Genomic DNA, 68,464 nt, shown 5'->3' on the forward strand with positions numbered 1-68,464 from the left:
CTGGGATCAGGATATTCCCATGCCTGTGGAGACCTTCTGGCCCAACAGGAATCATGGAACACTTTGGGGTGGAAAGGATCTTAAAGCCATCCCATCCCACCCCTGCCATGGGCAGGGACACCTCCTCTACCCCAGGCTTCTCCAAGCCCTGTCCAGCCTGGCTTGGACACTTCCAGGGATGAGGCAGCCACAGCTGCTCTGGGATTTGGCCATTCCCAACATTCCGTGACATCAGAGATGGAAGTTGGGACTTCCTTCAATCCCACCTAAGGAGAACCTTCTTCCCATGGCTGGGTGCTGAAGTTCAGGCCAGGACATACAAACATTTACAGGAAAATAATGAATGTTTGTCTCAAATCCATGAAACAACTCCAGCCAGACTCCAGGACATCCAGGAACCAGCAGGTTCCCAAGTGATGGAGCCCCCGGGGCCTGGCCAGTGCTGGGAGCTCTTTGCCACCTGCCCGGGCAGGAATGTGAGGAGCAGGGAGGGTGGGACATGGCCCTGGTGACAGAGCTGGGCAGAAGAGCTTGGCTTGGCTCCAGCGAGGTTTGTTTGCACAACCAAACGCCTCAGAGAGCCCCAGTGCTGCGGGTGGGACTGGGAGTGGCTGTGACATCGTGCGGTGACACCGAGCAGTGCCACGGGCTCAGCTCGGCTTTCCTCATTTTATGTAAATCTCAGTAATCAGGGCCATGGGCTGGAAGGGAATGAGCTCTGCCAGATGCCAGCTCCAGGTGACCTGGAGTTCAAAACGAAAATTAAAAACAGTGGGAATTGGTCCTGGTGGTGGCTCTGGGAATGATGTCCTGTGTCCCCTCCTCAGCTGGCACCTGCAGCCCCTTGTCCCTGTCCCCTGCAGCCCTGGGGACCCAAGGTTCTCGCTCTCATTCCCTGTCCCCTCCTGTCCCTGTGCCAGTGCCTTTCCTGGGGAGCTGCTCCTGGTGAGGACGTGCAGGGATGGGCAGGGAAAGAAGAGGATTATTTCCAAAAATCATTCTAAAAGCCATCTGGGATTGAGGGAAAATAAAAAAGATTTTGGCTTCTCTCACCTGAGCCCAAGGTCAGCCCATGGCCCTCATGGGCCAGAGACGGTAGAGTTGGGGCAGGGAACTTCGGGGTCCACAGGGGGAAAAAATAAGTAAAAATTTCAGGCTGAGATGCAGCAGTCAGAGGAAGCTGGAGGAAAAAATGGATTGCATCAAATCCCTCCTGGTCTTTACATGGAACATTTTCAAATCAACTTCTCAATAAAAAGCTGCTTCTGCCTCTGCTTTGGGGAGTGCAGAGCTGGGATCAGGGTGTGGGGTTGGGATCTGGGTGTGGGGTTGGGATCTGGGTGTGGGGTTGGGATCTGAGTGTGGGTTTGGGATCTGGGTGTGGGTTTAGGATCTGAGTGTGGGTTTGGGATCTGGGTGTGGGGATGGGATCTGAGTGCAGAGCTGGGATTTGGGTGCAGAGCTGGGGTCTGGGTGTGGGGATGGGATCTGAGTGCAGAGCTGGGATCTGGGTGTGGGGGTTGGGATCTGAGTGCAGAGCTGGGATTTGGGTACTGAGCTGGGATCTGAGTGCAGAGCTGGGATTTGGATACTGAGCTGGGACCTGGGTGCAGAGCTGGGATTTGGGTGCAGAGCTGAGATCTGAGTGTAGAGCTGGGATTTGGGTGCAGAGCTGAGATCTGAGTGTAGAGCTGGGATCTGGGTGTGCAGAGCTGGGATCTGCGTGCAGAGCTGGGATTTGGGTACTGAGCTGGGATCTGGGTGTGGGGATGGGATCTGAGTGCAGAGCTGGGATCTGGGTACTGAGCTGGGATCTGGGTGCAGAGCTGGGATTTGGATACTGAGCTGGGATCTGGGTACTGAGCTGGGATCTGGGTGCAGAGCTGGGATTTGGATACTGAGCTGGGATCTGGGTACTGAGCTGGGATCTGGGTGCAGAGCTGGGATTTGGATACTGAGCTGGGATCTGGGTACTGAGCTGGGATCTGGGTGCAGAGCTGGGATTTGGATACTGAGCTGGGATCTGGGTGCAGAGCTGGGATTTGGGTACTGAGCTGGGATCTGGGTACTGAGCTGAGATCTGGGTGCAGAGCTGGGATTTGGGTGCAGAGCTGGGATTTGGGTACTGAGCTGGGGTCTGGGTGTGCAGCTGGGCTGTGACAGCCCCAGCATTCCCAGCTCTGTGCTCCTGAGGCCAGTGGGGTTTGTGCAGGAGCAGCTGATCCCTGAAGGTCGATCCCACCAGGATGGGGTCCAGGGAAGTCCCAGTGCAGCTGCTGGGCTGGGGCTGGGCCAGAGCCAGGAGGACAGGGATGGTTTCTGTGGACATCCAGCAGCTGTCTCTGCCTGGAGCTGTCCCTCCTGGGCTGGAAGGGATTGGAAGCCATTCCTGGGCTCTGGGACAGCATCAGGAGCAAGGCTGGGAGCTTGTGATGAATTGCCAGAGTTCCATCCACCAAGCTGCCTCTGGGAGCTGCTCTGGCAGCCTCCAGACACAGCAAATGAATCCCTCACGCTTCTCATGATTCCTACGTTGCTTCTCCCATGGAGATTGAGTCTGGGACAGTGGGAAAAGCAGGGAAAAGGGCAGAACAGCTCCACAGGCTGGACACCCCCATGGAAAGGCCTCCACAGCCCATAGGGTTGGCTGCAGCCCTTCCCACCAGCATGGATTCTGCAGAGGTCTCTGTGTGATGAACAACTGCAAAAGGGCTGGGGCAGGCTCCAAAACTGCTCCCAAAACTTCTGTTTTTACACAGGAGGTGCAGACAGGAGATCCAACCTCTTCCTTTTTAATTTTCAGTGGAAGGGTCATTTATCTTCCCTCCTTCCATTTCTTTTCATCACCTCTTTCACCTTCCACCCTCCATGTTTCTCCTTCTCCTTCTCCTTCTCCTTCTCCTTCTCCTTCTCCTTCTCCTTCTCCTTCTCCTTCTCCTTCTCCTTCTCCTTCTCCTTCTCCTTCTCCTTCTCCTTCTCCTTCTCCTTCTCCTTCTCCTTCTCCTTCTCCTTCTCCTTCTCCTTCTCCCCAGCCCTTCCCAGATCCCTCCTCAATGCCAAGGCAGAAACAGAGGAGCTCCAGGGCGGGTTTGTGGAGCCCCTGTCCCCTTCCCCCTGAGCAGGAGGAGGGTGAAGTTCAGGGTGAGATGTTTTTGCTCTGCTGGCCGCCTTTCAGCGGGGTTTGGGCGCGGTCTGGCCTGGGTTGGGATTTGCCCTCCTGCCATGGTACAGAGATTTTTGGAGGAGTTTTGTTTCTAAATCTGGGCTGTGGCTCTGATTTCCTCCCGTGCCCGTGCCCATGCTGATGGGATTTGGCCCCGCTGTCACTGCGATTTGCTTTGCCTCTCTGAGCTGTGCTGAGGCTCGGGGAGCCCTGGCAGCTCCTGAGGTCATGCCAGCCAGTCCAGCGAGAGGAAAGCTCTGAAATCTTCTCCTGGGTGGGGACAGAGCTGCCCAGGGAGCTCAGAATTTCATTTTGCTGCTCCAGTTGAGCTCATGAATCTGCTGCTGTGGAATCCAAGAGGGGCTGGGCCTCGCTGGGGGTGGAGGAGCTTTACTGTACCCCAAAACCTGGGAAAACCCACACAAAGAACACAAACTAAGCCTGAAAGAATTCTGCCTGGGGTTGTGGGGGTAAAGGTCCCAACATGGGACAGGGGGAGCTGGGGGCAGCCCCAGGTCCGTCCTGGGAGGGGTGGAGCAGTTATTTTGTGGTGGAACAGGGGAAATCTCCCATTTAGGAGCTGAAGGTGCTTCCAGGCAGAGATTCCTGACCAACATGGATGTGAGTGCAGGGATGTCATGGAAAGGTGGGGTTAAGGGAGGAAAGAGAAGAAGGAAGTGGCTTTTGGGATGTCTGGAGCCACACAAAGGGGGACAGCCAGGTCTTTGTGTCCTGGGGATGGAGGTCAGGGAGGCTCAGACTCAGGCTTGGTTTACAAACTGCTGCCAAAACCTGGAGAGGTGTAGGGCAGATATTGGGAAGGAATTCCTGGCTGTGAGGCTGGGGAAGCCCTGGAATGGATTTCCCAGAGAAGCTGTGGCTGTCCTGTCCCTGGAAGTGTCCAAGGCCAGGTTGGACAGGGCTTGGAGCAGCCTGGGACAGTGGGAGTTGTCCCTGTCCTGGTCCCTTCCAACCCAAATCATTCCAGGATTCCCTGATTCTGCAGTTCCATTCCTGGGACATCCTTAGGCCAGATGGGAAATGCCCTTACTTCTAAATTTGGGCTGCCAGGCCAAAGACAGAGGATCCTTCCAGGAGAACACCAGCAAACCTGGATTTTGAGCCAATTGCTGGAAACTTGGGCTCTGGAACCACAGAACCTGGAATACCCTGAGTTGAAAAGGAGCCACAAGGATCATTGAAGTCCTTCCTCCACATCCTGTGCAGGGCATGACGCAGCCATGTCACCAGCACAGTCACTCCTGAGGCAGGAAGAATGCCAAACACGCCATGGCCATCCCTGGCTGTGTTATATAAAGTCCCTTCAGAGCAGCTCAGAGCTGCTCAGTGGCGCGAAGGTGTCGCTCCAGTGTCCCCAAACCTGTTCTGCTCCCCTCCCAGGCAGGACTGGGAGTTCTTGTGCAATTCCTGCCCTGCAGCAGCGCTGGCTGCACCCGGGGGCAGGACAGGCTGTGCTGGCAGCGGCCAGGGAAGGCTGCCAAGGCCTGAGAGCTGAACCTTGGGCACAGCCAGCCTGGGTTTCACTGTTTGCTCGGGAGCTGCTCCGCTCTGATCGCGGATCTCGCTTCCGTTTGTCATTTTGAGTCCCCTGTGATCCATGGAAACCTCACACCACAGCTCTGTTGGTGTTTAAAGGAACAAACCAGGCCCACGTTTCTCCAAACAGCCAGATCCTGCCTTGCCTTGGTCCCAAGGCAGAGTGTGGGGATGAACCAGGAGCTTCCTCAGCTGCTGCTCAAGGCCCTGCCCACCACAGCAGGCTGAGCCCTCGTTAACTGAAGTGGCCCCACAGCAGGCCGAGCCCTCGTTAATGAAAGCGGCCTGCTCAGGTTAGAATTAATGTTCCTGGCAGCTGGGAGCCCACGATCAGGGGGACAGCTCAGTTTGTGGGATTTCCCTCTGGGCAGTGGAAAGCTGGAGGCATTAAGGGGTTTGGAAGCGGGGTTTGTTCCAGTTCAGGAGCAGCGGGGCCCGCCAGGCCTGAGTGCACAAACCCAGGAGAACATTCCCATCCAAAGGCTCCATCTGGCTCCTTCTCCCGTGGGTTTAGGGGGTGTTGTCCCACCCCTCAGGAGCATCCTGAAGGATGATGGTTTGCCTGCCCAGCTGAGGGCACTGGGTGAAAGCCAAGAGGCAGGAGCTGGCGGGGAAGGGAGATGGGAGCAGGGAATCATGGAGTGCTGAGTGGGAAGGGACCTTAAACCCATCCAGTCTCAGGGCAGGGACACCTCCCAATGTCCCAGGCTGCTCCAAGCCCTTCCAGCCTGGCCTGGGACACTTCCAGGGCTGGAGCAGCCACAGCTTCTCTGGGAATTCCATTCCAGGGCCTCCTCATCCTCACAGCGAGGAATTCCTTCCCAATATCCAATCTGAATCTGTTGTGCTTTAGTTCAAAACCATTCTCCCTTGTCCTGTCCGGGTTTCCATCTCTCATGGAGATGAAGTTCCAAGGCTGACAGCCCTGGGAAGCTCCGTGGCTGAGGACAAGGAGGTTTTCATTTCTTTCATCCTCCAAACACCTCTCTGTGCATTCCCTGATGTTCTCAGCTGCATGTTAATCCCCCATCCAGGGACCAGGGGTTTAGCATTAATAATCCATGGATAATTCAGCACCCTGGGGTAAATTCCTGAATTTTTAATGTTTTATTTTGAAGTCCATGGCACAGCTTTCACTGCCAGGGGGTTTTTTCCCCTCTTGGGATGAGGGAGAGGGTATTTACTGAGGGCTTCTGGGTGTGCCACTGTGGATGTTGGTGCAGCAAATCCCTTAATTATCCCATCAGGTTCCCTTTCCTTTGTTTTTGATGTGATTGAGTGTTCAGCAAAATTGTTTTAATCCTGCAAAATCCCTGGTGGATTTGGCCGGGTGTGGCCTGGACAGAGATTTTTATTACCATTATTTCTCAGTCTGAGTGTTAAAAGGAAGAGTGAGGAGGGGAATGGCCAGATTTGGGTTTGGGCTGGAGCTGGATGGGGATGCACCTGGATCTGGGATCGTTTCCCTGTGGGAATGGGACTCTGGAGACAATTCACACCTGGGGAGGCTTCTGGCACATTTGGGAGCTTCCAGCTCCAACAGAAGAACAAGGATCCAGGCTTGGAGCAGTTTTTGGGGGAGGATGGTCCCTGCAAGCCTGAGGGATCTGCTCTCCATGGCTGCAGGCTGGGCAGAGCCATTCTCATCTTCTCCAGGACCAAGCAGAGCCTCGAGGGCTCTCCCAGACATTTTTTCTGGCTCAGGAAGGACGTGGTGGCTCCTCAGAGCCCCACAGGGCTCCCACCCCATGCCTGAGAATTGTCCAAAGGCTCCTGGAGCTCTTGCAGCCTTGGGGCTGTGACCAACCCCTGTTCAGTGCCCAGCACCCTCTGGAACTTTTCCCTAAACCCAACCTGACCCTCCTGGCCCAGCTCCAGGGTGCCCAGAGCTCCATCCCCACCCTGAGCTCCCAGGGGATCCCAGGCTCCCCTCCTGCCCATCTCCAGGGTGCCCAGAGCTCCATCCCCACCCTGAGCTCCCAGGGGATCCCAGGCTCCCCTCCTGCCCAGCTCCAGGGTGTCCAGAGCTCCATCCCCACCCTGAGCTCCCAGGGGATCCCAGGCTCCCCTCCTGGCCCAGCTCCAGGATTCCCAGAGCTCCATCCCCACCCCTGAGCTCCCTCCTGGCTTGTGGTGCCCTTGGTGCTAGATTTGGTGCCAGGCTGGGCCAGGAGGGGAGCCCGGGATCCCCTGGGTGTTCAGGGGTGGGGATGGAGCTCTGGGCACCCTGGAGGGGTCACGTTGGGTTTAGGGAAAGGTTCCAGGGAGTGCTGGCACTGAACAGGGGCTGGTTGCTGGGATTTTGGGGAGTCTGTGCAGGGCCAGGGGCTGGGCTGGAGGATCCCTGGGGTCCCTTCCCACTGAGGATGTGTCCTGAACAGAGCAGGGCAGGGCTGGAATCCCTTCCCTGCTGTTTTTATCTGAGAAGAGCTGCTGTGGTTGTTGCTTTGCTGGGAGTTTTTCCCCTTCCAGACCCAGCCTTTCACCTCTTTAAGCCTTTCCAGCCTGGGATGCAGAGTGAGTTCTGCAGTGGGATCTGGGTTTTGGGGTCACAAAGCACCCCCAGTTTCTATTTCCAAGCCCTTGACCCCTTGGCCAGGCCCCTCCTTGCAGGGGTCACCAGCTGAGCGAGCTGGGGCTTCTTCACCCATCCTTGTGCTCATTTATTTATCCATCCACGGTTGTTCCTCCACCCTTGTTCTTGGTTATTTGTCCATCCTCGCCTTGGCAGAGCAGCCGGAATCGGGACCCAGCGCTGGGCTGGTTTCTCCCCCTCCCTCGGGACCTGCCCAGCCCCAGGACAATGAAGCCCTGGAGGAGCTGCTTGAGTGGCCCTTCATTGATTCGGAATAATCCTGACAGGTTCTGCGGAGTCGCCCCTTTCCAAGTGAATGGCTCGGGCTGGGTCCGTGCGGATGCCGGCGCTGCTTGGCTTGGCTGCATTCCTGCGCTTCCTGCGCTCGCCTTTAACCCTTCCTTTCCCGGCTTCTCCGCACAATCCAGGAATGGGGATTTTTCCACCCCGTTCCCCTGCAGAGATTCCTCACCTTCTCTGTGCTGCGCCTGGGGAGCCTGGAGTTTGTCTCGTGGGTTTTTTTGTGGTTTTTTTTTTTCTTTTTGTTTTCCCGACAGAGTGCTCAGAACAGCTGATTTATTGTTTGTACCTCTGTTACTGACGTGACAAACTCAGGAGTGACTGGAAGGGACTGGGGGGACGGGACGGGAGGGGGGATGGAGGCTCAGAGCTCCAAATTGTCCGGTTTTGGGGAACAGAGAGCACGGCTGCTCTGCTGAGAGCTCCCATTCCTCTCCAGCCCCTCTCTGGGGTCCATGTGGAGTTTCCTGGGCTGTTTCCACTGTCCCTTCTTCTGTCCTGCCCGTGGGAACCACTTCACCCCTCACAAGGGACAATTTTCCCCATGTCCTGCTGCCTGTGGCACAGGAGCAGATGTTCCCATCTCCCTGCGAGCTGAGGTTGTATTTCCCCCCAGGCCCTGTCCCAGCAGTGAAAACCCCGATTCCCTCAGTGCCCTTCCCCTGGGTGTGCCCCGATCCCCATTCCTCCCTGCCCAGGGGCTTGGATCAACAACACTGATCAATAATCCGCTGTGGGGATGCCCCTCCAGACCCTCCCTGTGTCCCCTGGGGCTGCACCAACCCCTCGGGGACAAGGACAGGGCACGGGAGCTGTGTTCTGTCCCTGCCCCGTGCCCAGGGTGGGATTCCCCCTCCTGCTCTCCGTCCCAGCCCGGCTCAGGCTGTCCCCTCTGAACCTCCAGCCTCCCAGAGCACCCCCAGGATATTTGGGAGCTGCTCCCTCGGTGGGCTCTAAGGCAGCAGCAGAGAGGCTGCAGCAAAGGCTCCTCAGAGTCTCCCTCCCTTTGCAAACCCCAGTCCTGAGGTCCAGCTGCTTCCAGCTGTGGGGTGGGACCCTATCCCTGCACCCTTCTTATTCCTGGACCATCCCTGTTCCTGAATCCCATCCCTGCATCCCCCCCTTACATGGATCATCCCTGTTCCTGAATCCCATCCTCCCATAGCTGGATCATCCCTGTTCCTGAATCCCATCCCTGCATCCCCCCCTTACATGGATCATCCCTGTCCCTGGATCTCATCTTCCCTAGCCCTGGATCATCCCTGTCCCTGGGTCCCCACATCCTTCCCACTCCTGACTCAAACCCTTCACCCTCCTGGGTGCCATGTCTGTCCATTCTCCCCATCCCATCCCAGCATCCTCCCTAAGCCTGGATCATCTCTGTCCCTGGATCCCATCCTCCCATAGCTGGATCATCCCTGCCCTTGGATCCCATCCCTGCATCCTCCCTAACCCTACATCCTCCCCATCCCATCCCCACATCCTCCCTAACCCTGGATCATCCTTGTCCCCGGATCCCATCCTCCGTAGCTCTGGATCATCCCTGCTCCTGAATCCCATCCTCTGTAACCCTGGATCATCCCTGTTCCTGAATCCCATCCTCCCATAGCTGGATCATCTCTGTCCCCGAATCCCCACATCTTCCCCATCCTCCCCATCCCTGCATCATCCCTAACCCTGAATCATCCCTGTTCCTGGATCCCATCCCCACATCCTCCCATACCTGGATCACCCCTGTCCCTGGATCCCCACATCCTCCCCACTCCTGACCCTAACCCTTCACCCTCCTGAGTGCCGTGTCTGTCCATTCTCCCCATCCCATCCCATCCCATCCCATCCCGTCCCATCCCACTGATCCCATCCCACCCCATCCCGTCCCGTCCCGTCCCGTCCCATCCCATCCCATCCCATCCCATCCCGTCCCATCCCACTGATCCCATCCCATCTCTGGATCATCCCTGTTCCTGGATCCCATCCCTGCCTCCCCCCTTACCTGGATCATCCCTGTTCCTGGATCCCATCCCTGCATCCTCCCCATCCCATCCCTGCATCCTCCTCAACACTGCATCCTCGTATCCTCTCCATCCCCGAGCCCATCCCTGCATCCCCCTCACCCGAACCCCTCTCCATCATCCCCTCCCGTCCCCTCCCGTCCTCTCCCGTCCCCCCCGGCTCTCGCGGCTCCCCTGTGCCGGGCTGGCAGTGGTACAGCCCTGCCTGCAGCGCCCGCTGCTCCGGGGACGCTGCTGGGAGGGGAAGGCAGCGGCAGCGGGGGCTGCGGCCGCATCCAGCCCCGGCAGCTCCGGGAGAAGCGCTGGGAGGGACCCCGAGCCCGGCTCCATCCCCGAGCCCGGCTCCATCCCCGAGCCCGGCTCCATCCCCAGCCCGGCTCCATCCCCGGCCCGGCTCCATCCCCGAGCCCGGCTCCATCCCCGAGCCCGGCTCCATCCCCGAGCCCGGCTCCATCCCCAGCCCGGCTCCATCCCCAGCCCAGCTCCATCCCCAGCAGCAGCCATGACCCAGGGCAAGGTAGGAGGGAGGCCGGAGCGGGCAGCACGAGTCCGTCCCTGTTGCATAACGGCGCGTTCGGAGGAGGAAAGAGGGGTGGGGGGAAAGGAATGAAAGGAATGAAACGATGGGGGGAGAGGGGGGCTGGGTACCCGTGCACGGACCTGCCATGGGGGAGGAAGGGGCTGGGGGGCTGGTTTTGGGGTTGGGGGCTGGTTTTGGGGTGGTTTTGGGATTGGAGGTTGGTTTGGGGTTGGTTTTGGGGTTGGGGGCTGGTTTTGGGGTTGAGGGCTGGTTTAGGGGTGGTTTTGGGATCGGAGATTGGTTTGGGGTTGGTTTTGGGGTCGGGGGCTGGTTTGGCGTGATGGATGCACAGCTCAAACCCAGCTGAACCTGTGGCAGTTCCCCCCCGCCCCCCCATCCCGGGGGGCTCCCTGAGGTGTTTGTTCTGTCCCACCCCTGTCCCCCGCTGGCAGCACCCGGAGCTGCCCCCAGCATCTCTTACCCGGCCCAGGGGCTCTGGATTTTGGGGATTTGGGGGATTTTGGGGTTCTCCAATGCTCTCAGATCAGGGAGGGGGGGCTGTGCATCCTCTGCCAGCTCATGCAGCATCGCCATGGCAACGCTCTGGATGCAGCTCCATCCCTCTGGATGTCCTTGGGTATCTGGGGAGGTGCGGAGGGGGCTTGCATGCTCTCATCCCCCTAAACCCGAGGGGCAGGGAAGGACAGGGAAGGACAAGGAAGGACAAGGAAGGACAGGGAAGGACAGTCTCTGGGGATGCCAGGGGAGGTGGCACAGCTGGACCTGCCCGTGGGACACGTCCCAGCCTGGCCCCTCTTGTTTGCCGGGGCTGTGACCCCTCAATCAGAGCCCTTCTCACTGTGCCCTGTCAGTGCTTGCTGCTTTGGGGCTCCCTGCCATTCCAGCCCCGCATCCCTGAGCTCTGTGGGGACTGAGCTGAGCTCCGGGGGCAGCAGAGGAGCCCAGGCTGACAGCTTATCCCAGGCTGATCTGGAAGGTTAAAGGGATCATGTTCCCAAGGAGAGGCGAGTGCTCAGGTGGCCCCAGGTTGGCTCCTTGCTGCGATCCCAAAACCTTCAAGTGCTGGGGAGCAGCAGAGCTGAGCCTGCACACGGGCAGAGAGAAAATTCTGGAGGGACAAACCAGAGCATTCCTGGGAGCAACTCCCTAAAATGGGTGTAAATGGGAATGAAGGTTTCAGGATTTTCTGCCCAGGAACTGAAAACTCTTTTTAAGGAGCAATGTAGGCAGTTTGATGAGAAGCAGAGAATTCTTTGGATGTTTTTGGTGTCACATTGAGCCCGAGGCACTGCAGGGGCTCCCTGGCTCCCCTCAGACCTCCCTGCCTGGAACTTCTCATCAGTGAACACCTCAGGGGCTTTCCCATCTCCCCTCACTCATGGATGCCCATCCCAGGGGTGCAGGGTTGTGTCCAGTGCTCAGGAATGGCCGCAGTCCCCAGTCCCCAATTCCTGTCCCGTTTTGCAGAACCTGTCCGTGCCACGTTCAGGGTGGTTTCTGGGATGGTTTTACTCTGCTCTCTCTCCCTCTTTGCCCCTTTCTGTGCAGCTCTCGGTGAACAGCAAACCCCCCAGCTCTGAGGGGCAGGGGGACAAGAAGGACAATGGCACAGCCCCCCCGGCTCCTCCGTCCTACGAGGAGGCAACAGCAGGAGAAGGGATGAAAGCCGGGGCGTTCCCGGCCCCGCCGGCGGCCCCGCTCCACCCCAGCTGGGCTTACGTGGATCCCAGTAAGTGCTTCCATGGCTGTGCTGGGGTGAGCCCTGCGAGAGGGGGCAGAGATCCCACCCAGCGGGGACCAGGATTAGGGGGGGACCAGGGATGTGGTGCCAGTTTGGCCCAGGGCAGAGCTGCAGCTGTGAGCTCTGTCTGCACAGGAGAGTCTCTGCCGATGTGTAAAAGTCTCCATCTCCACTTGAGTGTCTCCATGTCCCCTCGAGCGTCTCCATCTCCCCTTGAGTGTCTCCATCTCCTCTTGAGTGTCTCCATCTCCTCTTGAGTGTCTCCATCTCCCCTCAAGCGTCTCCATCTCTCCTTGAGCATCTCCATCTCCCCTCAAGCGTCTCCATCTCCCCTCGAGCGTCTCCATCTCCCCTCAAGCGTCTCCATCTCCCCTTGAGTGTCTCCATCTCCCCTCAAGCGTCTCCATCTCCTCTTGAGTGTCTCCATCTCCCCTTGAGTGTCTCCATCTCCCCTCAAGCGTCTCCATCTCCTCTTGAGTGTCTCCATCTCCCCTTGAGTGCCTCCATCTCCCCTTGAGCGTCTCCACCTGCAGATAAAAGTTTATATCTGTAAATAAAAGCCATTCCAGCCATCCCAGAGACCTCACTCCCTCCCAGATGTGGGAGCAAACTCCTTCCCAGTTCCATGGTGGGAGAAATCCCCGTTCCCAGCTCGCTGCCCTGGGAGATCCCAGCTCCTGGGGCTGGAGGGAAAGCCCTGGAGCAGCTGTAGGGATCCCCCCACCCCCTCCTGCAGCTCCTGCCCAGCCCCAGCTCTCAGAGCAGCTGAGGTGGCATAGTTGGTGTCACAATTGGTGTCACAGCCCCGAGTGTGGCTGGTGGCAGAGCCAGGGAGGCTGGGACACTGCTGGAGCTCCAGGCTGGATTGTTCCAGCATCCTCGTGGCCATTCCTGGGCAAACCAACAGTTTTCCCAACCCCCAGAAGCTCCCTGGAGCAAAGGACAAAGCCCTGGCTGTGCCCAGGAATGGCTGCAGCCTTGCAAGGGCTGGGCCAGGATGGGGTGGCTGGGAAGTGACCCTGGGGGTGGCTCAGTGCTTGCTCAGCACAGTTCCAGGCAGAGAAAATGCTGGAAGGATGGGGTTCAGGGGGTCCTGAGCCCTTGCCTGCTCCATCCTTTGCTGCCTGTCCTGTCCAGCTGCAGGGGTGGATGCCTGGGGAAGGGCCAGGAGTGACAACTCCCCCCTGCTGTGTCTGTGCCAGCATTTTCCAGTGGTTCCTCAGCCTTTTCCCTAAGGAGCAGAGGGGATAAATCCCCTCAGGTGGCTCTGGGGATCATCTGGATTTTTCTGCTGTCACAATGGGTTAGGATGGGTGAGGCCCATTGAGGTGGGATTAGGAATTTTGGGTTTAGGGGGTGGGATGGGTATTTTGGGTCTCCATGGGATGTCTCACACCTTACTGAGATGTGGATTTGGGGTTGTCTCTGTGACAATGACCTCAGCACACACTGTCCTGCTGTGGCCTTGGATGGGGGGGATGGATGAGGAGACACCAGGAGGGAGAAGGAGAAAACCCTCTGGGTGCTGGGGACAGCCAGGGAGGGAGGGAGGAGGTGAAACCCTTCAGTTCCTGCAGGCACTGAGGTGCCAGCAGGGTGTTCAGGTGTCATTTAGGTGTTTAGGTCTCAATTGGGTGTTTAGGGGCTGGGATTGCTTTGGTGTGGAAGTGTCCCAGGGATTCTCCAGCCTGATGAGGGATCCAGCAGAACCTGCAGGAGGTTCAGCTCCAGTGGGGCAGGAGGGAAGGACCAAGGGATTTATTGACAACAGATCTGCATCAGGGACTTATTTCCTGCTGGGGGCACCTAAGTGAGGCTCCTGCATTTCAAACAAGCAACTTCTGACCAGGAAAACAGGAGAAATTCAGGATCAGGACCTTGAGTTTGGCTTTCCTGGTGTCTGCTCTGAGAGTGAGAGGGTCTTTGCTCCATCTCCCCGAAGGATTTGGGTATCCCTGAGCTCAGAAGCTTTAGGAGGAGGGGAGGCATCTGTGGACCAGACAGGGACAGGAATGCAAAGCAGGAAAATCACACAAAAGTGAAGAGAAGAGGGGACTTTGGTGACACAGGAGGGGACGTCAGCAAGAGAAGCAAAGGGGGCACAGAATGATCAGGGGATCATGGAATGGTTTGGGTGGGATGGGACCTTAAAGCCCCCCCAGTGCCACCCTGCCATGGCAGGGACACCTCCCACGGTCCCAGACTGCTCCAGCCCCAGTGTCCAACCTGGCCTGGGACACTCCCAGGGATGGGGAAGGGAAAAACAGCAACAGGAGCTCCTGCTGCTGTTTTGGCAAAGCAGAGAATTACTTGTGTGGTAGTTTGGGGATTTGGGGGAAGATTTTTCTCACTGGTGACATCAGAGCCGTTCCCTTTTTCAGGCTTGGTGCTTAATTGTTCCCTGAGTCCCTGCATGGAAATGGGATTGAGGGATGGACTCAGGGAGCTGCAGGAGCTGCTCTGGGCGCGGGGACGTTGTTGACAAAAGCCACGATGCAAACAGAGCTCAGGGAATCCTCCCGCTCCCGCTGGGAGCGCTGAGTCACGGCTGCTCTGGGGATGCTTTCAGACCCAGGGAAAGGAGAGCAAGGGATGATCCCAGCCCTCCCGTGGCTCTGGAAGGTTTGGTGCTTCCTCAGACAGGGATATGTTGGGATGGTTTGTGGGAGAGTACCCAGGGATGAGCCCAGGAGCACAGAACTCCCTGGAATTTGGGACAGCCGAGCCATGATTGCTCCCTGGGGTCGTGTCTGGGGGGATGGGGTGGGAGCTGCTCCCTCTGGGCTCTCTGCAGGCACCAGCCCGAGCTACGGCAGCGGGGGGTACCCGGGGGACACGGAGCTGCTCACGACCTTCAGCTGGGACGACAGGAACGTGCGCAGGGTGTTCATCAGGAAGGTGAGGGAGGGACACCCCCCTGGAGCCCCCAGCCCTCGGAGGGGCCTGGCTGGGCAGGCTCCTGGGACCCAGGGATCGCCTCTCCCTGCAGGTTTACGCCATCCTGATGGTCCAGCTCCTGGTCACCGTTGTCATTGTGGCTTTCTTCACCTTCTGGTAGGTGCTGGGTGTGTCCTGAGCCAGCTGGGACCCAGCCCTGGGCAGCTGCCTGGGAGTTGTGTCACACCTGCATGTTTTTCTGAGTATTCCAATAGAAAAGCAAAGCTGAAGGAACACTCAGAGGTCCCTCAGTCCCACCCACTCTCGGGCTGGGATCCTCCATCCTGGGTGATGCCCCTGGGCAGTTCCTGCTGGGTTTTTGCTCCCATTCCCACCCACTCTCAGGACTGGATCCTCCATCCTGGGTGATGTCCTGGGTGATGCCCCTGGGCAGTTCCTGCTGGGTTTTTCCTGTGGGAGTTACCGGATCCCAGCTCCAGGCTCCCTGCCCTGCTCATCCCCCTCTCCAGCTCAGATGACCGGGTGTGTGTGGCTCATGTTGCCTCCAGAATAAATAATGGATCACTGCCAGCCTGAGCACTTGGGCTCCCTAATACCCTGTGGGAGCCATTCCCAGGCAGCTCTGGTGTGGAGCTGGGGGCTGCCCTGCAGCTGGAATCCCTCTGCACAGGCTCAGGGTGCTGAGGGGATTCACCCAGGGCTGGGTTTTTAATCCCCACACTAGGGCTGCTCCTGGGGTTCATTGAGCAGGGAGAGATTGGAATTCTCCTGCTCAGGATCTTTCCTTCTGTCTTGCAGTGAGCCAGTCAAGGGCTACATCCAGACCCACTCTGCCTGGTACTGGGCATCCTAGTGAGTATCCCTGGCTCTTCCTGTGGCCCTGTGTGCTCCAGCCAGCCTGGATGGGGCTGTGGGGGTGTGGGAAGGGTCTCCAACACTTCCCAAACACCTCCCTGTCCTGTGTGTGAAGAATCTCTCCAAAGTGTCCAGGGGCAGGTGATGGAATCGTGCAATGGGTTGGGTTGGGAGGGACCTTAAAGCTCCTGGTGCCTCCCCTGCCATGGCAGGGCCACCTCCCACTGTCCCCACTGCCATGGCAGGGCCACCTCCCACTGTCCCCACTGCCATGGCAGGGCCACCTCCCACTGTCCCCACTGCCATGGCAGGGCCACCTCCCACTGTCCCCCCTGCCATGGCAGGGCCACCTCCCACTGTCCAGGCTGCTCCAGGCTGGCCTGGGACACTGCCAGGGATCCGGGGGCAGCCACAGCTCAACCCATGGGGGAGCCTGAGGTGAGCAGATGGAAAAATCTCACCTGAATGAGCAAGAGACATGAGAGAGGAGAGCTCCAAACACTTCCCCAAAAATGGCTCTAGAAACCAGGGCAAAGTAAAGGCCTGAGTATTTCCTGCTGAAAACCAGAGAAAAATGGGGAGTTTCCAGGAAACATGAGACCTGGAAGGACGTTCAGGGTACCTTAGAGGCTGGATTGGGGGGAAGGTCCCCTGGGAAGCTCCAAAGACCCCCTTGCAGAGCATCCAGGAAACACTGCAGAGTCCCTGGTGGGATGTTCAGGGTACCTGAGGCTGAATTCTGGGATTTTCCCACTGGAAGCCAGGTGGTTGCTGAGGTTTCCATTACATAATACCCAGTGGATATGGAGGGTTGGATTTGGAGTGTTGGGATGCTCCTGGCCCTGTTCTGGGGCTGTCACTTGTGGGGCTCCATCCCAGAGCCCTGAAGTTGGGGTGCCATCCCTCAGTCCCCCAGAGCAGCCTGGAATGGAACTTCAGCACTGGGATCCCCTCCCTCAGTCCCCCAGAGCAGCCTGGAATGGAGCTTGGGCACTGGGATCCCTTCCCTCAGCCCCCCAGAGCAGCCTGGAATGGAGCTTCAGCACTGGGATCCCCTCACTCAGTCCCTCAGAGCAGCCTGGAATGGAGCTGCAGCACTGGGATCCCCTGGCTCTGTGGTTTCCAGGCTGCTGGCAGGGTCAGTGCTGCTCATTAAGCGTGGTGAACTCAGCTTTAATCAGTTCACACCCAAATTGGGAGATGAGACACCAGCTTATGTAATGTGGGAAAACCCTCCAGACTGCAGGAATGAGAGCACCCAGCGGCTCCAGGAGGGAACCAAAGGTGCTGCAGATGGCAGCCGGGGTTGGAGAGGCAGTGTCACCTCCCAGGGGACAGGGAGAGAAGGCTCAGCCGTGCTCAGGTCCCCACCTGGGCCTCTGGGGTCACCTCTCCCAGCTCCCTGCCCACCCGGAGTTTATTCCCTCCTATTTTCTGCTGGGAACACCCTTGGGGCAGCTGGGGGGTTCTGTTCTGCAGGAATTTCCCCCATGGTCACTGTCCCCCTGTGCCCAGGTGAGACCCCACCTGCAGAGCTGCTCCAGCCCTGGCTCCTGCACAGGAGGATGAGGAGCTGCTGCACAGAGGCCAGAGGAGGCCACGGAGCTGCTGCAGGGCTGGAGCCCCTCTGGAGCCAGGCTGGGAGAGCTGGGGGTGCTCAGCTCACTGCAGGGAGAGCTCAGAGCCCTGCCAGGGCCTGAAGGGGCTCCAGAGAGCTGGGGAGGGACTGGGGACAGGGAATGGAGGGACAGGGCACAGGGAATGGATTCCACTGCAGAGGGCAGGGATGGGTGGGATTTTGGGATGGAATTCCTGGCTGGGAGGGTGGGGAGGGGCTGGGGTGGAATTTCCAAACCCTTTCAGGCTTGGTGGTGTCAAGACTCTTAAACCAAGGGCTGGAAAAGTGCCTGGGCTTAGGCAGGGCCAGAAGGGTTGTGCTGGAGGAGGGAGCTGCTGCCATGGTTCCTCCCTCCAGCAATGGGAAGTTTGGGATTTTCATCCCTGGAAGTGTCCAAAGCCAGGCTGGACAGGTTTGGAGTAACCTGGGACAGTGTCATGGCATGGGGTGGGATGGGATGGATTTTAAACTCCCTTCCCACCCAGGCCATTCCAAAACTTTAATTCTGTCTGGTTTTTCACTGCCCAATGAGCCAAGCCCTTCCCTCCATTCCAGCTCTTTTCCTGGCTCTCCTTCCTAAGCAGAGACCTCTGCAAACAAACCTGGGAGCCCCAGGACTTCTCCCACTGCTGCAGTGGCACAGTGGGAATAAATCCAGAGCAGCCAGGGCATGGAGAGCCCTGCTGGTCTGTGCTCCCAACAGGCTCTTTCCAGCTGCTCAGCCGTGTCCAGCCCAGCTTTCCTGGTTTCCCAGTGGGAGAGCTGGGCCTGCCTTTATCTCTGTGCCCTGGGTCTCGTGGCTCTGGGCTCTGCCGTCACCTCCCCAGGGTCAGTGGCTATCGGGAGCCATCGGCACAGCCGGAACTGCTGCCCTGGGAACAGGGGGGCAGCAGCTCCCAGAGCCTGGAAAAACACCCAGCTGTGGTGAGGGAGAGCCTCCCTCAGCTCTGGGGCTGCTGTGCTTTGAGAGGGGTCAAATCCTGCGAGATAAAACCTGCCAGGACCTGGGCGGGGCTGGGTACCCACTGAAAATTCGGCTCCACTGAGCTGGGAGGATTTTCCTGCCCTGGGCTCGTCCCTGAGCCCTTTCCTGAATGGATCCTCCTGCCCCGAGCCCTTCTCTGAGCAGCTCCTCCTGCCCTGAGCCCTTCCCTGAATGGATTCTCCTGCCCTGAGCCCTTTCCTGAATGGATCCTCCTGCCCCGAGCCCTTCCCTGCCTTGGGCTCTTCCTCATGCACTCCTGCATTGAATCCTGGAATGGGCTGGGTTGGAGGGACCTTAAAGTCCATCCAGTGCCACCCCTCACCATGGGCAACCTTGGACACCTTCCCCTATCCCAGGTTACTCCAAACCTGTCCAGCCCGGCCTTGGGCACTTCCAGGGATGAAAATCCCAAACTTCCCATTGCTGGAGGGAGGAACCATGGCAGCAGCTCCCTCCTCCAGCACAACCCTTCTGCCCCTGCCTGAGCCCAGGCACTTTTCCAGCCCTTGGTTTAAGAACCTCCAGCCTTGACACCACCAACCCTGAAAGGGTTTGGAAATGAGGGGCAAAGCTGGCACCTCCATGTGAGAAACTCACAGAACCATGGAACCTTGGAATCAGGAAGGCTGGAAAAGCCCCTGGTGATGATAGAGTCCAGCCATCAGCCCTGCACTCAGCACTGCCCCTGGCCCCAGTGCCACATCCACATCCAGGGCTGGGATTCCAGCACTGCCTGGGCAGCCCCTCCCAATGCCTGCCCTCCCTTTCCATGAAGGAATTCTCTAAGAGCCATCACCAATCCAGTTCTGCCCTGTCATTTACACATTTGGGTGCTCTCTGGGGTCTGAACCTGCCCTTGGCTCTGCTCTAAACCCAGCCCTCAGCTTTTCCAGGGAGGTTTTGTCCCACCCTGCTGATGGGCACAGGCAGAGGAGGCCCCTGAGGGCAGGAAGGAGCTTAGTGAGAGGGACCAGGGCTAGGAAACACCTTGATCCACCCCTGCCAGGTGTTTGCATTCCATCATCCCCATCCCATGGGAGTTCTCCCTGCACCATCCCAGGCTGATTTTCCCCCCTGAGCTCTCTCTCTCTCCTTGCAGCGCTGTTTTCTTCGTCACCTACCTGATCCTCGCCTGCTGCTCTGGGCCCAGGTAAAGGGATCACTCTGGGGTCGGGACAGCCTGGGGAATGCAGCAGGAATGTTCTCCTCAGCTTTCCAGCCCTGTTATGGGCAGGGATGGAGCTGTGCCAGCACCCAGAAGCTTTGTTTCCATGGGATCATGGAATGGTTTGGGTTGGAAGGGACCTTAAAGCCCATCCAGGGACAGGGACAGGGACACCTCCCACTGTCCCAGGCTGCTCCAAGCTCATCCAACCTGGCCTTGGGCACTGCCAGGGATGGGGCAGCCACAGCTGTAACCTGTTCCAGATGCTGGAAACAGCTGCTCCAGGCCTGATGCAGCCTTGGGTTTGTGCAGCTCAGGAGTCTGATTTCAGCTGTGACTTTGCAGCAGAAACTGCCCCGTTTGCAGCTCTGGATTCTGGGGATGAAACATTGCAGAGGATGCTCCTGGCAGCTCCCAGGGGGGCAGGAATGTCCTGGGGACATTTGTCCTGCTGGCCCAGGAGGACCCCAAATGCCCTGTGGCTGCCAGCAGGGTCACTGTGCCCTGCACTGCTCCTGGCACTTGTGCACAGGGCACTAATTACCAGCAGGGTCATCAATTACCCAGCAGGGTCATTAATTACCCTCATGGCCAATAATTACCCTCTCAGTCACTAATTACCTACATGGTCACCGAGTCCCTGCTGACTGGCCCCTGTTTCCTTTGCAGGAGATACTTCCCATGGAATCTGATCCTGCTCAGCATCTTTGTGAGTAGCACATCTGGCCAACATCTGTCCTGGGGTCACAGTGGCTCCAAGGACACACACAGGGCTGGCATTCCTGGGGAAAAGTGGGAATTTCATCCTCTTATCTTCCTGTGCTTGGGCTGGGGAGCTGTGGATGGGAGAAGCTTGAAAAAAGGGAGCCTCTGTGTGTTAAAAAATTGCAAAAAATAATCTGTGGAGTTGGATGGGAACTGGGATGGGAACCAGGATGGGAACTGGGGTGGGAGCTGATGGGATGGGAGCTGAGATGTGCTGGGATGGGAGCAGGGATGGCAGCTGGGATGTGGGATGGGAGCAGGGATGGGAGCTGGAATGTGGGATGGGAGCTGGGTCCTGTGTGGGAGGGGTGCAGGAGCAGGGGATGCTCCCCTGTGCCCACCCTCTGCCCTCTCCTGTGGCTCTCAGACTCTGAATGCTGCCAGTTCCTCCTCCTGAGGGTCTGAGAGGTTTCCCTGCCCTTTCCCCTGGGACTGAGGGCTTTCTGTGATGACAGGAGGGCACTAACCAGGCTCTATTTCCCCCAGACCCTGTCCATGGCCTATCTCACTGCGATGCTCTCCAGGTGAGTTGGGCACTGCCCTGTGTCTCTTCCTGAAAAAATTCCCTGTTCCCGAGGTACCTGAGCTGTCAGGGGCTCCCAGCAGCCACACAAAGCTGGAGCTTCTCTGTGCAAACCCCTCCCAAGGGCTGTCCTGTGCCAAGGGAGGCAGCACTGGGGCATTCCCACATCCCAAATCCTGCAGGAGAGCCCTGGAGGGCTGGGACAGGCCAGCACTGATCCCTCATTTCCCACTGAGCAGCTCCCAGGCAGGTGGGGCTGCAGCGAGCCAAGGAATTTTTTCCAGCACTTTCAGGAATTTGTGTCCCCCAGCCTGTTCCCTTCCGCTCATTTGCACTGGGGAATCTGAATCTGCTCCTGGCTCACGTGGGGGCTGGAGAGAGGGCCATGGTCCAGGGCTGCTGATGGATGTGCTGGGACAAAGAAATCTGCAGCCTCAGCAGCTCCAGGGGGAAAACTCCAGTGCCTCCACACAAATCCCCCCAGGGAGAGCAGGACTGGCTTTTCCAAGGGCTGAGCCTGGCACTGCACCCAAATCCTGATCCAGCCTGGAAACCGTTGCAGCCTGATCTGCAGCCTCTGTCCCTGATCCAGCCTGGAAACCATTCCAGCCTGAGCCTGCAGCCCTGTCCCTGCTCCTGTCCCTCCCTCCTGCCCCTTCCCAAAAGCCAGGCTGGGCAGGAGCCCAGGGCTGCTCCTCTGCTTTCCCCTCGTGCTGCAGTGACTTTTGTCATTCTGGTTTTGTCACCTCCCAGCCAGGATCTTCCCCATTCCCTGGCAGACCATGGGTTGGGATTGGTGGACTTGGAGCCCACGGCTGCTCCAGGATCCTCCTGCCTTCCCTCTGTCCCCCAACACAGCAGGAAAACCCATCCAGGCTTTTTTCTGTCCTTCCTTTTTTACCATTAATGTGGAATATTGATAATTCCAGCAGTGTTTGTGCCTATAGGATTCATCTTTCCTTGCCAAGCTCCTGCCTGTCTGAATCCCCCCCTTCCCACCTCTGTGGGAATGATCCAGAATTGCTTTTCCTGCTCCTTTTGCAGTTACTACAACACCAAGTCAGTGCTGCTGTGCCTTGGGATCACGGCCCTGGTCTGTCTGTCTGTCACCATCTTCAGCTTCCAGAGCAAGGTGGGACCTTGGGGGCAGGACAGGGAGTGTCTGGAAGGTTCTGGATACAGGACCAGCCTGAGGGATGTGGGGATGTCACCACAAGGTTGGAGTGCTAGGGAGGAAGATCAGGATGTGCTGGGAAGGGATTGGCTGGGATGTAAATGGGGCTGCAAGGTGCTGATATATGGGAATAAAATGAGAATTTTTTGTGGACTGGGATGTGCCATAGGTGTAAATGGGTCTGCAAGATGCTGATATGTGGGAATAATCTGGGATTTTTGTGGATTGGGATGTGTCAAGGATGTCAGTGGGGCTGGGAGAGGCTCTGTGGTGGTAAACTGGGGATTCTGGGGGGTTGGGCTGTGGAAGGACACAAGGTGTGGATATGGGATGGATTTGGGATTCCTGGTGTGTGCTGGGACCTGAGCCCTTCCCGTGGGATTTGGGAAGCGTTGGCTCTGTGCCAGGGTGGCTGCTGGGATGGAGAGGCAGAAGCAGCCCCGGGTGAGTCCCAGCAGGGCTCAGGAGCTCTGGATGTCCCTGGGCATCTCCCAGGGGATGCAGCCCCTGGAAAGGGACATTCCCTTGGGGTGGGATGGGACATTCCTCTGGGATGGGACAGGGACAGGGACGTTCTCTGGAACAGGACATTCCCCTGGGATGGGACAGGGACATTCCCTGGATCAGGACATTCCCTTGGAGTGCGACAAGGACATTTCCCTGGGATGGGACAGGGACATTCCCTGGATCAGGATATTCCTCTAGAACAGGACAATGACATTCCCTGAATCAGGACATTCCCCTAGAACAGGACAGGACACTCTCTGGATCAGGACATTCCCCTGGAACAGGACAGGGACATTCCCTGGATCAGGACATTCCCCTAGAACAGGACAGGGACATTCTCTGGATCACGACATTCCCCTAGAACAGGACAATGACATTCCTGGATCAGGACATTCCCTGGATCAGGACATTCCCTGGATCAGGACAGGGACATTCTCTGGATCAGGACATTCCCTGCATCAGGACATTCCCCTAGAACAGGACAGGGACATTCCCTGGATCAGGACATTCCCCTAGAACAGGACAGGGACATTCCCTAGAATGGGACATTCCCTGGATCAGGACATTCCCCTAGAACAGGACAATGACATTCCCTGGTTCAGGACATTCCCTGGATCAGGACATTCCCTGACATCCCTCCCTTGCACCCACAGTTTGACTTCACGTCGTACCAGGGCGTTCTGTTCGTGCTGCTCATGGTGCTGTTCCTGGGGGGACTGGTCCTGGCTGTCATCCTGCCCTACCAATATGTGAGTGACCAACTGGGCCAAACTGGGCCATACTGGGCTGGGAGTGGGGGGTCCAGCTCCCTAAAAGTGGGTGGGAACCTCCAAGGAGGGATGGAAGAGCAGGGGTCATTCCCTGGGATGGACCATGGGATATGGATCAAGGATGGAACTGGCCCAGGGCTGAGGATGTTTCTTGCTGGAAATTGTGGATTCCTGCTGGAATCATGGAATGGTTTCTGTCAGGAGGGACCTCAAAGCCCACACAGTCCCACCCCTGCCACGGGCAGGGACACCTCCTGCTATCCCAGGCTGTTCCACCCTGGCCTGGGACACTTCCAGGGATCCAGGGGCAGCCACAGCTGCTCTGGGAAATCCATTCCAGGGCCTTCCCACCCTCACAGCCAAGAATTCCTTCCCAATATCCCATCCATCCCTGCCCTCTGCAGTGGGATCCATTCCCTGTGTCCTGTCCCTCCATTCCCTGTCCCCAGTCCCTGTCCAGCTCTCTGGAGCCCCTTTGGGCCCTGGAAGGGGCTCTGAGCTCTCTTGGATCCTTCTCCTGTCCAGGTGAGCACCCCCAGCTCTCCCAGCCTGGCTCCAGCCCTGGAGCAGCTCCATGGACTCATTTGAGCACATCCATGCCCCTCCTGTGCTGGGACCTCCCTGGATGCAGGGGGGGTCTCACCTGGGCACAGGTGCCTCTGCTCAGGCCTCAGTTTCCCCTCAGTAAAACCAGGGAAAGAAGAAGATTAAACTCTGTCCCAAGTCCAGGGCAGGACTTGGGCTCAGGACTGACACCTGGCACATACAGAATTCAAATCTTGAGGCCTCAGTTTCTCAGCAATGACCCTGAGGTCTGAGTGGCCCTCAGGAGCCACGTCCAAGGGGACAGTGACACCCCTGGGTGTCCCCAAGGCCCTACCAAGCCCCCACACAGCTCCAGCCACTTCCTTGGGCCTCTCCAGCCACTCCTGGCCCCAGGTGTGCCCAGGGGGATTCTTGGAGCAGCTTCCAAGCACACTGGAGCAGGGCTGGGCTGCACCCAAGGGTGCCTCACCCTGGGAGGTGTCACAGAGCCCCTGGCAGCCCTGGGACATGGGGATGGATGAGGGGAGGGGGTGGGGCCAGGCAGGTGCCATGAATCACCTGAGAGGCTCCTGGGATCCCAAATCCCTGCCCAGCCCAGCCAGCTCCTCTGCCCTGAGTCATTCCCTAAGGGACACCTCCAGGAGCCTCCCACTGCTCCCAGCCCGGGAGCTGGTGCTGGACAAGTCCAGCCTGGGCATTCCAAAGGGTTGGGTTGTGGCTGTCTGGCCTTGAGCTTCTCCTTTTCCCAGTAGGAAGGTGAGGGGATGATGGAAATGCAACGAGAGAGAGAGAGCTCAGGGGGAAAACCAGCCTGGGATGGTGTAGGGGAGAATTCCCATGGGATGGGGATGATGGAAATGCAAGGAGAGAGGGAGAGCTCAGAGGGGAAACCAGCCTGGGATGGTGCAGGGGAGAATTCTGATGGGGATGATGGAAATGCAAGGAGAGAGGGAGAGCTTGGGGGGGAAACCAGCCTGGGATGGTGCAGGGGAGAATTGCCATGGGATGGGGATGATGGAATGCAAACACCTGGCAGGGGTGGATCAAGGTGTTTCCTAGCCCTGGTCCCTCTCACTAAGCTCCTTCCTGCCCTCAGGGGCCTCCTCTGCCTGTGCCCATCAGCAGGGTGGGACAAAACATCCCTGGAAAAGCTGAGGGCTGGGTTTAGAGCAGCGCCAAGGGCAGGTTCAGACCCCAGAGAGCACCCAAATGTGTAAATGACAGGGCAGAACTGGATTGGTGTTGGCTCTTAGAGAATTCCTTCATGGAAAGGGAGGGCAGGCAATCCGGAGCGGCAGCTCCTGCCACGTGGCGAGATCAGCACAGGCAGAACGAGCCCGGGAGGCAGGAGTGGCTCTGCACGGGCACCACAAATCCCTGGAGAGGCAGCACAGCCCTGGCCTCGCTGAACCCATCCCGGGTTGAGCCAGCACCTTCTCCTGGCTCCTCTGGGCCACTGCAGGGCTGAGCTTTGGTCCCAGCTCCAGTGAAATTCCCCCTGTGACTCCCACGGAGGAATATATTCAAATTGTGCTTGTTAATTAATCACAGAATCATGGAATATCCTGAGGGGGAAGGGACCCAGCAGTCCAACTCCTGTCCCTGCTCAGGACATCCCAACAGTCCCACCTTGTGCCTGGGTGTTGTCCAAATGCTGCTGGAGCTCTGGCAGCCCTGGGGAGCTGTTCAGGTGGGGGAAGAACCTTTTCCCAATGTCCAAACCAAACCTCCCCTGACAAAGATCCAGCTGTTCCTTCAGACAAATTAAAGCTGGATCCAGCTCTTGGAATAGCTGGTGTTTCTTCCAGTGGGATCAGTCATGTTTGGGTAAATAAATCTGTTCTGGGGGTGCTCCAAAGGGTTCCCACGAGTGCTGGGACATGTGGCTGCCCCACCCCTGGCAGTGTCCAAGGCCAGGCTGGACAGGGACAGTGGGAGGTGTCTGGATGGGCTTTAAGGTCCCTTCCAACCCAACCATTCCATGATTTCCACAGGACAGTCACTGGGGCCGAGTGCTGTTTGGAATCACAAACAGCTGATGGAGAAGTTTAGGAGCCAAATGAATACAAAGAGAGGGAGGAGCTGAGGCCCCGTGCCCTGTTCTGTGCCATGGAAACATTCCCAAAGAAATTGAAGTTGGATGTGGTGCAAATCCAGCCTGGGCTTTTAGAGCACTTTCCCAACTTTCCCCTCCACCTGGGAGCCAAATACCTTGGGGATGAATCCTGGGCAGCCCAGGTGTGACAGCAGTGTCCGTGTGTCTGTGTGTCCATGTCCGTGTGTCCGTGTCTGTGTCTCCAGGTCCCGTGGCTCCACGCCGTCTACGCTCTGCTCGGGGCTGGGATCTTCACCATGGTGAGTGGCTGCTCCCAGGCTCCAGCAGATCCAGCAGGGAGAGCAGATGCTCGGGCTGGAGCCTGGCTGGGGCTGGGGCTGGGGCTGCCGAGCTCAGGGCGGCCCTGGAGCAGCGATCCTGGCTCAGGAGGTGCCGCGGACGTGCTGGTGCTGGCACAGGGCATGGTGCGAGTGCCAAGCTGTGTGGGGTGAGCAATCCCGGCTGGATTGCTCTGCAGGGATCATGGGGATGGGCCAGAGGTGCCTCCTGAGAGGAGCAGGCAGAGCTGAGCTCAGCACAGCCCCGGAATGAGGGGATCCAGGGTCGGGGCTGGTTGGGTGAGAGCAAGCCAAGGATTGGGATGAGTTTGGCTCACAGAGGTGCAGAAAACTGGGAAGGTTGAAATTGGAGATTAAGAGGTATTAGGAGGGTTTACACAGGTGGGAAAAGCCCTGGAGCTGGGCAGCTCCTCCAGGGAAAGGCTGGGCTTGCTCCCCCTGGTCTGTCCCTAGAGCCAGCCCCAGCTCTGTGCTGGGGTCTGGGCTGGGGAGGGCTCTGGGAGGTGCCCGGTGCTCCCTGGAGCTGGGCTCAGCCCGGGGCTGCCCTGGGCTCCAAGGCACGTTGGGAACAGGAGCAGTTGAGCAATTGCCTTCATCACCCATAAAAGTCACTCAAGAGAGCTCGGCGCTGATTCACGGCTCAAGATCCCTCTGTAAAATCCAAGGAGGCTTCAACATCTGATAATTACCCCATAAACCTCAGTCAGAGCCTTGGCCTGGCCCTGCCAGGGCAGCTCAGCTGGGATTTGTGCTGGGGGGATGAAGCAGCATCTCCTGGAGGATGGTGCAGCCCTGGAGAGCTCTGCACCCATGGAGTGAGCAGGGTGGCAGAAGAAAGAAGGGGAGGGAGGAGAAGATGGGGCATTGCAGCCATGCCTGGGATTGCAGCCGTGCCTGGCATTTCTGGTGGTGCTGCTCCGTGTCCTGTTGGGGCCAGGCCACCCTGTGAGCACCTGGTTCCCTGGCAGGTGTTTCCCACCAGGGGAAGTGGGGGAATAGCAAACTCTGGGCTTTGGGAGAGGAGGAAGAGGGGCTCCAGAGCTGGCCCTGGGATGGAGGAAGCCTGGAGTGGGAATTACACTCAGGGTTTGATTGTCAGGAGGGAAATGAGGGAAGGGGGAAATTGCAGCTCCTTCAGTGCCTTGTTCTGAGCTCTGAAATTGTGGTTTCAGCCCATGAAAAGGGGTTGCACCTCCAGAGGCTCTGCTGTCATTAGAGCCCTTCTTGCCTCCCTGTCACTGTCCCGGGGTTTCCTCCTTTCCCCTGCAGTTCCTGGCCCTGGACACGCAGATGCTGATGGGGAACCGCCGGTACTCCCTGAGCCCTGAGGAATACATCTTTGGAGCCCTCAATATCTACCTGGACATCATCTACATCTTCTCCTTCTTCCTGCAGTTCTTTGGCTCCAGCCAGGAGTGAGGGCAGCAGGGCAGGATCCTCCCTGTGCTGGCAAATGTGAGGGGTTCAATTGAAAAGCAGAGGTGAAAGGGTTCACAAGCACCAACCTGAGCCAGTCCCTCCCTTTGTGGTCCATGGAATGCACTGAGGAGCCCCGTGCCCTCCCCCAGCTTTGTACATTTGCTGTCAGGCCTTTGTGACCCAGAGAGCAAAGCAGGGCTTCAGTGTCGTGTCCCTTCTGCTCCCCCCCAGCCCAAACCAGTGCAGGGACTGGGGGCAGGAGAGTGGGACCTGCCTGGCCCCAGGGGCTGCTGGAGGTGCCCTCTGAGTCCTGCCCACCACGGGCTGAAAGTGCTGTGACAAAACAGTGAGGGCAGCAGAGCAGGGAATTTGGTTAGATCCTGGCAGGAAAAGCAGCTGAGCCAAGGGAAAAGCCTTGGGGAATCCTTGCATTGCCCTGTTTCCCACATTCTGTGGAGCTTGGTGGCCTCTGCACTGTTCCTGGTGGCTGTTGTTGGAAATGTGGAGTGTGGGATCACACAGCTGGATTTCAGTGCTCCAGGCACAGGGATCCTGTTTGTTCAGGATGTGCAGCTCTCTGAGGTCATCCCTGGTGACACTGCAGGAAGAATTCCTCTGGATCCCTTGCATGTGGCTGTGGGGCTGAGCATCTTCCCTTCCCTTCCCTTCCCTTCCCTTCCCTTCCCTTCCCTTCACTTCCCTTCCCTTCCCTTCCCTTCCCTTCCCTTCCCTTCCCTTCCCTTCCCTTCCCTTCCCTTCCCTTCCCTTCCCTTCCCTTCCCTTCCCTTCCCTTCCCTTCCCTTCCCTTCCCTTCCCTTCCCTTCCCTTCCCTTCCCTTCCCTTCCCTTCCCTTCCCTTCCCTTCCCTTCCCTTCCCTTCCCTTCCCTTCCCTTCCCTTCCCTTCCCTTCCCTTCCCTTCCCTTCCCTTCCCTTCCCTTCCCTTCCCTTCCCTTCCCTTCCCTTCCCTTCCCTTCCCTTCCCTTCCCTTCCCTTCCCTTCCCTTCCCTTCCCTTCCCTTCCCTTCCCTTCCCTTCCCTTCCCTTCCCTTCCCGGGAGTGTTCAGGGTCTCTCTGGAGTGTTCAGGATCTCTCTGGAGTGTTCAGGGTCTCTCTGGAGTTTGGCTCCTCACTGGAAGTTGGAGATGCCAGGACAGGAATGTTGCCAGAGAAGAGATGGAGGAGGCTGAGTTTCCATGCTGGGAAATGCCATTCCATGTGGGAAATGGACTGGGATCCCACCCTAAGGATCTGACACCTTCCCAGAATTGTCTTTTTTCCCAGAAATGCCCATTGCTAAGGGGTTGTTCCCGGGGCTGAGGCCGTTGGAACAGCAGTGTCCCCTCTCCCTGGCTGTGGCTGTGTCAGCTCTGGATGTGCTCAGGTAACTTTCCACCGTGGCCATGCTCACATTCCCTGTTTGGGGCTCAGCTGGCTGATCTGGGGCTGTAAAGCTCCCCAGGGAGATAAGGGGCCTTTTGCTCTCATTCCAAGAGTGATCCTTGCTGCAGATAGGGGCTGGTATCTCCCATCTCGCTGGGAATGCCCGGCCAGTGCGTCACGGAGCTGCCTCCAGCAATCCCTGCTGGAGAGGCTCTGCCAGAACGCTGGGACGGCACATTCCTGCTCCTTCTGCCCTGCCTGTTACCCCTCACATGTCCTGTCCTCCTGCCACACGTGTCCAGTGGCCAGGGAAAGTTCTTGTGCAGGGAATGGAAATGCTCCAGCCGCTCCATGGCTGTGTCAGTGAGCACAAGTGATGCCTTCCCCTCATCTTCCTCCCTAAAACACCCCCCAAAAACTCAGCCAGATCAAAAAAACCCCAGTTGGACATAAAGCTAAGCAGACCAAACAAAAAACTCATAACCAGACCAAAACAACTCCAGTCAGACACAAAAAACTATAACCGGATAAAAAAACCCCAACCAAATAAAAAACCCTCAACCAGACAAAAAAAAAATCTCCAACCAGACACAAAAACCAAAATCAAATCAAAACAATCAGGCACAAAAAAGCCCAACCAGACCAAAAAACCTCAGTCAGACACAAAAAACTATAACCAGATAAAAAAACCCCAACCAAATAAAAAACCCTCAATCAGACAAAAAAAATCTCCAACCAGACACAAAAACCAAAATCAAATCAAAACAATCAGGCACAAAACCCCAACTGGGCACAAAAAACCCCAATCAAACAAAAACCCACAACCAGACCAAAAAATCTCCAAGCAGACAAAAAAAAAATAAAACCTCAAAAAAACTCCAAAACAAACCAAAACAATCAAGCACAAAACCCCAATCGGGCACAAAAAAGCCCAACCAAACAAAAACCCTACAACCAGACCAAAAAATTTCCAACCAGACCAAAAAAAAGCCAAAAACCCAAAACAAACCAAAACAATCAGGCACAAAAAGCCCAATTGGGCACAAAAAACCCCCAACCAAACAAAAACCCCAGTCAGACACAAAAACCCATAACCAGACCAAAAAATCTCCATGCATATAAAAAAATTCCAATCAGACACAAAAATCCCCAGTCAGACACAAAAATCCCTATTCGAGCACAAAAAACCCCAACCAAAAACCCCACAACCAGACCAAAAAAATCTCCAACCAACCAAACAACCAACCAAACAACCAACCAAACAACCAACCAAAAAAACCAACCAAACAAACAAAAAAAAAAACCCAAAAAACCCCCACAACAGAAACACCCCAATCAGACACAAAAACCCCTAGTCAGACACAAAAAAATCTCCAACCAGACAAAAAAAAAAAGACCCAGTCAGGCACAAAATACCCCAACCAAACAAAAACCCCACAACCAGACCAAAAAAATCTCTAACCAGACAAAATAAAAAAAAAACCCAGTCAGGCACAAAAAACCCCGTCAGGCACAAAAAACCCCAACCAACCAAAAACCCCGCAACCAGATCAAAAAAATCTCCAACCAGACAAAATAAAAACCCCAATCAGACACAAACCCCCCCAGTCAGACACAAAAAACCCCAACTAAACCAAAAAACCCCAACCAAACCCAGATTCTTTGTAGGCACGAAGGACACCCTGAGGTGGGGACAGCAGGAGGTTCATGCCCTGCTGGTTCCTGCTGAGGAGAAGCAAATCCTTGGATTGCTGAGCAGGCAGGACTGGGAATGGTGCAGGGGGCACCCTAAAAATGGATGAAATAAAAGTTTCAAGAGGGAATTTCCTGGCCCTCAGCACACTGCCCTTGCTCACAGCTGTTTCCTGTAGGGATTTGAGCTTGCCAGGCTTGCAGGGAGGAGTGTGGAGCTCCATGATGAGCTCTGGCTCTGAAATAGTCCCAAAACTCCTCCAAAATGCCCTGCTGGGAGCTGGGAGCTGGGGAGGAACACACGGACCTGCAGCCCCCTCTGGAATTGTTCTTTTTCCTTCTGGTGTGGAGTAACTTTACTGCTGCTGCATCCTGGCTTTGCTGCTGCTGCTGCATCCTGGCTTTGCTGCTGCATCCTGGCTTTCAGCTGATGTATCCTGGCTTTCAGCTGATATATCCTGGCTTTTCTGCCCTTGTATCCTGGTTTTTCTGCTCCTCTAGGGAACACCTGGCATGACCCCGCTCCAGGCACTGGCTGGGGGGCACTCACTGCCCTCCTGTGTCCCCTGCATGTGTCCTGCTCCCTTTTCCACACTGATCCCATCCCAGCCAGCCCTGGTGGATGCTGAGCACTGTGCTGCTCCAGGAGTTCCTTGGGAGGCTGAGGAATGCAGGATTTGGGGTGGGATATGGAGAGCTGCTCCCCCTCCTCCTGTGTCCTCCTCCCAAAGTCCTCACCCAGCTCTGTGTCCCAACCCTTTGGAGCAGCTGTTCCTATGATTTCACTGTAAATAGGATTTTGTATCTTCTCTGACTATTGCTAATAAATGGTTGCAAAACTGTTCCTGTGCCTGTTGCTGCTCTGGTTGTGCAGGTGCTGCTTCATCCCTTAAAATACAAACAAGATCCCAAAGGTTTAACAGAGTCCAAATCACCTCCTGCCCAGTTCTGAGGAAGGAAAACATCTCACACAGAGCAATAAAATCACATGGATCAGGAACAGGTGTCATGGATGAGGAATATCTGAACTGAGGGCCAAAGGGTTCCTGGAATGAAGGATTTCCTCCCTTTCCCACTTGGTTAATGGAACCACAGGATTCAAAAATCAGTGAGTGGAGAGAAGTTGTGAGAGGGCTCCAGCTCCAATGGAATTTTCTGCAGTGCTGGAGAGCAGCCAGAGCTTCCCCAAGAGCAAATAGAGGAAAATAATTCCTCCAGGGACAATTCACCACCCAAAATGAGAACCTGCACTGGGAGAGGTAAACTCCCATCTCACTCCAGCTCTGAAGGGATGATTGGCCAGGACAGAAATCCCAACGCAGCAGGTCTGCACTTTTGGGAAAAAATCAAACCCAAAATGGGGGAAATTTGGTTCCTGGAAAGTGATGCTGAACAGCCTGTGCAGCCAGGAGGGATTTTCCTGCATTTTCTGTAGGAAAAAAAAGGGACTGAAGTGGAACATTGGCACACAAATAATGAGGGGTCCAGGAGCATTTGGATGAGGCACCATCAGCATTCCCTGATATCACCAGAGACAGGATGAAAGGCTGATCATTCCATCAAACTTCAGCTTTTGGACACTGGGGCAAAAATTTGGATTAATCAGATTGAGACCATCAGAGGAAGGATGGAGGGATGTAGGATAAGGGGGGAGATTTGCCAGAGTGAGAGGGATGCTGGAAGGAGGAAGGGATCAAGCTGTTGAAAACAGGAATTTGGGGGGGTTGAATCCAGCCAGAGAGAGCTGGATGAGACCTCAAACACCTGAATTCCATTGCCTGGAGAAGGAGGATTCTGCTTTGTGCCCTTTTTTTTAATTTCCTTTTTGCTTTGTAACAAATGAATACAGTTTTTCTATTGATATGAAGCAATCGTTTTGCTAATATAGTTATAATTCAATTAGCACAAATCATATTTATAAAATTGGGAAGGAATTCCTGGCTGGGAGGGTGGGGAGGCCCTGGAAGGGAATTCCCAGAGCAGCTGTGGCTGCCCCTGGATCCCTGGAAGTGTCCAAGGCCAGGCTGGACATTGGGGCTGGAGCAAACTGGGACAGTGGGAGGGGTCCCTGGGATGGGATGGGATGGGATGGGATGGGATGGGATGGGATCAGTGGGATGGGATCAGTGGGATGGGATGGGATGGGATGGGATGGGATGGGATGGGATGGGATGGGATGGGATGGGATGGGATGGGATGGGATGGGATGGGATGGGATCAGTGGGATGGGATGGGATGGGATGGGATGGGATGGGATGGGATGGGATCAGTGGGATGGGATGGGAGGGATGGGATGGGATGGGATGGATGAGATGGATTTTAAGATCCTTTCCCACCCAAACCAGTCCGTGATTCCACGTGAGAGGAATGTTGGTTTTGTCTTTACAAACAAGCTGTGGGTCTGCTGGCAGATAAAACTGAGAGATAAAAGAAACAATGGGATGGATTCCACTGATTGATGAATGGAAAGGACATTTGCCTTTACAAACAAATTGTAGGTTTGCTGATAAATGAAACTGGATATTGAAAGATGAAAGAAGCAATGGGGAAAAACTATGGATTCTATAAGAATTAAAAATTAAAAGGGAGGGTTGTACATTAGAGGGGAATCTCAGGTATCAGTGTTTGGGAAGTCTGTGCCTCTCAAGTACCTCAGCAATGGGGAAAGAGAGAGGGAAATGCAGATGGGAAATTGGGATAAAAAGGAGGCTGTGTCTTCCAAAAATCTGAGAGACCCCAGGGGATGCCCCATGACCTCTCCCTTTATTCGAATAAAGCAAAAGGGACTCCTCTGACTCCTTTTTGGACACAAACCTCTGGTGTTTTCCAAGCAAACACAGGGATGGAGGATCAGGAGCCTTTCATTGCATTTGTGAGCTCCAGGCGCCCTCTGCACCTCACCAGCAGCAAATTAAACTCAGCGTCCTGTGCCAGCTTAAACCTAAACCCTGAACCTCCCCCTGCTTTTAAACCCCCTTTAACAGAGAACTTTCATTTCCTTCTGCTTAAAACTCTCTCATCTGCAGCCTGGGGGGCCCTGGAGACCCCCAGCACAATAATGTGTTTAAATGTGATTTAAATAACGCTTATTTGTTATTTATGTGTATAACATTTATACGGTGTTTATTTTAGAATATCGTTTATATTATTCAAATATGCTTTCAATAACATTGATACAAGTAACACTTATATGCTATTTATTTGAACCAAATTAATATGATTTTTATATTACTTAATTAACACAGAAATAACATGTTTAACAGTGCACACGTTTAAATAACGTGTTATTTAAACACCCGAGGCCCGCCGAGGCCTGAGACCCGCTGGGGCCGCGGCGTCGCCATGGCAGCGCAGGGGGAAGCGTTCAGAGGGGACACACGGGCGATCAGCGCCGTCCCCCTGCAGCCTGGCAGGGCTCAGACCGCGATTTTTGCACAAAATCTCTAAAATCTCTTCTTTTCACCCCGAAGGGGCTGTGGCTGCCCTGGTGGCGCCGTCCCTGGGCCCTGTCCCCGCCCCGCGCCCCCTCCCCGGAACGTTTCTGCCCCGGAACGTTTCTCTTCAGTTGCGGTTCCCGCCCGGCGCGGGGAGCAGCGCCAAAATGGCGGCGCCCATGAACCGGGAGAGCGTCCACGAGCCCGGCGCGGCTCCCTACGGGAACTTCCCAAATTACTCCCGGTTCCACCCGCCCGAGGGGCGCGTCAGCCTCCTGCCCCAAGGGCTCCTGGGCAGCCTCTTCCCCGCGGCCACCCGCCCGCTCCTCGGGCTCGATGTGGGCTGCAACTCCGGGGTGAGGGGGCGGCTCGCGGTGGGGGCAGCTGGGGAGGCACCAGTTTGGGGTATGGGGGCACTGGGACAGACTGGGGAGGTGTGGGGCAGTGAGGACACTGGGGCAGATTGGCAGTCAGCTGGTACTGGGGACACCGAGGGACAATCCTGCCCGTGGGGGAGGCTCGGGATGAGGCACTGGTGTGGGGTGGTGCAGACTGGGAACACTGGTGGGGAGCGAAGGAGGAGGGCAATGGAACAGAGTGGGAATACTGGGAAAGGCAGGGTCTGGGGGGGATGGAGGAGCCGAGGGAATGGTGGGGGGGCACTGATGGGGAGTGCTGGGGCACTGGCAGAGATGGGGAGCGCTGGGGCTCTGGCAGAGATGGGGAGCACTGGGGCAGGCAGTGCCGAGGGTGTTGAGGGAGGACACTGGGACAGTCACTCAGAGGAGTGGGGCAGATGTGAAATACTGGGAAGAAACATTGTCCTGGATCTGTTAAATCCCTCTGGGAAGGAGCACTCCTCCCCTGCCCTGGACTGCCCTTTCCATAAGGAATTTTCCCTAAAATCGAACCTAAACCTCCCCTGGACTCAGCTTCCTCGCATTCTGTTCCTGGGAGCAGATCCTGACCCCTCCTGTCCAGGTTGGAGAGTGAGGAGGTCCCACATGAGACCCCCAACTCCCTCAGGGGTTTTCCAGCTCTGACTGGTGCTCCAGCCCCTTCCCATCTCCATTCTGAGCTCCAGACACATTCCAGTCCCTCAGAGGCCTGCCCTGGATCCAGGTGTGGCCTCACCTGGCCCAGCACAGGTGAATTATTGATCTGACCAGGACAGTCCTGCTCTTCTTGGGGTTGGAATTCCCCCTGAGGCATTACCTGAGGGACAATTCCAGACCCCATTCCAGGTGAGCCTGTGGAGCAGGTCAGTGTGAGGCACCTGTCCCCACCAGAGCACATTCCTGGTGCCTGTGCTGCAGGAGCTCCATGGAATCTCCTTTAATTAGGGATTAATTCACTTTCCATCAGTGTGCATGTGGAAAGATCCCAGATTGGGGACCTGGGAATTCTGGGGGCTTGGAGCCACCTGCTCTGATGGGAGGTGTCCCATGGCAGGGGTGGAGGGGATGAGCTGAGTTCCTCCAGCCAGGAGCATTCCATGATTCCCTGGTTTTTGGAGCAGGCCCTCAGTGTGGGAGATCCAGGGCTCAGACCTTTTGCTGATCTTGGTCAGATTCTCCTTTGGACACCCACGGAGAGGCTGTGGGGAGGTGTCCCTGAATCCTTTTCCTCCTGCAGGAGCTCAGCGTGGCTCTGTACCAGCACCTCCTGGGGCTCCAGGACGGCAATTCCAGCACGGAGCTGCCGGGAGCCGGGAAGGAGCTGAAGCTGCTGTGCTGTGACATCGATCCCGAGCTGATCCAGAGGGCCCAGCAGAGCAGCCCCTTCCCTGCCTCCATCTCCTTTGCCAGCCTGGACATAATGGATTCCAGGGCCAGGGAGCCCTTCCTGAGCTCCTACCTGCAGCGCTTCGGCCGCTCCTCCTTTGACATCGGCTTCTGCATGTCGGTGACCATGTGGATCCACCTGAACCACGGGGACAGGGGCCTGCTGGAGTTCCTGGCCCTGCTGGCCTCGCTGTGCACGTTCCTGCTGGTGGAACCACAGCCCTGGAAGTGTTACCGGGCGGCCGCGCGCCGGCTGCGCAGGCTGGGCCGCAGCGACTTCGAGCATTTCCGCAGCCTGCGCATCAAGGGGGACATGGCCGAGAGCATCACCCGCATCCTGACCCAGCAGTGCGCCATGGAGCTCGTCTGCAGCTTCGGGAGCACCAGCTGGGACAGGAGCCTGCTGCTCTTCAAATCCACCAGCGCCCAGCCCGAGGGCTCCCCCTGAGAGCGGCACATCCCGGGGTGAGGAGGCTGATCTGGGAATTCCTAAATCCCTGCCAGGACCAGGCCTTGACCTCCTGGGGGAGTGCAAGGCAAGGAATGTCTGGGACTGATTTTTTTAACCTGTTTTTCTGGGGTGTGATGTTGTTCAAGGAAGTGCTCCTGGAATCTAAGTTCCTACATGTGCTTTCCAAGAATATTCTCTGGAATAACGGGGAATGTGCCCAAGGAAATGTAGAATGTCCTGATTGGAGTGGCCTCACAAGGATTCTCGAGTTCAGCTCCTGGCCCTGCACAGGACATACCAAAAAAAATCCCATTAATCCCAAAATCCTGATGCCAAATTATCCAGACATTCCAGAACTGCTGGAATATCCAGAGCTGAAAGGGACCTTGGAGGATCAGAGTCATGGAACACCTGGAGTTGGAAGGATCCTGGATCATGGAGTCCAGCTCCTGCACAGGACATGCCCAAATCCCACCCAGTGCCTGAGAGTGTTGTCCAAGCACTCCCTGCCCTCCAGAATTATGGAATAATCAGAGTTGACAGGGACCCCCCAGGATCACAGAGTCATGGAGTACTCTGAGTTGGAAGGGACCCCCAAAGATCATCAACTACAGCTCCTGGCCCAGGACAACCCAAAAATCCCCCTGATCCCAAAATGCCAGCACCCTGAGCTCTGGCTTCTTGGGGCTGCCACCATTCCCTGGGCAGCTGCTCCAGTGCCTGATGAGGAACCTTGTCCCAAAATCCACCCCAAACTCCCTGCAGGGGTTTGGGTTGGGTTTGAGGCACCTGCAGGACAATCCCCTCCCTGCACCCAACAGCCCTGGCTCGACTCTCCTGGGACAGGGGTTCATCCCTGATGGTGAGTGCTTTGGGAATAATGGCCTTGGAATAAAAATCACTGAATTTTATCCCAAATTCCGTGTTGAGGTTTTTAATCCTGTTTTTACTCCCATTCCTTTCAGCACCTGAGGGGTGCCAGGGAACTGAGCTGGTAATTCTGTGTTACTTCCACTTTTCCTTGCTCCAAGGGAGTGGGGGGAAGCCCGGGGGTGTCCCGAGCCTTGTTCCAGGTGAGCTCCGTTCCAGAGGAGAGGAGGTGGCACCTCCAGGAGGTGGTGCTCGTGTGTCGCTGCTGCTGCCCAGCTGAGCAGGGACCCGGGAAACCGGGATGGATTTGTCCTTGTCCTTACTGGGAATCGCTTTTTAACCCCCGCGGGGAGAAAAAGGGGAAAAACAAAAGGGATGGGATGGGATGGGATGGGATGGGAAGGGAAGGGAAGGGAAGGGAAGGGAAGGGAAGGGAAGGGAAGGGAAGGGAAGGGAAGGGAAGGGAAGGGAAGGGAAGGGAAGGGAAGGGAAGGGAAGGGAAGGGAAGGGAAGGGAAGGGAAGGGAAGGGAAGGGAAGGGAAGGGAAGGGAAGGGAAGGGAAGGGAAGGGAAGGGAAGGGAAGGGAAGGGAAGGGAAGGGAAGGGAAGGGAAGGGAAGGGAAACCTTGGAGCCTCTTCTGGTGCCTAAAGCAGATCCAGGAGAGCTGGAGACAGACTGGGGACAAGGGATGGAGGGACAGGACACAGAGAATGGCTTCCCAGTGACACAGGGCAGGGATGGATGGATGGATGGATGGATGGATGGATGGATATTGGGAAGGAATTCCTGGCTGTGAGGGTGGGGAGGCCCTGGGATGGATTTCCCAGAGCAGCTGTGGCTGCCCCTGGATCCCTGCAAGTGTCCAAGGCCAGGTTGGACAGGGCTTGGAGCAAACTGGGACAGTGGAAGGTGTCCTTGCCATGGCAGGGGTGGGGTGGGATGGGATGGGATCCATGGGGTGGGATCCATGGGATGGGATGGGATGGATTTTCAGGTCCTTTCTCTCCCAAACCACTCAGTGGTTCTGGGTGTTTCAGGATGCTGAGCAGGGTTGCAGGAAAATTTTGAGGCCCTTCCCATAGATGCAACTTGCAGCTCCTCTAGCACATGAATCCTCTGGGACCTGAGCAGCTCCCTGACACTCCAGGAGCTCTGGGGCAGCTCTGCTCACTCCAGGGGTGTCACTCATGCTGTTCTCCTCCCTTTCCTCCTGCTCAGCTGCTCTTTCCCAGCCGTGCTGCTGGGGGCACTGGAGGATGGTTTATCCCACACCCTTCCCCCCTGGAATGTTTCCCTTCCCTTGTGTCAATATTTGGTGCTGTTTTCTTTCACCTTTGAAATGTTTCTGATCTCAGCCCGGCCCCATCCCTGCTCCCAGTTAAAGGGGAAAGAATTCCTGCCTTTCTTTTTCTTCAGGGATTTTTGTGCTTCCCTGTGAAAAAATAGGAAGAGTGGTTAGGAAGGTGCATCCCAAATTGTTGTCCCTGCACCTGGCTGAAGGATCTTTTCCTTCAGAAAGGCCCTGGTTCATGTTCCTTATTTACTGGGAATCCCCCCAGCTGTGCCTGGAGAATCCTCCTGGGCTGCTGCAGAGTGTGGGTTGCAGTTGATAATTCCTATTTTTCCGGTTTTTCCATGCTGTCCATGCCTGCTGTGCCTGTTACTGCACAATGGCTCCTTATCTCTCATTCCTGCACTTTGGAATTGCTGATAAGGCTCTGTCCCAGCAGCTGGCCCAGGTCCAGAATTCCATCTGCTTGGCTTTGGCACAGCCAAATCCTTTGGTTTTTGCCACAAATGCAGCTCAGAATGGTCAAAACAAATTCCTGTTCTCAGGCTGGAGAAAAGGAGCTTTAGGGGACCCTCCCCTGAATTCCCTGGCAGCACGGTGGAGCTGGGGGGAATGTGGGATCTACTACCAGGGAACAAGGGGAAAACAGCCTCAAGTTACACCAGGGGAAGTTTGGATTGGATATTGAGACAATTCCTTCATGGAAAGGGTTGTAAAGCACTGGAAGGGGCTGCCCAGGGCAGGGTGGGAGTCCTCATCCCTGTGAAAGTCCAAGAAAAGTGTGGATGTGGCCCTTGGGGACATGGCCAGGGAGGCTGTGTTGGTTGGACTCAGCCATCTCTGAGGGCTTTTCCAACCTGAACAATTCCATGGTTCTGTCATCCTGATGGAGTCAGTCCTTCAGCAAAGAGGAGGAAAGATTACTTTTATTTTCCTTTCAGCTCCGTGCTCCTGCTGTCCAGGAGGGTGTTGGGACTGGAGGAGTGGGAACAGCTCTGGGAGATCCATGGATCCCAGCTGCTGTAAGGATCTGCACAATTCTATTTTTAACCCCCTGCATTTCCCATATAGCAAAAACGTGATCCCAGTTTTCCTGAGGCTGGGACAGAGGGAAATTCCAGCTGGGGTTAAACCCACATTGGTTTCTGGGACAGCAGCAAATCTCTGTGGTCCTTCCTCAGGGAGGAGGAATGGTTTGGGTGGGAAGGGACTCCAAATATTTCCCCATCCCACCCCTGCCATGGCTCCCACTGTCCCAGGTGCTCCCAGCCCTGCCCAGCCTGGCCTTGGACACCTCCAGGGATGGAAGTGCTGCTGCTCTGGACAACCTGACTTGGTTTCCTCGAGGAACCCCTGGGCTTGGTCACCCTGGGAGGGTTGAGGATACCTGGGCTGGGCAGGAGAGGGATGTCCCTGATCCCAGGATGGCCCTGCCAGGGGTGGCTGCTGCTGTTGAGGGAGCTGGAGCTCCCCCAGAGCATCTGCCTGGGCCTTGGGAAGCTCCTGAGCACCGAGCTCTGGGATTGTTCCAGCCCAGTTTGCCTCAGTTTTTCCATCCCAGGTTTGATTGCCTGATGGGGATCTTGGCTGGGTGATTGCACAGCACTTTGGGGATGGAAAACCTGAGGAGCCTGGGCTCAGAGCTGTGCCCTGTTCCCAATAATCCCTGCAGGGATTAATTAGTCCCCTGCCACGTGCTGGGACTCTTTAGGCCTCCCCTGCTGTGGGGAGGTCACTCTCCCCTTCTGCCATGGAAGAATTGAGGCAGGGGAGCTGAAGCATCAAAATTCAGACATTGGAGCTTCCACTTTCCAGGTGGTTCTGCAGGTGCTTCCAGCCCTTGGAGGAAGTGGGATTGGGTTGGAGTCATGAGATCTTTTTTTGTTTAAATTTTGGATTTCTCTTTGCTGTCACTCCTGTGACACTCAGTGTCACTTCTTCTAAGGGGCACTTTGCTGTGTCCCAGATTCCTGTGCTGGGTGAGCAGGAAGGACACATTCCCAGGGAAAAATGGAGTGTGGAACTCTAGGGCCCAGGCAGGAACTGGAGAGGTCAGAGGGAACAACCTGAGAGCCCCAAATGTCCTGGGGCTGCTCCCTTGCACATCAGAGGTCAGAGGGAACAACCTGAGAGCCCCAAATGTCCTGGGGCTGCTCCCTTGCACATCCAGAACCTCCTGACACGGCTGGAGAGGGAGTCCCCACCCCTGGAGGGATTTCACAGCCGTGTGTGGATGTGGCACTTGGGGACATGGTCAGGGTGGCTGCAGGTGTTGGACTCCATGGTCTCAGAGGGCTTTTCCAGGCCAAGCCATTCCCTGATTCTGTTGTCCTTGTGCCATTTCCATGGCTGCTTTTCCTCAGCCCTTGGAGCAGCAGGAATTCTTCAGACTCCTCAGCTGTGATTCCTTCCCATTCCCTCAGCCCTGGCCCTGGAAGGGATGAGTCCCTTTCCCAGAGCTCATCCAGGTTTTTTCATTTTCTGCTTCCCAATTTTACCACATTTAGAAGTTTCTGTGTGTTCACCTTCCTAGAACTGGGCTGGACTTTAGCAAATGGAATTGCATTTCCTCAGAGGGAATCTCCAAACCAGAGCTGGATCATATCCATAAAAAGCTTTCTCAAAGAGTTTGTTCAGCTGTGTTTGGCTTTGATGCTGAGGGATGGGCAGCTCCCACCCCTGGGAATCCCTGGGAAAATGAAAGATAATTCTGTCAATGTTAAATCACAGCTGCCCCATCCCAGGAAGTGTCCAAGGCCAGGTTGGACAGAGCTTGGAACACCCTGGAGTAGTGCAAGATGGACTTTAATGTTCCTTCCCACCTCAGCCATCCCATCATTTCTAACTGGCAAAAAATGGATTCGTTCAACTTCCAGTTTGAGCCAAAGCCCAGGAGTGGAGGGACCCAATTCAGGAGCTGGGAGTTGGCAGCAGGTTCCTGGGCCCAGGAACTTGTCCCTGCAGGTCCCAGGGCAGAGGTTTGGATTTCCATGGCTCAGCTCAGGGCAGGTTCCTTCTTGCTCCTGCTGTCACTTTGGAATTACAGGAGAAAAGGGAGAGGTGGCAACCTGTGCAAGTCTGGGAATCTGATTCTGGAGAGCTGGGAAAAGAGCAGTCCCAACCCAGCCTCACTTTGGGAGCTTGGCTTTTCCCTCCCAGTATCACCAGTTCTGGGGCAAAGGTTGAACTTCTTCCTTCTGGGAAAGGTGAACTGAGCAGAGCCCTGGTGGGATCTTGGTGGGAAAACCAACCACAAATCCAGGAGTGAGGCTGGGGTCACTCTGCACATCTGCCCAGAGCAGCTGTGGCTGCCCCATCCCCAGCAGTGCCCAAGGCCAGCTTGGATGGGGCTGGAGCAGCCTGGGGCAGTGGGAGGTGTCCCTGCCATGGCAGGGGTGGGATGGGTTTTAAGGTTCTTTCCCACCCAAACCATTCCAGGATTCCTTGATGTGTCCTGCTGGGTCACAAACAGGGAGAGTTTGGCTGTTCCCTTCCTCAGGCCCTCAGTTCTGGAGATGGAAATGTCTTGGCCATGAACCCTTGGGTTTAATTTCCAGGAGGGAAGGGTTCCTTGGGGTCTCCAAGGCTTTATCCTCCCTGGCCCTGGTGGAGAAGCTGGCACATTGTGGAAGTTTTTCACTGAGCTCCTCAATCCTTCTCTGGGATTTCATTTAATACCTCAGGTTTCCCATTGTATTCACTTATGGAACAAACTGAGGCAGGTTTGTTTTCCCTCTTGGCACAGAAGTCCATTGGATCATTATGGACATAATCTTTGCCATCATTTCTTAGCTCAGGTTCCTTGGAATGAGTGAATTTGGAGCATCCTTGTTCCCATGGAGCTGGGCCCACTGGAAGGGGCTGGAGTCATGATCCAGGGTGGGAATCTGCTTCCAGGGAATATGAAATGCTCTTCCTTAAGAGACCTTATCTCTTCTGACCTGACAATCCCAGTTCAATCAGGACCATAAAATGTTTCTTATCAGCCCCCTGGAATTCCATCCTGGTGTTTAACAAAGCTGCTCCGTCCTTGGATCCTCCCCTGAGCTGTTTTACTGGGAGTGAGGAAGTTCCGAGGCCAAATCTGCCTAAACTCGTGTGGGGACCCTGCTGTGGGGCAGGGAGGCTCAGGAGGGAGCTGATCCATGTTTCCATGGCAGGACACACGTTGGATAATTGATGAAACCCCTGGCATGTGCTGGGGCAGGGATCAGATCCAGCCCTGTGGGATGGGCTGCACCAGCACCCCAGAAAAACCCATTCTGCTGGGTGTTGGCTGTAATTCCTGGGAAGGACAGGGCAGCTGGTGCTGAGGGGGTCCCTCTGTGTCACTTGGTGTCCCTGCTGTGCCCTGGGGTCAGTGGCAGCCTCTGGAAGTGCTGAGGTGCAGCTTTGTTCCCGCAGGAATCTGGGAGCAGTCGTGCTGGAACAGGCCCTGCTGCCAGGCTGACACATCAAAGCAGCTCCCTGGGATCCTGCACGGATCAAACACAGGGAGCCTCCCAAACCTGCCAGCCCTGGGATGCCTCAGCCCTGTCTCTGCATCCCCATTAACCCTGGGAACATCCCTGCTGGACAGCCCTGCTCCAGGCACTCCCAGCTCACATTCACAGGCTGGGGTCCCTCTGGAGCTGGGCTGGGAGAGCTGGGGGTGTTCACCTGCAGAGGAGAGGGATAAAGGGAGACCTTGGAGCCCCTTCCAGTGCCCAGAGGGGCTCCAGGAGAGCTGGAGAGGGACTTGGGACAGTGGCCTGGAGATTCAGGACACAGGGAATGGGCAGGGATGGATGGGATATGGGAAGGAATTCCTCCATGTGAGGGTTGGGAGGCCCTGGGATGGGATTCCCAGATCAGCTGTGACTGCCCTGTCATTGGAAGTGTCCAAGGCCAGGCTGGACAGGGCTTGGAGCAGCCTGGGACAGTGGGAGGTGTCCCTGTCCATGGCAGGGGTGGCACTGGATGGGCTTTAATGTCCCTTCCCACCCAAACCTTCCATGGATCTGTGTGAGATGGTGCTGGGAAAAGCTCCCTGAAGGGATTGCTGTGAGGGTTGAGATCATTGCTGGCATTTTGGGTGAAATTCCCCTTCCCTGTGTGAGGAAAACAGGCAGGAGGGTGAAGGTTTATGGGAGAAACTCCTCTAATGCAGCCAGACTTGGTGTCCCCTCAGAGCAGGTGACAAAGCCTGTGCCAGGAATCATGGAATTGTTCAGGCTGGAAAAGCCCTTGGAGATCAAGTCCAGCCACCAAGGTGACCCCTGGCTGTGCCACATCCACACATTTCTTGGACACTTTCCAGGACTTTGCCCCTGCCCTGGGGCAGCCTTTTAGGGCTGGACAGCCCTTCCATGCAGGACTTTTCCCAAATCTCTAATAAATGTATGCAAACATGGAATGTCCCCCCAAGGGCCCTGGGGAGGGGCTCTGGCTTCATGTCCACCTGGAGAAAATCCTTCCCCTGGGGCAGGAACATCCTCTGGTGTCCCCTGGGCCTGGACATGGGGGAACCTGGCAGCTGTGGGGACTCCTCTGCAATGTGTGCAGGACTCCTGGATCTCCTGGGAATGGTTTGGGGAGTGACCCCTGTGTTTGGCTGGACATTCCCAGCTCCTGGGGGATAACTGGGGCAGATCCCAAAGGATTTCCTGCCCCCAGCCCCTGAAGCAGGACCTGCAGCACATTCCTCAGGTGGGGCTTTACCTCCACAGCTGCCCCATTGCTGACACAGATGGGGCTCAGTCCTTTCCTCAGAATTCCCACAGGATGAATCCCTGAGAGCTGCCTTTGCTTTGCCCCAATCCCACTGTGGATCCCAACTGTTACAGCACCCACAGGGACCTGGGAAGGGCCTTTTTCATCCCATCTGGGGGGCTTCTGGTTTGGCTCCATCCAGGACAGCTTGTTCAGTGCTCAGGGCAGGTGGGGAAGGTGTCCAGGTTCCATGGAAAAGCCAGGAGAGAGCAGAGGGGCTGCACCTGGGAGCACAGGAACGTGCAGGGAAGGTCTGAGGGGGAAAAGTGCTGTTGTGAGGGCTCAGTGAGAGGGAACAGAAATCCCATGGGATCTGGGAGCTGCTTGGGAGAGGAGGGAGGAAAGGATTGGATGAGAATTGGGAATCAAATCAGACATTCCTGGAGCATCTCCTGATCTTTGAGTGTGGATGAGATCTGGGAATCCAGTGCAGAACCTCCTGGGCCTTGTGCTCATGAGCTCCATTCTCCTGAAAATCGAGGCTGGATGTGGGAATCTCACTTGGCTAACCTGGATGAGCTTGGGAATGGAACCAGGAATTCCTGGGGTTCTGAGCTCCCTTCTGGATGAGCTTGGGAATGGAACCAGGAATTCTTGGGGCTCTGAGCTCCCTTCTGGATGAGCTTGGGAATGGAACCAGGAATTCCTGGGGTCCTGAGCTCCCCTCTGGATGAGCTTGGGAATGGAACCAGGAATTCCTGGGGCTCTGAGCTCCCTTCTGGATGAGCTTAGGAAAGGAACCAGGAATTCCTGGGGTTCTGAGCTCCCTTCTGGATGAGCTTGGGAATGGAACCAGAAATTCTTGGGGCTCTGAGCTCCCTTTTGGACGAGGCTTGGGAATGGAACCAGGAATTCCTGGGGTTCTCAGCTCCCTTCTGGATGAGCTTGGGAATGGAACCAGGAATTCCTGGGGTTCTCAGCTCCCTTCTGCTGAGGGTCGTGCTCTGGATGCTGGGGGTGCCATCTCACCTGGCCTGGATAATCTGACCTGGGGGATTCCTGTGCCCAAAGGAGCTTTCCCTGGGCTGTGGGAGAGGGCAAGGCCAGGCCTGGGCTGGCTCCAGGTTTCCCAGGAGACTCTGACATGTCCCAAACAGGGCCCTGTGCCTGGGGGGGAGGCAGAGCTGCTCCCTGTTCTCTCTGGCTGTGTTTCTCTGGCAGCAGCACATTCCCCGTGCTGTGCCAGCCCGGCAGGTCCTGGCAGCTCCCTCTGGGGATGTGGCTGCGTTTTTCCAGGCCCTGCTCCAGCTGCTTTGTGGGAAGTGCTGACTCGGGCGTTGTGCAGGGCTGACTCACCGGGACAGGCTCAGCCAGGAAAGGCTTTGTAAGGAGTTGTAGGATCTGGACTCCATGGTGGAGCTGGGCTGGTTCCCCTTCAGGCTCCAAAGGAAGAGTTGTAAGGATTTTTAAGGATTTAGAGAATTTTAGGATTTAGAGTTGGAAGGTGAAGAAATGTTTTTAGTGAGTGGAAATGCCCATAAAGCCTTGATCCACTGGGGGGTGTGGACACAGGAGCAGAGGATGGAACCTCTGGAAGCCCTGGAACCTTCCAAGTCCCTCCCAACCCAGCCCCTTGTGGGATTCCATGATTGTCCCCCTGTTCCCATCCCGAGGATGGCCCTGGTTGATGCAGAGCTTGGTTCCATTGGACTCTGTTGTGGGTGCAGGGCTGGGGGGACACTGAATGACCCCTGAGGGAACATCCCAGGGCTCTGCAAGGCTTTGGGAAGCCCAGGGGAGCCGTGGGATCCCTTGGAGGATCCCAGAGTGCCTCATCCCAGCCCCTGTCTGTGATGTCCCATCACAGAGATCCAGGTTTTGTTGGTGGCAGAACAAGGAAGGTCCTGCTCTCCCCATGACAGGAGCTGCTCTCCCTGGGCATCTGAACCGTGCAAGACCAGCTGGGCTGGGGGATTGGAGGTGGCTGGGCCAGAGGGAAGGGGTGGGAGCTCATGGAATCACCAAGGGTGGAAGACACGCTCGGGATCACCCAGTCCAAGCCCAGCAGCAGCACAGGGAGCTGGGGAAGGCTGGAGCAGGAGCTGGGCACCTCCCCAGGCTCCAGGAGCCCCCCTTCCCTCTCTGGCTGTAAACTTTCTTTTTGTTCCTGGTTGTTTTACCAGGAGCTGAGAGTGCTAATATGGATCAGCCATCTCTCAGGAGCTCACATCAGCCAGCAGAGAAGGACCAGAGCCTTGCTTGTGTTCCACAAGAATCTTTATTTCATGGGAAGGGTGGTCAAGCAGGATTCTCTCAGAGACAGAGGGCAGACAGTCATATTTATAGGTTCAAGGGGGATTCAAACTACAGCCAATAAAAAGTTTATACAAAGAACAGCATCCAATCTAAGTCAAATGTTCTAAATTTACCAATTACACAGACTAATTTCTAACCAATTATCTTCCAAGGTGTTAGAGTGTGACCAAATTCTTAAGGAATTTGGCTCAACCTTGGTATCTAGGATACCTTATCTGTTATAGCAAGTTCCAGGGGCCAGGGGAAGATGGCTTTGGAGGAATTGTATCATCCACACCTGGCCTGGACATTTCTGGGATGGCTGGGAAGGCTCCGCTCCTGCCAATGTGCTGATGTGGGAGCTTTGCAGCAGCGAGATTTGCCTCCTGTGCAAAACCCAGCGAGAGTGGGCTGGAGCCAGAGGCGCGGCGTTCCCAGCCCAGGGCAGGACGCGGGAGGATCAGAGGGATGGCAGCTCGGGAGGATCAGAGGGATGGCAGCTCGGGAGGCTCCGGGGACGCGCCCACAGCGGCTCCCGAAGCTGCCCCGGGGCCGGGCGGAGCCGCCCCAGCGCCTGTCCCAGCCGGCTGCAGGCAGCGAGCAAAAACCGGGATCCCTGCTGAAAACAGGGATGTGCTCCTGCCTTCTCAGGGGTGCTGCCGTGCGGGTGGGATTCAGGGATTCTACCACGAGAGTGGGATTCAGGGGTGCTCCCCGAGGTGTTTTACAGGTTTAGCCCCAGATGTTCAATTCCCACTCGGGTGGGATTCAGGGATGCTCCCACAGGGGTGGGATTCAGGGGTGCTCTCACACAGGTGGGATTCAGGGATGTTCCCCGAGGTGTTTTACAGATGCAGGTTTAGCCCCAGATGTTCCATTCCCACTCGGGTGGGATTCAGGGATGCTCTCACACAGGTGGGATTCAGGGATGTTCCCCGAGGTGTTTTACAGATGCAGGTTTAGCCCCAGATGTTCCATTCCCACTCGGGTGGGATTCAGGGGTGCTCTCACTCGGGTGGAACTCAGGGATGCTCCCCAAGGTGTTTTACAGATGCAGGTTTAGCCCCAGATGTTCCATTCCTACTCAGGTGGGATTCAGGGATTCTACCACGAGAGTGGGATTCAGGGATGCTCCCACTCAGGTGGGATTCAGAGATGCTCCCCGAGGTATTTTCAGATGCAGGTTTAGCCCCAGATGTTCCATTCCCACACGGGTGGGATTCAGGGATTCTACCACGAGAGTGGGATTCAGGGGTGTTCCCCGAGGTGTTTTACAGATTTAGCCCCAGATGTTCCAGTCCCACTCAGGTGGAATTCAGGGATGTTCCCTGTGGTGTTTTACACATGCAGGTTTAGCCTCAGATGTTCAATTCCCACTCAGGTGGGATTCAGAGATGCTCCCACTCAAGTGGGATTCAGGGGTTTTCCCACTCAGGTGGGATTCAGGGATGCTCTCACACAGGTGGGATTCAGGGGTGCTCCCCGAGGTGTTTTACAGATGCAGGTTTAGCCCCAGATGTTCCATTCCCACTCAGGTGGGATTCAGGGATGCTCTCACTCAGGTGGGATTCAGGGGTTTTCCCACTCGGGTGGGATTCAGAGATGCTCCCTGAGGTGTTTTCAGATGCAGGTTTAGCCCCAGATGTTCCATTCCCACTCGGGTGTGTGATCCTGGGCCTGCCACCCCTGCCTTTCCCCCTGCTAAGGGGCAGTGTTTGCTCTCTGAGTCTGTTTTCTCTCAAATTCCAGTCTCCTGACACTCGGAGCCAAGCACATCAGGAGCAGGGAGAGGTGAGAGGAGGGAGCTGGGTGGGATCTGGACGTGATCCAGGGCTCCCTGTCAAAACATCCCCACCCCATTCCTGGCGTGGTTGGGATGGTTGGTGAAAAACTCCCAGTTCAGAGTAAAAAACACAGGAACTGGCACAGGGATTCATCCCATTTGTGCTGGAGCTGGAATTCTGGGTTTTAGCTGGCAGGGAAGGGCAGCTCTGTCAATGCCTCCTTCAGGTACACCTGGATTAGTCCCAGTCTCAGGCTGGTTTGGATGGGAAAGGACCTTAAAGCCCATCCCATTCCTGACACCTTCACAGCCCAGGTTGTTCTGAGCCCCAGCCAGCCTGGCCTTGGCATGGGGAGCAGGATTTTGGGGGTTTTGGGAGCACCATGAGTATGTCTGTGCTGCCCTTGCCCTTTCCATGTGCAGCTGGAGCACCAAGCACAGGGAGCAGCTCTGGGTCTGTGCCTTAGTGCAGAATTTGGGGCTTCTTCCTGGCTGGAACAGCTCAGCCCCTTTGGGAAGAAGTGGGAATGCTGCCCCTTCCCAGGATGGCTGAGCAGCCCAGAGGCAATTCCCACCTGTGGACTGGGATTTTATCCAGAGCAGGGGCTGCAGCCACTCGAGGCCAAAAAGAAATCCCTGAGTGGCTCCTTCCTCCACTCCAGGTGGGCTGAGCTCCAGGGGGACACTCGGGCAGTTTGTGATGGAATTCAGTGCTGCCAGCCCCTGCACCCCCTCCAGGTGTGACCCCCACACTCCTTCATACCCTCTCCAGGTGGGACCCCCACACCCCTGCACCCCCTCCCCAGCCCGGGTGGGACCCCCTCGCCCCTGCCCAGCCTTCCCCGGTTGTGTAAGGGCAGAGCAGCCGCCGGGGCCGGCGCGGGCGGATCCCAGCCCCGCTCAGGTCCCAGCCTGTCCCGTGGGTGGGGGCACGGCAGGAGCTGCTGTCGGGAACTGCTGGCAGCAGGGATGGAGGGAGTCCAGCCCTGCATCTCCCTGCTCCCCAAAAGCAATGGGGGAACTTGGACAGGGCTGAGCCCGTGGGACCAGTTTTGGGAATGAGGGGAACACACTCAGCACTGCTCAGCTTCCCCTCTCCAAAGGACAATTCCTGCACACCTGGGCACCCCATTTCCCTGCACCCCCTCATTCCAGAGCTGCTTTCTGGTGCCCCTTTATTCCCTGGGAGATCCAAACCAGACCAGGCTCCCTGAGGTGCTGCAGAACCCAAATTTGGAGCAGCTTTGCTGTTTGCTGCTCACCTGGGAGCCACTCTGCCCTTCCAGGCTCAGCTTCCCCTTCCCCAACTCCTCCTGCCCTTTCCAAAGGGCAGTTCCTGCACACCTGGGCAGCTCCATCCTGGGCACCCCCTTTCCCTGCAGCCTTCATTCCAGAGGGGCCCTTTTGGATCACAGATGTTTCCTGTTCCCCTGGGGGCCCTCCCTGGGAGACCCAAAGCACCCAGGGCCACCGAGGTGCCAAATTTGGGAGCAGCTCTCTGGGTCCAGGACAGGCCATGGGACAGGATGGGAAGGACATTCCCATCTGAAGAGGAGAAATGTCTCATGCTCCTCAATTTCAGATTTCCCCATGGCAAATCCAAGGCTGGATGAACTCTGTGATTTTTTGTGTGTCTTGTGCTCCAGATATCTGGATTTGTTTCCCCTGGTTTAGTCTGGGTTTGGGGTCCCATTATTTGAGGGTTTTCTGTTGTTGGTTTGAACCAGGAGAGCAGCTGGGATTCCATGAGGTTCTCACTTCAGGAACTGAGACTGGAACTGGTGTCAGCACTGGGAATGCTGGGCTGAGCTGGTGCAGATGGGTCATTCTGGAGAGATACCCAGGCCATGCTGAGGGAATGCTGAGGGAATGCTGGATTTACCCACGGTGGAGGGCAGGGAGCTGTAAATCCAGAGTGGATCTGCAGCCAAGGCACTGAGCTGGGGCTGTTTTACTCCTCCACTTGCAATTCCAAACCCCCAAAGGCTCCAAGCTTATGTCAGTAGTGGAGTCTTCATCCCTGCTTCCCTTTTCCTGCCCAGAGGAAGTGACAGATCCCTGACAAGGCTCTGGAAGCATTGGAAATGAACCTCCAGGTGTTCTTTATCCCCTTTTTCCAAGGGTGGATTGCCTCTCTGTGGGCAGGGGGCTGCTCTTGCTGCTGCACTGGGATTGCACCAGCCTGAGAAGTGCTGGGACAAAGGAGATTTCAGGACCTTGGGCTTGGTTTGAGGCAGGTAAAGGTGGGTGGTGGGTGTTGGGAAGTGCTTGGAGAAGCTCTGCTGCAGCTGAAAACGTTCCATGGACTCGGGGGATCCAAATCCCCCTGGCACAGGGGGCAGAGGGGCTGCCCGACCCCCTCCGCACCCCCAGCCCTGTTTGCTTCCTGCGTCAGAGCCTGACTCAGCCTGGGATTCCTCAGCTCTGAAGTGGTTCCTCCTCCCCCTCCCCTGCCCAGGTGCTGAGGCTTTTTTTCCGAAGCGCTGAATTTCTGGGTGTGCCCGAGCCTCGCAAACACGGCAGGTCCCGGCAGGAGCGGCTGAGCTCCGTTCCATTGTGAATTCCTGGCGTGCTTCCAGGGGCTGTGCCAGGAGCAGCCCTGGGAGCTCCATTCCCTGCTGAGCTGGGGCTTTTCTGCTCCTGCCGGGTCCCTGCATGGACACGGGCACAGCCCTGCATCCCCCAGACCCCTCCAGGGACACAGGGCACTGTCCTGCATCCCCCAGACCCCTCCATGGACACAGGACACTGTCCCAGACCCCTCCATGGACACAGGGCACTGTCCCAGGTCACTCCCTGGACACAGGGCACTGTCCCAGACCCCTCCATGGACACAGGGCACTGTCCCAGACCCCTCTGTGGATCCTGACTCCCTGAGGTTTGTTGTTCTGGTCAATGTGTGCATCAGAGAGACCCATGGGGCTGGGAGGGAGCAGAGCCTGGAGAAGGGAAGGCTCTGGAGACACCTTGGAGCCTTTTCCAGTGTCCAAAGGGGCTCCAGGAGAGCTGGAGAGGGACTGGGGACAAAGGATGGAGGGACAGGACACAGGGAATGGCTTCACTGCAGAGGGCAGGGCTGGGTGGGATATTGGGAAGGAATTCCTGGCTGTGAGGGTGGGGAGGCCCTGGATGGATTTCCCTGTGGCTGCCCCGTCCCTGGCAGTGCCCAGTGCTCCTGGACAGGGCCTGGAGCAGCCTGGGGCAGGGGGAGGTGTCCCTGCCATGGCAGAGGTGGGATGGGGAGGGCTTTGAGACCATTCCATGATTCCAGGCCCAAGCCATCCCCGTGTCCTGAGGGGGAGCTGTGCTGTGACCTGGGCTCTTCCACCTCCTGCAGCCCCACGGGCTCATCCTGGAGGGGAATTTGGGATGGGGCTGCAGGGCCTGGAGGGAGTGGGGAGGATAAGCTGAGCCCAACTCCAAACCCCAGCAACCACCAAGGAACTGCTCAGGCTGGAAAAGCCTCAGAGAGCATCAGGTCCAACCATCAACCCAGCACCACCCTGGGCACCCCTGACCGTGTCCCCAGGTGCCACTGCCACACATCTCTGGACACTTCAGGGATGGAGACTCTGCCCCTGCCCTGGGCAGCCCCCTCCAGTGCTTTACAACCCTTGCAGTGAGGAATTTTTCCTAAATCCAACTTAAATCTTCCCTGATGCAACTTGAGGCCATTTTCACTTGTTCCCAGCAGCTCCCGACCCCACCCTCCTGCCAGGGAGCTGTGGGAGGCAGGAGGTGCCCCCTGAGCCCCTTTTTGTCCAGCTGAGCCCCAGGGGAGCAGGTTTGGGTACGTGGGAAGGGAGGGCCCTGGATCAGGAGCTCAGCCAGTGCCAACCCTGCCCCTTGAACCCCTCAGTGCAGAGGGGGAGCTGGAAATGATTCCTGGGAGTGTCCAAGGCCAGGCTGCTCCTGCCCCACCCCAGGCAGGGGGTCTGGGCAGGTGGAAATTGGGGCAAACCCCAAATCCCCTCTGCTCCCAGGTGGGGCTCGTGGCTGGAATTGGGGCAGGGCGGGGCCGCAGGTGCTGCAGGTGCGAGTGCCCGGCCCGGGGGTGGCACACGGGGCACTCCCAGCCCCGGGGGTGGCACACGGGGCACTCCCAGCCCCGGGGCCGGGCTGGCACCGCTCCCCAGCCCCGGCAGCACAAGGGAATCAGCTCTGCTCTGTCCCAAATGCGGGGCTGGCAGGGACAGGGACAGGGCTCGGCTGTGCCGGCACCTCGGGGTCCCTCCCGTGTCCCCCCAGCCTGGTGGCACCTCAGAGCCGCCTTTGCACTGCTCCAGGGCAGCCTTGGGGCAGGAATCCAGCTGAGGTGCACCTGGGGCTGGAAGGAGCCTCTGGAGATCACCGGGGCAGCAGATCCCGGGGTCAGGACCGGGAGCTCCTGGGGCTGGAACGGCCGGGGCTGGCACATCCCGCTGGGAACCTCGGGACTCCCAAATTCAGCCCCGGATCCTGCCGGGATCAGACAGAGCGGGGCTGGGGACACCGGGGAGGGGAATCCCAATCCCAGGAGGGCACAGGGGGTGAATCCCAATCCCAGGCCGATTTAGGGGGATGAATCCCCATCTGACCCGGATTTAGGGGGGGTGAAACCCAATCCCAGCCAGGTTTAGGTGATAAATCCCAATCCTGGGCGAGTGTAGGGGGTGAATCCCAATCCAGGGTGGGTTTAGAGGGGGTGAATCCAAATCCCAGCCGGGTTTAGAGGGGGTGAATCCAAATCCCAGCCGGGTTTAGGGGGTGAATCCCAATCCCGGACTGATTTAGGGGGATGAATTCCCATCTCAGCTGGGTTTAGGGGGATGAATCTCAATCCCAGGTGGGTTTAGGGGGATGAATCCCAATCCTGGGCAGGTTTAGCGGGTGAACCCCAATCCTGGGTGGGTTTAGAGGGGGTGAATCCCAATCCCAGCCGGGTTTAGGAGGGTGAATCCCAATCCCAGACAGGTTTAGAGCGTGAATCCCAATCCCAGCCGGGTTTAGAGGGGGTGAATCCCAATCCCAGCCGGGTTTAGGGGGTGAATCCCAATCCCAGCCGGGCTCGGGGAAAGTGAATCCCCGCACCGGGATGGCCGCAGGACACAGGCAGAGCTGTTCCACCTCCCGTGTGGAGGGAGAATGGCTGGGAATGGGGGAGGGGACGGGGCCACCCGGCCTTAAAGCTGAGCCAGCGTGGCCACCTTGGGGTCTCTGGGGCGGAATTCCCACCGGACACAGCTCCGGTCCCGTGCCAGGTGGGGAGGGGCTGCAGGGCGAGCTGTGCTCACCTGGGCGAGCTGTGCTCAGCTGGGCGGGGCTGGGCTCAGGTGTTGCTGTTCCTGCCCGGATTGGGCCGGCAGAGCCCAACCTGGCCTTGTACGGGCACGGAGCAGCGCCGGCCGCTCCCCCGGCATGGCCCGATGGGGCCGGGCTCCCTCCTCCCTCCTCCCCTCCCTAGACACACTCCAGGGGTTTGTTTGCAGCCAGCCCCGGGGTTTGGGGCTCCCGGAGAGGTTTGGAGCCCCCCCAGGCCATGGGGGCACCCAGGGTGGTGATGGAGCCTGGGGACAGATCCCTGCTGAGCCCTCCCCTGCTCTGTCCTGGAGAGTTTCATTATGAAAACAAAATTATCCCCCCTGAATTCCATCCTCCCCGAGGCTGCAGGTGAAAAAAAAACGGGAAACTGAGGCACGGTTTGGGCCAGGATGGTGCAGGAAAGGGAAATGCAGCCCAAAGTGGGGGAGCTGCTTTTCCCGATGGCTGATTTCTGGGGATGAGCCACTTCCATCCCTTCCATCCAGGCCAGGAGAGGGCCTGGAGCATCCACCTTCCTCTTGTGCTGCACTGGAGTCACTCCAGGTGCTGGCTGAACTGGGACAGGCGGGTTTGGAACTGGGGTGGGAGCTCCAGGCCAGCAGCTCCCCAGCCCAGGGTGTTTCCACCTCCCTTCCCACACATTGAACCCCATGGCACACAAAGGGGCGATTTTGGCTCCCCTCTGGTGCTGGATTTCTCCAGGCTCCGTGCCCTGGGAAAAGCCTGGCTGCTTCCAGAGTGAGGGTGCATCCCCAAACCCATTCCTGGGAGAACCAGGAATGTCCCCCTGCAGCTGTTTCCTGGGGAGCAGAGAGGCTGAGATTCCAGATGGGAAAAGGGTTTGTTCCCTGATAAAGATGTTTTTGAGTGTGTTCCTGGTGGATTTGACCCTTAGAGGATGCAAAAGTGGAGTCAGAAAGGATCCAGGGATATTTCAGAGAGGGACTGGCAGCACAGCCAGGGACTGGTGTTACCCCAGCCCAGGGAGGGGAAGGTCACAGATCCATCCCCTGGCCAGGTGGGATCAGATGGAGGGATGAGTTCCTCACCTTGGCAGCTGCTTCACCTTCCCAGAGTGATTCCAGGAGGGGGGAACAGCTCTGGGAGCAATGGAACAGCCAGGCTGGATCCCAGCAGCCATTCCCACCTGGATGGGAGCTCCTGGTGGAGGAGCAACACCCTTTTGGATCAGAGACTCATGGAATGGTTCGGGTGGGAAGAGACCTTAAAGCCCATCCAGTGGGCAGGGACAGCCCCACCATCCCAGGGAGCTCCAAGCCCCGTCCAGCCTGGCAGCAGGAGCCCCTTTAGGGTCCCTTTTAGGGTCCCCTTAGGATCCCCTTTAGGGTCCCTTTTAGGATCCTGTTTAGGGTCCCCTTTAGGGTCTCATTTAGGATCCCCCTTTAGGATCCGCTTTAGGGTCCCGTTTAGGATTCCCCCTTTAGGATCTCGTTTAGGCTCCCCTCTAGGGTCCTTTTTAGGGTGCCCTTCAGGATCCCCTTTAGGATCCTGTTTAGGACCTCATTTATGGTCCTCTTTAGGGTATCCTTTAGGATTCCCCCTTCAGGATTCCACTTTAGGATCCCCGTTCAGGATCCCCTCCATGCCTCGCTCCCTGGGCGCTGTTCCCCTTTCCCTGCAGGCCGTGCCTGTGGGAGGAACCCGGGAGCTGTTGTGGATTTGGAGGCGCTGCAGCGGCCTCACCTGCCCGGCAGAGGGAGCCCGGAGCTCGTTCCTGGCCGCTCCAGGTGCGCGAATCCCGGGATGAGCCCCGGGAGCCGCTCCCATCCCCCTGCGTGCTCAGCCGGGACCGATCCCTCTGACTGCCCCAAACCCCGCTCCGTGCTCAGCCGGGACCGATCCCTGCTGATTGTCCGAACCCCGCTCCGTGCTCAGCCAGGACCGATCCCCGCTGATGTCCCAAACCCCGCTCCGTGCCCCAAACCCCGCTCCGTGCTCAGCCAGGACCGATCCCCGCTGATTTCCCAAACCCCGCTCCGTGCTCAGCCGGGTTTGCCCCTGTGTCTCACGTCCCTCTGCCCTGTGCAGCCCCGGAGAGGCTCCAGGCAGGGATGGGGTCACGGCTGGAGCTGATACGGCGTCGCCTGGGGGAGGCTGTGCCGTGGATTCCTGAGTGGCCTGGCAGATAAGAGGGATAAAAATCCCCTGATCCCACAGATCCCCTCTGCAGCTCCCAAATCCCCGCGGGGAACGTGCCCGGCTCCCAGGGGTGATTGATTGAAGGGGATCAATGCAATTGCAATAAGATTGAACCATAAATGGGGGAATGCTGTTAATTATCCCATTTATTCCCATTTATTAGTTAATTACCTTCCTTAACCCTGGCTTTCCCAGCAATCCTCAGGCCCTGATCCTGTTTTTATTTCATGGATCTGAAGGTGAATGATGCCTCAACCCCCCCAAGCACCTTCCAACTATCCCACAACCTTCCCTTTTCCCACAAAACTCGAGCTTTTCCATCAACTTCCCCACCCTCCTGCCCAAGTTGAGCATCCTTTGAGTTCTTAGGAACCTTTAGGAAACAGCCAGGTGGGATTTTGTGGCATTTTGAGCCAAAACATGGACATCACAATCCTGGCACTTTCTGGGGCTGCATCCTTCTCTGTTTCCTTTTTTAAATTTTTTTTCCCCATTCTACCTTTTAAAAAAGGTAAATCTGATGCACAGAATAATTATCCATTATCCATTATTCTGGATTGCCAGTGCTGATCTGGACAGCACAGGGGTGCAGCCAGCACCTTTTTTGAAGGGCTGGGACAGGGATTTATTGAGGGGTCCTGAGCTGAAGGTGCTGCCTGAAACCTGCAGCAATTCCTTGGGGAATTTACAGCTGGAATTGGGGCTGGTTGTGACTCTGGGATGAGAACAGCGATGGGAATTTGCCCTGAGGAAGAGGCTGGGCCCTAATGAGGGAGGGAGGGGGGGATGGTGGAGGGGGCAGGATGGATCATCCCAGGCAGAGCTCAGCTCCCGTTAGGGGAGGGCAGGAATTCGGGATGGACCCGTTCCCTGGGGAACTGGTCAGTGGGATTTGAGGCTGGGTCTGTCCCTCCCGTGTCCCAGAATGGGGATCTGAGTCCAGGAAAGCACCAAAATCCCAAATATCAAAGCAACCCTTTAATCCCCTGCTCTGGCTTCAGGGATCTCTCCTGATCCTGTGGGTGGTGAAGGCTCAGAAACAGCAAAAAGATCCCCAAATGCAATGTCAGGTAGGAAAAGGAGTGGGAAAGTCTCAGCTGAGCCCCAACCCTCCCTGAGTTCTCCAGAGGCCTCAGTTTGGGTGTCCCAAGCTCCCATCCCAGCACAAGCCCTGTTCCTGCTGCCATGGGAATGGGGCTGCTCTGAGCACAGCCCCTGCTCTGGTTCCTCTCTCTGGGAAGGGCTTTTCCCCGAGGGCTTTTCCCAAAGGCTTTTCCCGAGGGCTCTTCGGGCTCCTGGCTCCAGAGGCAGCCCTGCACTCACCCTGCCCAACTGGGAGCAACTGGGAACTGTTCAGAGCCCCCCCTTCCCCATCCTGCCAGGTTGGGAAACTGGATTTAACTCTTTCCTCTGGTCTGGAATGTCCTTCCCCTCCCCTGTCTCCCATGGCCTGCCCTGGACCCAGAGAGCTGCTCCCAAATTTGGCACCTCGGTGGCCCTGGGTGCTTTGGGTCTCCCAGGGAGGGCCCCCAGGGGAACAGGAAACATCTGTGATCCAAAAGGGCCCCTCTGGAATGAAGGCTGCAGGGAAAGGGGGGTGCCCAGGATGGAGCTGCCCAGCTGTGCAGGAATTGCCCTTTGGAAAGGGCAGGAGGAGTTTGGGAAGGGGAAGCTGAGCCTGGAAGGGCAGAATGTCTCCCAGGTGAGCAGCAAACAGCAAAGCTGCTCCAAATTTGGGTCCTGCAGCACCTCAGGGAGCCTGGTCTGGTTTGGATCTCCCAGGGAAGTCACTCTGGGAATAAAGGGGCACCAGAAAGCAGCTCTGGAATGAGGGGGTGCAGGGAAATTGGGTGCCCAGGTGTGCAGGAATTGTCCTTTGGAGAGGGGAAGCTGAGCAGTGCTGAGTGTGTTCCCCTCATTCCCAAAACTGGTCCCCAGTTGGATCCCACACCTTGTCTGCCCCTCTGGCCCCGTGTCCTTCACCCCAGGGATGTGCCCAAGCCAATCCCTGGGAAGCAGCTCCAGCCTGCCCTGGCTGCCAGAGCTCAGCCTGAGCCCCAGCTGAGTCCTGCTGGGAAGGAACTGCTGCTCCAGGTGCCTGAGGAGGGAAGCTGGGAGAAAACACAGGACAGGACAGATTGTGAGTGACAGAACTTTATTGTAACAGCCAAACCCAGCGAGCCAGAGCTGTGCTTCCTACCCTACAGAAATGTGGGAATGGGGACCCAGAACCTGGGAACTGGGGGGAGGATGGCAGTGGCTGGAGCCAGGAAGGAAAATACTGCAGGATTCTGGGTGAGGTTGGGATGAGGCTGCAGGGATGGCTGGGCCAAGGCCACAGAACCCCCCAGCTGTGGCCATGTGGCACTGCCAGGGCTGGCTCTGGGAACTCTGGAGCATCAGGACTGGGATTGGCCAGTGGGGGCAGCCAGGCCAGGTACAAGCTGAGGTCAATAAATACAAAGGCAAGGGAGTTTTCCAGCTTTAGGCTGAAAGAGGGAAGATTTGGATTTGATTTTAGGAAGGGAATTATTCCCTATGAGGGTGGTAAGGCCCTGGAATGGATTTCCCTGAGCAGCTCTGGCTGCCCCTGGATCCCTGGCAGTGTCCAAGGCCAGGCTGGATGGAGCTTGGAGCAGCCTGGGGCAGTGGGAGGTGTCCCTGCCATGGCAGGGGTGGGATGGGATGAGCTTTGAGGTCCCTCCCAACCCAAACTGGTCTGTCCCAGTGCAGTTACATAGGAACCAATACCTCAATTTTAGGAGCTGGAACTGCTATGTGGAGCCTGGAGAGAGGGAGGGATTATGGAAATCAAGAGTTTTGAGGCATTTTTGCTTTGGTGAAGCAATGAGAGCCTCCCCAAAGGCAGGAAAATGCCCTGAGGTGGCCAAGGGGTCTCCCAGGGTGTCACCAGATCTGTCAATCAAGGTGACAAATCCATCCCTGGGGTTGTTTTCCTCCCTCTCCTGCAGTGTGGAAACCTGGATTTCCTTGGAAGCCCCATCAGGATCACCCTTGGAGCAGGGAAAGGGTTTGGCCACACCAGTGAAGAGACCAATGGCAGCTGCTAAAACTGGGCTAGGGACACTTGGTCCTGTTGGGCACATCCCAAGGGGTGACTGCAGATCCCCCGGGAAGGGAGACCTGGAGGGGAAGGTGAAGGGAATGGTTCCTGCTGTAACTGGGAAGGGAGCTGGGAGCTGGAATGGTGGAAAGACAAGGGCCAGCCTGGACAGGATCTCATCTTTCACCCCTTGAGGGTGGAGTTCAGGAGGAAGAGCTGCCAGGTGCCTTGATCCGAGTCCATCCCGTTCTCCTAGGAGCGCTCCCCGGTGCCCGCAGTCCCCGGCACGTCCTGGGCTCTCCCGCAGCCCCCGCTGGGCTCCGCCTGCCCCGAGCCCCGGGCGAAGAGCCGCGAACTGCGCAGGGTGCCGGCAGCAGCTGGGAGGAGGTGAGGGGTTACAGCCCTGCCACCCATCCGCGAACTGCGCAGGGTGCCGGCAGCAGCTGGGAGGAGGTGAGGGATTACAGCCCTGCCACCCATCCGCGAACTGCGCAGGGTGCCGGCAGCAGCTGGGAGGAGGTGAGGGATTACAGCCCTGCCACCCATCCGCGAACTGCGCAGGGTGCCGGCAGCAGCTGGGAGGAGGTGAGGGGTTACAGCCCTGCCACCCATTCCCCCAGCTCCGGGAGGGGAGGGATCGCAGCACTTACGGGGCTTCGGCCGGGAGTGCACGGCGCTGATGACGGTGGGAATGGGCTGCTCCATGCTGGGAAGGGAAGGACACAGTGTGAGGACGCGGCTTCAGCTCTGCCACAGGGCTGCAGTTTGGTCTGGGGGATTTGGGACAGCGGTAGGACCAAGGGTGTGGTTGGAACAGGAACAGGATTCAGCAGCTCCTGGGCAAAGCGCCTGGAGAAGGTCTGGAACTGAGTCTGAGGAAGACTTGGGAGCAAGAAATGGGATTGAACTGCTGGGAACCACCAGGATTTGTTCCTTCTTTGGCCAAACCTTCAGTACCCGACTCAGAACCTGGGATTTGGGTAAACTGGGCTTTGGGAGGTGCCCCTGCCCGTGGCAGGGGTGGGACTGGGACCATCCCAAAGCATCCCATGATGTCTCCATCCCCAGGGGTCCTCGTGCATCCCTTCCCTACCTGAGGCCGAGGAATCCCGGCTCACCTGTTCTCCTCCCCTTCCATGAGTTTCCTGTAGGTGAGGATCTCCACATCCAGGGCCAGTTTGATGTTCATGAGCTCCTGGTACTCCCGCACCAGCTGAGCCACGTGCTCGCGGCTGCGCTGCAGCGCCTCCTCCAGCCCGGCCACCTTGGCCTTGGCGTCCCGCAGGGTCCCCTCCCCCTGCTCGCCCGCCTCCCGGATGTGCTCCTCCAGGTACAGGCACTGCAGGGGGAGAGGAGGCAGGGGCTTGGGGAGGGAATTCCACACCTGTCCTGACGTTCCCCCCCAGGATTCACCTGTCCCATTATCCCAGCTCACACCTGTCCTGATGTTCTCACCCAGCACACACCTGTCCTGTTATCCCCCCAGCACACACCTGTCCTGTTATCCCATAACACACTCCTGTCCCATTATTCCCTCCCTGCACACTCCTGTCCTATTATCCCATAACACACACCTGTCCCACTGCCCCTCCAGGACTCACCTGTCCCATTATTTCCCAGCCCACACCTGTCCCACTGCCCCCCCAGGACTCACCTGGCTCTTCTGGGACACGATGCAGGAGCGCAGTTTCTGGATCTGGATGTTCAGATCCGCGATTTCTCTCCGGCTGTCCAGGAGGTGCCCCCCGAAGGAGCCGGGCTGGGAGCTGCTGTCAGTGAGCTGTGGACAGAGGGCAGGGGTGCCTGGCATCACCTGGATTCCTTGGGGAAAGATCTCCTCCTCTCTGGGCCAGGCTCACCTGGCTCCTGGCATCGGTCACGCTTCTGCTCTATGCAGAGCTGAAGGACATTTCCACCTCCACTGGGAGATGTCCTGGCTTCCTCCAGTGTGGAAAGCCAGGAGTAACAAAACTCTGGATTCACTGGGGCTGCTCTGGGACAGCTCCTTGTCCCTCCCTCCATTGCCAGGGCCAGCCCATCCCTCCCATCCTGGCTGATCTGGCTGTTTCCAGGCCAGTCCCTCCTGTCCCCTCCCTGCCTTTCCCAGCACGGAGCAGGGGTCTGGTACCTTCCTGCGGGTCAGGGCCTCGGCCTCCTCCCAGCTGCGCAGGGCCAGCGCCTCGTACTGCGCCCTGACATCCTCCACGATCCTGCCCAGGTCCGGCCGGGAGCAGCTGTCAATTCCCAGCACCACAGAAATGTCCTTGATTTCTGTCAGCAGCTCCTCCAGCTCCTGCAGAGCCAGGGGACAACAGCAAAGAGAGCACAGAGCTGGAAATTCATGGAATGGTTTGGGTGGGAAGAGCCTCAAAGATCATCCCATCCCACTGATCCCATCCCATCCCATCCCACTGATCCTATCCCACAGATCCCATCCCATCCCATCCCATCCATGGCAGGGACACCTCCCACTGTCCCAGGCTGCTCCAAGCCCTGTCCAGCCTGGCCTTGGACACTTCCAGGGGTGGGGCAGCCCCAGCTGCTCTGGGAATTCCAGACCTCCCCACCCTCACAGGGAATCATTTCTTCCCAGGATCTGGCAATATCCAAGATTCCCAGTAGTCAGAGAGAGCTGGACCCTCCAGTAGGCTGTGCTTAGCAGAGCAGCTTCCATGTGGAGAATTCCTAAGGTTTTGCTCTCTGGAGTTTTCACTCTCTGGAGTTGGGGATCTTGCATTATTTGCTCCATAAAATCCAGACTCAGTGAAGTTGGGGTTTGGGATCTTTCAATACATCTGACAAAGATCTGACACAATGGTGCCTTTGGACTGCTCCAGGAGCAGGGAGAATCCTGGGATCCTTAAGGCTGGAAAAGTGCTGTAGGACCAGCAGGTTCCAAGTGATCCTCAGCAGTGCCGAGGCTACCCCAGACTGTGTCCCCAGGTGCCACATCCACACCTTCCTTGGGCACTTCCAGGGATGAGGATTCCACCCCTGCCCAGGGCAGCTGTGCCAGGGCTGGACACCTTCCAGGAAGGAGTTTTCCCCAATATCCAACCTAAACCTCCCCAGGAGCAGAGCTGGGCCCATGACCATGGCCCAGCATGCATTGATATCCATGATGGATGTGAGAGTTTTGGGAAAAGAGTCAGTGTGGATCATTCCACAGCCTGGGGAGGCTGGAAATGCCCTTCCCAAGCTCTGCTGTGGGATCCAGCGAGGCTATGGCTGCTTTTTGGGATGCCAGAGCCTGATTTATGGCTCCTCAGGAAAACAGGCACCTTCCCTGGACACATCCAGGGCTGGCAGAGCTGCTCCACTCCTCTGTCCTGGAATGTCAGCCTGGGGGAGGCAGGAGCACCCTGGGAACACCCACCAGGATATTTGCTCTGGATAAACCACAGCTGGAGAGAACAGAGCCCAGGGTGGAGAATTCCCCTCCCTGAGCCTGGAAGGGCCCCTGGATCCAGGTTTGTATTCAGAGCTGCTGCTCCCTTATCTCAGACCCAGCTCCTGCTTTGCACCAGAATTCTTCTCCTCCTCCCTTTCCTTTGCTCTTCCCTTTGTGCTCAGCTCCTTTGGAGCAGGAATTGTGTTCCTGGATTCCCTTCCCTTCCCTGGCTGGGCTCTCAAAGGGCTCAGTGGGTCAGTGAAAACACAGAAATACCCTCAAAAAGCAGGATGATTGGGAGATTTTGTCCCACTGCTGTTTAATACATGAGTCAGTTTGTTAATCTTGGAGCAGGTGAGAAAATTTGTGTTTATTTGCAATATCTGATCATTTGGTGAATGGCCCAAACTGCTCATTTATTAATCAGAAACAATGGTGGGATTGGGATTTTTCTCCTGATCCATCCCAACAAGCAAAGTTTTCCTCATTTCCCCCCACCCCAGGAATGTGCCTGTACCTGATGTCATCGAATCCACAGAGAAGGTGACACAGGAGAGGTTGGGGATGAGATTCTTACATGAATTGGGGGTTTAAAAATGCAGCTTTTTGTGGGACCCACGGGAAATAAGCTGGAGATCCTGGAGCAGGGCCTGATTTCTAAAAAAACTGAGCTAAAATTGCCTTGCATAAGGAATAATCTCATTTTAGAGCAGATCAGGCTCCCTGGGCAGTTGTGCTGGAGGCAGCTCTGGCCTCTCCGTGCCTCAGTTTGCCACAAGGAATGTTCATATTCCTCCACCAGGCACTGTAATTGTTTGGATTGCTGGAATTTAGATAAATCAGTGTTCCCACACTGCTGATCCTGCTGGGTGACATTTTCCAGGCCCTGAGTCAGTTCTGATGGAGGCCCTTCCCCCTGGCTGGAATCATTCCTGCCTGGGACCCCTCGTTTTCCTGGCAGAGGAGGAGGCTGCTCTGTGTTCCCCAGGTGTCCTGTTTGGGTTTTTCCTGGATCTGAACATTTGGCTCACCTGGGCTGAGGTCTGGGGCAAATCCCATCCCTGGGGGCAGGAGCTGAGCCCAAAAAGCCATTTTGGGATGAGGTTGGAATTCTCAGCTCTTCTGGGGGCACCCCAGGGGTTCTGAGGCACAAGGAATGTTCTGGCCCAATTCCAATGTTGTATTTAGGGAAGGGATCAGCTCCTCAGGCCCAGCCTAAGCCATGAATGGCTGTCACACCCTGGCCAGGCTCCCATGTGGGTGGAAATCCAGGATCTGTTCCCAAATCCCATGTTTCCCACCTGCTCATAGATGGTTTTCTTCAGCTCCAGCAGCTCCTGGAGCCCTTTGAGCTTCACCTCCAGCTCAGTGCGGTGCAAGGTGCTCACATCCAAATCCTGCATGGATGGAGAGGGATTCATCAGCCCAGAATGGGATTTACAGCAGGTCATTGCCACTGCTCCCCCTCCCCAGGAGGGCCCTGCTTGCTCCATCCCATGTTCCAGGACGTGCTGGACCAGGCTTGGTGTCCCTGTCCATGGTGGGGGTGGAACCCAAGCCATTCCCAGATTTATTAGCAGGGACTTTTGGAGTTGCTCTGCAGGTGGGGAGGCTCCTTTGAGAATCTTTTCCCTTTGTTTTGTGGGATTTGTGGGTGGGAGGATCTGCTGGGCCAGGCAGGGCTGGGCCACTCCCTCCCAGCTTTTGTTCCCCACAAAAGGCTCCAATTATTGAAAACTCGAGAGCCATCCATGGAAGTGTCCAGGAATGCCCTCCTGGCTGGGGAGTGTGCCAGGGAAAACGTGGGATTAGCCACGATGGGTATTTGTGGGGAGCATTCCCTCTTCTCCCAACACCCTTCTCCTGCCCTCAGACTGGGGGTTTTGATATAAAATCCCAGCTCCAGCTGATTCCCACTGGCTCCTGCTGAGTGGGAGTTTTGCCTGGGGTTTGCTCAGGGCGTGGCCCCTCTGAAGGGAACAAAGCAAATCCTTTATCAATTCCAGCCTTTCCCAACCCTCATGGCACCTGGAGGGAACACAGGGAGGAGGGGACAGCCTAGGAAGGGCTTGGACCTCTCAGGCCAGGGAAAGCCCAGGGTGCAGGGATGGGGATGAAGGGATGGGGACAGTGACAGTCAGGAAACCCCAGGGTGTAAGGATGGGGATGCTCTGACAGGAAAACCCAGGATGCAGGGATGGGGATGCAGGGATGGGGACAGTGACAGTCAGGAAACCCCAGGGTGTAGGGATGGGGATGCTCTGACAGGAAATTCGAGGGTGCAGGATGGGGATGCAGGGCTGGGGACAGTCCCATAGGAAAACCCAGGGTGCAGGAATGGGGATGCAGGGATGGGGACAGCGACAGGAAACCCAGGATGCAGGGATGGGATGGGGATGCTCTGACAGGAAACCCCAGGGTGCAGGGATGGGGATAGTGACAGGAAACCCAGGATGCAGGGATGGGAATGCAGGGATGGGAATGCAGGGATGGGAACACTGACAGGAAATCCCAGGGTACAGAGATGGGGATGCTCTGACCCCCAGGTGCTGCCAGGGGATTTTCAGGAGCCACTCCAGACTGACTCTCCTGTGGAATTTGGACTCATTCCCTCCCTGTCCTCCTCCAGACTTTTTTATCCCAAAGCAGCTGATCCTGGATCATCTCCAGGCCCTTCCCTGACTGTGCAGGGCTGGGTAGAGCAAATCCAGTTGGAAATTCCCCTTCCCTTCCTTTCCCACTGACCTTTTTGAGCTCCATGAAGGTGAATTCCATCCCGCTGCAGAGGCGAATTTCATCCTCATACCTGCAGAGTGCCCAAAGCATGGGATCAACCACAGGGAAACTCAGGGGTGCTCAGGGCTGTCTTGAGACCCCCAAAGTATCCAAACTTTCTGCTTTTCCTGCCATGTCCCCCCTCCTTTAGGCATTGTGGGCAGGAGTGAGAAGAAGCTGCCACATTCCAGCTGCCCTGGAACGGCAGGAGCACTTTTGGGATGAAGAATCCCAGAGCAGAGAGGAGGGAGCTTTAACTGGGATTTCATTTGGGGGCTGGGCAGCCTCAGGTTCTTCACCCCAAACCTTTTCTGTTCTGCCCACATTTCCTTGGAGTTTTACTTCCAGAGTCAGAGTTTTTTTCTCCCAAGGGAGAAAACTTTGGTTTGTGGAAATTCTGGGAATTCTGGACTGGTGTCACAACCCAGCCCAGGTGATTTGTGAAGGCACACAGGCAAAGGAATTCATGGAGAACTGCCCATGGAGTGGAAGGGAACCAAACCAGGATGGGGCAGAGTTCTCAGTGTCCCTGTGAGGAACGAGCCCTGCAGGTGTTTAAATCCAGGTGGGCCAGGGCAGGGAGCAAAGCCTCAGTCCAGGGGCAAATGGATATGAACAGGAATTAGGGAATGGCTCCTGGGACAAGGTGTGGTGATCCCAAATGCCAGGAGCTGACCAGGAAAGCCACAGGGTCCATTTAGGGCCATTCTGGGCCCAGCAGTGCTGGGTCAGAGCAGGACAGTGGGGTGGGCAGCTGGACACGAGGGGCAGTGCTGGGAGTGTTGGTGCAGGATGGCTCAGAGGTGCTGAGCCCTCAGGGAGGTTGTGGCTCCCCTGCTCTTCTGTGATCCCTCAGGTTCCTCAGCCCAAGGGGCACATGGCATTCCCTGGAATCTGGGAATCATCAAGGTTGGAAAGCATCGAGCCCAGCTGTTCCCCCAGCACTGCCAGTGCTGGTTAATGAGCCCCTAACCGTGTCCCCAAGTGCCACATCCACATGGCTTTGGTGGCTCCACTGCTGCCCTGAGCGGCTGTGCCAGTGCCTGGACACCCTTCCAGTGAAGAATTTTTCCAAATATCAAAATAAACCTTCCCTGGCAGATTCCAAGGGCATTTCCCTTGTGCTGGTGTTCCCTGGAGCAGAGCCTGACCCCCCTGGATGTCCCCACCTGGCAGGAGTTGTGCAGAGCCACAGGGTCCCTCCTGAGCCTCCTTTTGTCCTTCTGAGCACCCCCAGGACCCTCAGGAGTTCTCCAGACCCTTCCCTGGTGCTCCAGCCCTTTCCCAGCTCATGTTCCAGCTCTGGATGTGCTCCAGCCCCTCAGGGTTTTTCTTGGTGGAAGGGCCCTGAAGTGACTCCCATTTCCAGGCTGTGAACTCAGACTTTCAGTGCTGCATGGACACATCACCAAATGGATCTGGGGATCTTTGGGAATGAGGTAAAGTGGGATCAGGACAGGAGCATGGGGAATGCAGCTGTGTGCTGCTGTTTGGGGTCTGGTGCATCCAGGCAGAAAGTTCCTGGGAGCCCAGAAGGTTTTTGGGAGCCTTCCCTGCTGCGTACAAAGTGTGAAAACAGAGAGCTGTGCCTGGGGAAGGGGAGCAGATGTGGGAAAGGGGGGAGCCCTGCTCAGGAGCTGGCCTGGAATATCCAAAAGGGAGCTGCAGCTCCCTGAGTGAGGGCAGGGCAGGGTGTGTGACAGTCACAGCTTGGGGCAGTCTGGGGTTCCTCCTGAGTCCCCTCAGTGCTGAACTCACTCTGGGGCAGTCTGGGGGTCCTCCTGAGTCCCCTCAGTGCTGAACTCACCCTCTCCTTCCCTGCTTCTCCCAGGCTGGGCAGCAGCAGCTGATGGGATTTACCTGTGTGGTCTGTGCTGCTCACCTGGAACGTCAGCCTGGCTGGAACACTGTGATCCCAGCTGGAATATTGTCAGTCTGACTGGAATACTGTGATCCCAGCTGGAATATTGTCAGTCTGACTGGAATACTGTGATTCCACTGGGAATATTGTCAGTCTGACTGGAACACTGTGATCCCAGCTGGAATACTGTCAGTCTGGCTGGAACACTGTGATCCCAGCTAGAATATTGTCAGCCTGGCTGGAATACTGTGATCTCAGCTGGAATATTGTCAGTCTGACTGAAACACTGTGATCCCAGCTGGAATACTGTCAGCCTGGCTGGAATATTGTGATGCCAGCTGGAATATTGTCAGCCCTGTCAGCCTGGCTGGAACACTGTGATCCCAGCTAGAATATTGTCAGCCTGGCTGGAATACTGTGATCCCAGCTGGAATACTGTCAGTCTGACTGGAACACTGTGATCCCAGCTGGAATATTGTCAGCCCTGTCAGTCTGACTGGAACACTGTGATCCCAGCTGGAATATTGTCAGTCTGGCTGGAATATTGTCAGCCCTGTCAGTCTGACTGGAACACTGTGATCCCAGCTGGAATACTGTCAGTCTGACTGGAACACTGTGATCCCAGCTGGAATACTGTCAGTCCCTGTCAGCCTGGCTGGAATATCATGATCCCAGTTGGAATACTGTCAGTTCCTGTCAGCCTGGCTGGAATATTGTCAGCTGTGCCAGGACCAAGCTTAGTGCCTGTCAGCAGCCCCTGCTTTCTTCTCCTCACAGCTCAGCCCAGTCCCAGTGTGCCCCAGTCTGTCCCAGTGCACCCCAGTGTGTCCCAGTGTGTCCCAATCCGTCACAGTGCACCCCAGTCTGTCCCAGTCTGTTGCAGTGCGTCCCAGTCCATCCCAGTCTGTCCCAGTGCACCCCAGTCTGTCCCAGTCCATCACAGTGCACCCCAGTCCATCCCAGTCTGTCCCAGTCCATCCCAGTCCGTCCCCCCGCCCCGGGCACTGGCAGCCCCAGCTCCAGCGGGGCAGAGCCGGCCCAGCCAGCCCAACGCGCTCCTGCCACGCTCCGGGCCGTGACTCAGCCGGGCTGGAGCATTCCACAGGCACATCCCAGCCTTTATCTGCCGGCAGATAATCCCATCCCAGCCTTTATCTGCCGGCAGATAATCCCTGGGCAGCGCAGCGGGGCAGAGCCAGCCCTTCCTGCACTTACAACACTTGAGACGGCGTCTGCTCGCCCCGGGCTCCTTCCACGGAGCCACATCCAGGAAAGCAGAGCTCAGTTCCCTCCTGGATGTGCCTGTCCCCTCTCCTTCCATCCCCCTGCATCTGCTGGTCCATGGCATCAACACTGGAGGGAGGGTGGTAGTGTCCCACGGAGCCCCAGGTGGGTTTGGGGAGCAGTCCCTGGAGTGTCCCAGGAGCCCCAGGTGGGTTTGGGGAGCAGTCCCTGGAGTGTCCCAGGTGGGTTTGGGGAGCAGTCCCTGGAGCGTCCCAGGGAGCCCCAGGTGGGTTTGGGGAGCAGTCCCTGGGAGCCCCAGGTGGGTTTGGGGAGCAGTCCCTGGAGTTGGGGAGCAGTCCCTGGAGTGTCCCAGGGAGCCCCAGGTGGGTTTGGGGAGCAGCTCTTGGCTCGGGGCGAGTTCAGAGCCTTTTGGGGGGGCTCCCCCATGCACATTTCCCATCCTGGAACACTTGGGGTGTTCTGTGCCCGTGGTGTGTTCCATCCAGAATG

The 68,464-nt window shown here is 56.9% G+C and overlaps 3 protein-coding genes across 3 annotated transcripts in view; 2 read left to right on the top strand and 1 right to left on the bottom strand.

Moving 5' to 3' along the window:
• The first annotated feature begins 10,088 nt into the window (after nt 1–10,088).
• Nucleotides 10,089–28,213, top strand: FAIM2 (Fas apoptotic inhibitory molecule 2). Its single transcript, XM_033083241.1, has 12 exons — nt 10,089–10,124; nt 11,697–11,877; nt 14,684–14,787; nt 14,879–14,943; nt 15,586–15,639; nt 19,345–19,395; nt 20,080–20,119; nt 20,662–20,699; nt 21,743–21,830; nt 23,033–23,128; nt 25,997–26,050; nt 27,359–28,213. The coding sequence occupies exons 1-12, from the start codon at nt 10,110–10,112 to the stop codon at nt 27,506–27,508; spliced, it is 936 nt and encodes a 311-aa protein (XP_032939132.1). The 5' UTR covers nt 10,089–10,109; the 3' UTR covers nt 27,509–28,213.
• Nucleotides 28,214–34,144: 5,931 nt separating this feature from the next.
• BCDIN3D (BCDIN3 domain containing RNA methyltransferase) lies at nt 34,145–37,166 on the top strand. Its single transcript, XM_033083248.1, has 2 exons — nt 34,145–34,369; nt 35,649–37,166. Exons 1-2 carry the CDS (start codon nt 34,181–34,183, stop codon nt 36,243–36,245), a joined length of 786 nt encoding a protein of 261 aa, XP_032939139.1. The 5' UTR covers nt 34,145–34,180; the 3' UTR covers nt 36,246–37,166.
• Nucleotides 37,167–58,285: 21,119 nt separating this feature from the next.
• Nucleotides 58,286–68,464, bottom strand: part of KRT80 (keratin 80) — a 17,054-nt gene continuing 6,875 nt past the window's right edge. The window contains exons 3-9 of the mRNA XM_033083215.1: nt 64,840–64,900; nt 63,396–63,491; nt 60,832–60,996; nt 60,358–60,483; nt 59,822–60,042; nt 59,354–59,409; nt 58,286–59,080 (exon numbers count right to left, since the gene is read on the bottom strand). Of these exons, the coding sequence (XP_032939106.1) occupies nt 58,956–59,080; nt 59,354–59,409; nt 59,822–60,042; nt 60,358–60,483; nt 60,832–60,996; nt 63,396–63,491; nt 64,840–64,900 (850 nt within the window). The 3' untranslated portion in view covers nt 58,286–58,955. The remainder of the gene's footprint in view (nt 59,081–59,353; nt 59,410–59,821; nt 60,043–60,357; nt 60,484–60,831; nt 60,997–63,395; nt 63,492–64,839; nt 64,901–68,464) is intronic.

This window comes from Catharus ustulatus, chromosome 31, assembly GCF_009819885.2.
Source record: "Catharus ustulatus isolate bCatUst1 chromosome 31, bCatUst1.pri.v2, whole genome shotgun sequence".
Taxonomy (NCBI): Eukaryota; Metazoa; Chordata; class Aves; order Passeriformes; family Turdidae; genus Catharus; species Catharus ustulatus.

What these genes read in the sequence shown, in the direction of transcription:
- FAIM2 (XM_033083241.1), top strand. An exon ending in GCCTGGTACTGGGCATCCTA is followed by an intron (nt 15,640 to 19,344) that starts GTGAGTATCCCT and finishes CTCTCCTTGCAG; the next exon opens with CGCTGTTTTCTTCGTCACCT. An exon ending in TCTTCAGCTTCCAGAGCAAG is followed by an intron (nt 21,831 to 23,032) that starts GTGGGACCTTGG and finishes TTGCACCCACAG; the next exon opens with TTTGACTTCACGTCGTACCA.
- BCDIN3D (XM_033083248.1), top strand. Translation starts at nt 34,181, where the DNA reads ATGGCGGCGCCCATGAACCGGGAGAGCGTCCACGAGCCCGGCGCGGCT. An exon ending in ATGTGGGCTGCAACTCCGGG is followed by an intron (nt 34,370 to 35,648) that starts GTGAGGGGGCGG and finishes TTCCTCCTGCAG; the next exon opens with GAGCTCAGCGTGGCTCTGTA.